Source organism: Ricinus communis, chromosome 3, assembly GCF_019578655.1.
Source record: "Ricinus communis isolate WT05 ecotype wild-type chromosome 3, ASM1957865v1, whole genome shotgun sequence".
NCBI classification, from domain to species: domain Eukaryota; kingdom Viridiplantae; phylum Streptophyta; class Magnoliopsida; order Malpighiales; family Euphorbiaceae; genus Ricinus; species Ricinus communis.
The window spans coordinates 23441369-23512903 of NC_063258.1; the positions used below are offsets into that span (position 1 = coordinate 23441369).

The 71535-nt window shown below is 31.1% G+C and overlaps 7 protein-coding genes, 1 long non-coding RNA gene and 1 pseudogene across 12 annotated transcripts in view; 5 read left to right on the forward strand and 4 right to left on the reverse strand.

The window, feature by feature from the left end:
- Nucleotides 1–9218: 9218 nt before the first annotated feature.
- On the forward strand, nt 9219–11309 carry LOC8265762 (heptahelical transmembrane protein 2). The gene is made up of 4 exons (XM_048372248.1): nt 9219–9574; nt 9654–9749; nt 9848–9920; nt 10407–11309. Exons 1-4 carry the CDS (start codon nt 9387–9389, stop codon nt 11082–11084), a joined length of 1035 nt encoding a protein of 344 aa, XP_048228205.1. The 5' UTR covers nt 9219–9386; the 3' UTR covers nt 11085–11309.
- A 117-nt stretch (nt 11310–11426) lies between these two features.
- LOC8265763 (protein REDUCED CHLOROPLAST COVERAGE 2) lies at nt 11427–27225 on the reverse strand. Its single transcript, XM_002528340.4, has 23 exons — nt 26465–27225; nt 26108–26169; nt 25731–25823; nt 23038–23110; nt 22518–22892; nt 22348–22412; nt 22121–22252; nt 21809–21850; nt 21189–21713; nt 20947–21104; nt 20148–20667; nt 19896–19958; nt 19716–19817; nt 18595–18915; nt 18425–18517; nt 18239–18340; nt 18035–18139; nt 16930–17063; nt 15779–15962; nt 15062–15193; nt 14865–14977; nt 14165–14243; nt 11427–14061 (listed from the first exon to the last, which is right to left on the reverse strand). The coding sequence occupies exons 1-23, from the start codon at nt 26532–26534 to the stop codon at nt 11938–11940; spliced, it is 5667 nt and encodes a 1888-aa protein (XP_002528386.1). The 5' UTR covers nt 26535–27225; the 3' UTR covers nt 11427–11937.
- Nucleotides 27226–31523: 4298 nt separating this feature from the next.
- On the reverse strand, nt 31524–34349 carry LOC8265766 (annotated as a pseudogene).
- Nucleotides 34350–37949: 3600 nt separating this feature from the next.
- On the reverse strand, nt 37950–38639 carry LOC8265767. 3 transcript variants are annotated; one of them, XM_025158998.2, is made up of 2 exons: nt 38243–38639; nt 37950–38169 (listed from the first exon to the last, which is right to left on the reverse strand). In XM_025158998.2, the coding sequence occupies exons 1-2, from the start codon at nt 38491–38493 to the stop codon at nt 38124–38126; spliced, it is 297 nt and encodes a 98-aa protein (XP_025014766.2). In that variant the 5' UTR covers nt 38494–38639; the 3' UTR covers nt 37950–38123. The 3 variants fall into 3 exon arrangements, with proteins under 3 accessions (XP_025014766.2, XP_015580375.2, XP_002528390.2); XM_015724889.3 differs by having other exon boundaries at nt 37950–38149; nt 38243–38636; XM_002528344.4 differs by having other exon boundaries at nt 37950–38155; nt 38243–38622.
- Nucleotides 38640–39777: 1138 nt separating this feature from the next.
- LOC8265768 (nuclear pore complex protein NUP43) lies at nt 39778–42755 on the forward strand. Its single transcript, XM_002528345.4, has 5 exons — nt 39778–40521; nt 40613–40682; nt 41364–41598; nt 41814–41887; nt 41970–42755. The coding sequence occupies exons 1-5, from the start codon at nt 39890–39892 to the stop codon at nt 42021–42023; spliced, it is 1065 nt and encodes a 354-aa protein (XP_002528391.2). The 5' UTR covers nt 39778–39889; the 3' UTR covers nt 42024–42755.
- Nucleotides 42756–44215: 1460 nt separating this feature from the next.
- Nucleotides 44216–47405, forward strand: LOC8265769 (50S ribosomal protein L35, chloroplastic). The gene is made up of 3 exons (XM_002528346.4): nt 44216–44641; nt 44815–44931; nt 47187–47405. The coding sequence occupies exons 1-3, from the start codon at nt 44381–44383 to the stop codon at nt 47262–47264; spliced, it is 456 nt and encodes a 151-aa protein (XP_002528392.2). The 5' UTR covers nt 44216–44380; the 3' UTR covers nt 47265–47405.
- Nucleotides 47406–52050: 4645 nt separating this feature from the next.
- Nucleotides 52051–54223, reverse strand: LOC8265772 (GDSL esterase/lipase At5g03980). Its single transcript, XM_002528349.3, has one exon. The coding sequence runs from the start codon at nt 53308–53310 to the stop codon at nt 52171–52173; it is 1140 nt and encodes a 379-aa protein (XP_002528395.2). The 5' UTR covers nt 53311–54223; the 3' UTR covers nt 52051–52170.
- Nucleotides 54224–56536: 2313 nt separating this feature from the next.
- Nucleotides 56537–57611, forward strand: LOC112536338. The gene is made up of 2 exons (XR_003080377.2): nt 56537–56875; nt 57005–57611. It is a non-coding gene; the product is annotated as an uncharacterized LOC112536338 (long non-coding RNA).
- A 10101-nt stretch (nt 57612–67712) lies between these two features.
- The window catches only part of LOC8265774, a 4186-nt gene continuing 363 nt past the window's right edge, over nt 67713–71535 (forward strand). Inside the window, exons 1-6 of one of the 3 annotated variants that reach the window (XM_015724896.3) lie at nt 67714–68063; nt 68685–68984; nt 69078–69251; nt 69361–69467; nt 69823–70157; nt 70864–71535. The exon at nt 70864–71535 is cut by the window's right edge and continues 363 nt beyond it. In XM_015724896.3, the coding sequence (XP_015580382.1) occupies nt 67908–68063; nt 68685–68984; nt 69078–69251; nt 69361–69467; nt 69823–70157; nt 70864–71477 (1686 nt within the window). In that variant the 5' untranslated portion in view covers nt 67714–67907 and the 3' untranslated portion in view covers nt 71478–71535. Of the gene's footprint in view, nt 68064–68684; nt 69252–69360; nt 69468–69822; nt 70158–70863 lie in introns of all 3 variants that reach the window. The other 2 variants (XM_002528351.4, XM_015724895.3) reach the window with 2 other exon arrangements.

Sequence of the window (71535 nt, forward strand, 5' to 3'; positions counted from 1 at the left end):
GTCTTCAATCTCCCAAGACTCGAGAAATGCAGAAACTTTCACCATAGGATTTTTCATAATTCTCTCGATATTTGAATCCATAAAATGGATGCTGACAGTTGTATCTGGTTTGTTGAAATTTATAAGCACTCATGCGATTGAATAAATTGAGACAAATCATAATATCAAGGATATCTTGATGAGCTTAGAAGCCACGCCCTGTAAGCTCGAATTGATGTAGAAATTTTGATTTGATGTGAAGACCAAGCCCACATGAATTTTAAGGACTTCGCTTTCTTGAATATTAAGGACTCCGCTTGTGATTTAGGTATCATGCCTAATGATTTAGGGATCACGCCCGTTAATTTGGAAATCATGTCCGCTGATTTAAAAACCATGCTTGTTGATTTTATATTTGTAGAAACTTTTTTCTAGCTACATTTCACTTCAAAATGCATTATGTTTGTAATTGCTGCTTTGGTTGATTTAGTAAATTTTTCCACTTCCAGATACTAAATTTGCACTTCGGGGTGCATTTTAATTCAATAAATGTCTTTTGGAGGTTATATTGGTAATTGGTCCATTTAGGGACTAAAATTATGGCCAGGGACCAAAATGGCATTTTTTTCAAAATTTCCACTTGGGATGCAAATTGACTTGTTAGATGTCTTCTGAAGACTTATATTAGTAAATGACCCATCTAGATACTAAAGTGTAATTTTGATAGGTTGGAGACCAAAATGACATTTTTTTACCTTCTTTAGGGTATATATATATCCTTTTATCCATTTATAACTCACTTTATCCATTTCTTATTTACTTTTCTCTCAAATCCTCTTTACTCTTTCATTGATTTCTCACTTATTTCTCAACCAAATTCCGCGAAGTCAGTTATGAAATGGTTGCTTCTTCATCGAGATTCTCTTGACCACCAAATTGGGAGTTCTCACTACCGATTTCTTGCTAGAATGACCTTGGGCTTGTCAAAGGGGAGGAAATCCCTCTTTTGGCAAAATAAAAAAACTCACCTAGCATTTTCGGCCATCGAAGATATATTTTCTTGTATTAAATCTTATTTCTTGTGATTCATACACCAGATATATGCGCTATTTGCTTAAAACACATGAAATTTTGCGAAAAAATTTAAGAAAATCCATAGAGCTTATTGGCTCTATGCTGAGCCGATTGACTATACATAGTTGAAACGACCGTGCATAGGCTAAAAACATTCTTTTAGGATTTTTAACATAAATAGAAATAAATAAACAATGTACTTACTTGTTTCGGGTCTTTATGTTGTGCATTATGTTTATACATTGTACTTGTGCCTTTTTCAAAGTGATGTCGTATTGATCCACTTCACTGGAAATTTCTATAGTGCTCGCGAGTGGTTTGATGAGTTACCGAACTCTATACAGGCTAGGATTGGCGACATCGGATTCCATCGATTCATTATTGCACTTTTGTCGGTCACCGAGAGAACATACCATACTTCAATCTAAGCACTACTTGAGAGATGGATGGACACTATCCACACCTCTCATACTCCGATTAGTGAGCTGACCCTTACCCATACACTTTCCTTTGCTGCTATTATGGGGATTGACTTCACATGCACGCCTATACCATTTGATGATGTGATTCATGATCAATGCTCCGATGTGTGGGAGCATTATATCACATACTTACTTGGGTTCTTGCCGGTGTGCAAGAACACTCGGTGCTTAGCTTATCATAGCATTCCTCTTCATTATAGGGGCTTTGTGTCTAGAAATGCTCGGGAGGTGGATCAGATGGCTCGGGCTTTCTTGGTGTACCTTTTTGGGGCTACTTTGTTCAGTGACTCGGGGAACTCACTGAACTTTCATTACTTGGTCCCTTTACAAGATTTGGATCGAGTCTCCTATTTGAATTGGGGATTTATAACTCTTGCTTACCTGTACCATCATATGGACATTAGGGTTTGTGAGAGCAAGAGGATTTGCGGCTTTGGGCACGCAGTTCACATAAGTTTTATCCACTCTGACTTCTTCATTTTATTATTTTTAATATTTGCATAGTAGTTATTGACTCTTAATTTATAGGTTTGGGCCTTGGAGCTTGGCCTTTTAGTGGGCTCACAGCCCATCAACACTTCTCAAGCCTTCCCACATTTAAGCTGTTGGAGCTCCAACAGGAGTGTCCTTCTGAAGTGGGTGCAAGTCCATGTACATCGCATGCAGATCAACTCTTTGACCTAAGATAAGGTAAAAAAGAAAATTTATTAGTCATATCTGTGTTTTAGAAATCTTAGTTACTTACCTTTACAATTTGTACATCCGTAGTGATTGGTTAGGTGAGCATCATCATTGGGACCCCTACATGCTCTATGTTGCGGACCTCGATCATAAGGGAGTTCTCTTGGTTAGCCCCGCTTATCGAGCCTAGTTCTTAGGTGAGAGGATCCATGGCTGGGAGAGGGGACCTAATAGCCGTCTAGTTCCTTATCTCCCCCTCTCTCCATGTTTTGGACCTGACCTTGTTGGCGAGGAGCTGGCAAGAAGTTTGGAAGGATACGAGGACAAACTATACCTCCTTCATCCCTCAGCTACTAGGGCTCGTGCCTCTCGGTGATGACATCATGGCTCAGGTTCGTTCTTGACTTTGCTTGATTTTTCATTTTCTTTTCCCTTTACTTGGTTACTCATTTAGTTGTCTTGCCATAGTTTATCCGCCGCCACATGCCCTCATCTCCTGAGCCAACAGAAGGACGGTCTACTTGCCACTCCAAGCCTTCATATATCTAGGGCTCCTCCATGGGTGCTGCATTTGAGGCACCTCCTACAACGATGTCAGATGTGGTGCCTGGTAGCATCATGTTTCTCCCAAATGTGATGGTTTCATATTGGATTCCAACTAGTGCCATAGAGCATTGCCTCTCTTCGGAGTTCACTCTGAGTACTAATACGCACGTAAGTTGCATTCCATTTTGATACTTTGTAACTTTTCTTTTCTTGAAATGTTAGTAATATATAGATAATTACATAGGTTTAGAGAGATAAGTTCGAGCACGTACATTGGCTGGTCGGAGTCACGAGGAGACAATTTTTCGTACTCGGCGAAAACTGACGGGTAATAATCAAAATAAATTATAAAATGCAAAATGTATATGTATGCATGTATGAAATATAATAACTCATCTCCTTTTGGGTTTTCTTCAGAGGGATCACGAGAGTATGCAAGGGCAAGTAGATGTTCGACAACGTCAAATCGAGGCCCAACAACACAGGATCGACAATTTGATGCTCTAGCTGTCTACTCTGCGAACCTAAGGGATGGACATCGATTATGATGAGGAGAGAAGAGACTCGAGAGAGAGCCCCAACTTTTGATTTTACTACTATTCTTTGATTTTGTGCTTTTTTGCTACTCTTTTTTATAAGTCTTTACTTTTTTCAGATATAAAATTTCATAATTTGATGTTTAAATCCATACATTAACATTATTTCCCTCCTAATCTTGTATATTTTGAATTTACATATGACCAGGGGCCGAGAAAATATTGAAAAAACCTTCGAAAAGCTATAAAATTGCCTAATAACATCACATAGCCAATCGGTTGTATGCTCAACCGATTTTGCTTTGTAGTTGCATAGTCCAAATTTAACTTTTATTTTAGGCCTTTATATGTGCATGCACCCCTCACATTTCCCCATACACGATTCATACTTCAAAAGTCGAAGAACCATGACCTAGAAAAAGCCCTCCAAACCCTGACTTGTGATGAATGGATCAAACTTGGAAAATTTCACCTTTTCTTCTTCAAAGTTGTACAACACAAGAAGCTTGATTATGGGTGTCTTCATTTTACCGTTAACTTTTGGTGCCTAAAAGACCATTTTTTCTGATTCAATGGGCAGGAGCTATATTTCGTGGTTAAAGAGTTCTTTGTCATTTTTGGAAGCTCCATGGATTCTACTTATCTGATTTCTTTGCGAGGGCTTGATGATCCTTTTTCTAGTAAATTGGCAGAGCTATTCAAGATGCCCCCACTGAGGTACTTTTCCATTTTGTTGGTGAATACATTACTCTCACTTCCTTGATCTTTTGTTGTGAGAAGAAAGAAAGGGGTACACCTGCTTGGGTTAGGATGTTGGACTTTTGCCTCTATGTCCAATTTTTGATGATTTCTCCTCAAGAAATAGGGAGATATCAGAATCACTAGCATTATTGACTAGGTGGAGCACATAGCAGATCCAGTTCCAGTCATCTTAGCTGCAACTATCATTGGGCTAGACATATGTATACAATCCATCAATAGTTTAGTGGCAACCTTGTTCTCTTGCAGGAATGCAACCAAATCTCTTTTCTCTTTTATTATTTTTGCCTTAATTTTTTCATAGGCCGCCTTTTCAAGTTTTCAACTTAACTTTTTATTTTTTGTTTTTGTAGATTTGGTTGCGCGAGAAACTTCAGATACTGACCATCCATAAAACATCAACAAGTATAAGCTGAAGCATGTACAAGTTCGATAAATTGCTACCCCACAAGACCACGATGGCTGGATTTTCTTGATAAATGGCATTCTAGACACACTTATTCGTTGGATTTGCCCCATAGTGGAGAATCAAGTATGTCTCACTCATGGTGTATGGCGACTTTACCTAGATTGCGGGTATCCACCTTCTATACACCTGCAAGACTTTATTGTTAGTACGGGCAAAATCAATAAATTCTAGAATCTCCTCCTAAATTTGAAGGCTTCCTACTAAGACAAGACTTTGTGGCCCTATCGAGATATAGAGCACAACCTTGATTTCGAAGGAGACCCGATCTTAGACAACAACTTCAAATCTTGGGTCGAGCTTCAGATTACCATCTCTCCTAGATTTGCAATTTTCAAGAGGACTCGAGAACTAGCTGCTAAATCTATAGATGTATATGTAGATGCAAAAAGAAGAAGAAAAATGAAAATATGCTTCTTTTTTAAATCTTATTTATTTCACTTAGGACTTTAGCTTAGTTTTCTGTTTTAGTTAGTGCGTAGAGTAATAACAGACATTTGTACGCTTGATAAAAATTCTAAATAATTTATTCATTTATTAAAGGTCCATATGGATACTGTAATATCCGTAAATTTTAAAATTTAATTTCATCATTTTTTAGGGGGCATTTTAGTAAATTAATATTTTCCATGTGAATTGAGCTATTGACTAAATATTTTAATAACTTGATAGTATGAGTATCATTCCATTTAATATTATTCAATACTATAGTGTATTGAATTTTTGGTGAATTTGAATATTGTTTTGTACTATTGAGCAAGTTAAATTTTATTTTATTTTATTTTAATTGGCCTTGATACGAATGTTTATTTTATTTTATTTATTTTATTTTTACTTTTATTATTTTATTTTAAACGGACCTAAATTTTGTAACTAATGGTATTCGTGATTTTATTAAGTATTAGACTAAGGTTGAATTATTGATATAACCCTAAGTGTATAAATATATATAGATAATGTATTTATTTTTTTAAAGCAGGGGTGTTTTTGTAGCTACTTTTGCAAGAATATATCTTTTTCAGCTTTGAGGAATTGCACAAAGAACCTTGTGCTCACCTCTCCTTCAGTCCTCTTCATTACTCTCTCTCCCTTATCGTTTTCCTCTATTTTTGCCGCTTGCACCTCCATCAGACCACTGAAACTCCCTTCCCTTCCCTCCTTTTTGCCGCCGCAGTCGTCAGTTCCCTATTCTCACTGAAAAACCGAAGGAACAAAGAGGAGAAGTTGCTATTCTTGCTGCCATCATCGGACCGTTGCCTTGCCAGTGTTCTTTGGGCAAACCGACACCGAAATCTCACTCCCCACCATCGAAAACCCCTTGGTCAACTATTCCTCGCCACTTTCCCTTGCTGAAAGCTGGAAGTGACACCTCATCGGAGCAACACCATGTTTGCCTCGATCTAGCAGTTTTTGGCAAAGGCAAGCTACGATTTTGGTGTCTTTAGTTTCAGCGCATTTTAAGCTTCACGTAGGCGCCCCCGGATTTGAACTCCGACACCATTGACGGTATTGGCTTTCGAATTTCGGTATTTTCTGGACGCACAGATTTTAAATTTTCGGGCTTGGTAAAATTTCTTAATTGGTACATAATACTTTATAATACTTTCAAATTTGCGTATCATTTTAATATATTATAGGTATATATATTAAAAATATTTATTTTGTAAATTCTAAAATTAATATTTTTATTAAAATTTCAACCATTTAATTTTAAATTAATTGAATATATAAATTACAAACGTAATCTTTGAATTCACGTGCCAAGCTTTTTAGGACTGTCCTATGTTAACCTTCAATCTTTATTTATTTATTTATTTTTCCTCCTATGCTTAAACTCATATTTATGACATGATTTTGGAGTAATGCCCATGAGTTTTTATTTAATAGTATTTTCATTATTTATGGGTATATATTAATTCTTATTCTTTCTAAATACTTGATGGTTAGAGAATGTGAATTCTAAACCTTCAAAACAAAAACTATGGCACTCCAATCATCAAGAATTTGCAGAAGAGGCCATTATTCCTGGGAGCAAAACAGCTCACCTTTTGCGTAGTCTATATACAACCTCAACAGTAAAGGATGATAACATTGCTTAGCCATAACTCTAGCTACCTTTTTCAGAATATTCCCATCTATGTTTTGTCAATATCCATAGCTTTACCCCCCAAAACAACTAATTTATGTGACCATTGCCCATTTTGGAATCTGTAAGCACTTAACTTGTCATGTTTGATGGGCAATAACATTTAGAATAAACATATAAAAGAATTAACAAAATGAAAAGAATTTAGTAGTCGATGAATCAGAATATACAAAATGATTATAAAATGTTAATATGGTTTAGAACATAATATCATAGATTAAGGAAATTTCTTTGGGTTATTGAAAATGACCCTTAATTCACTTCTCAACAAATTCACAATAATGATAAGAAATAGTGTAAAAAAGCTTTCAACTCTTAATTATATTATTAGGTATTTTCTAATTCTTTGTTTATGCTTATTTGGCTATCTAATTAAGTAGCTTTTTCTATTTAGCAAGTTCCTGCTGCAGGTGAACACCCCAACCATCCTCATCTTAATTTTCAAAAGTCAATTTAAGATGATCCAATTTAGAAAAGATGCGTACAAGCATTTTAGTCCTCATTTTTTCAAATTTATTTACAGAGAAGAAACACCTCTTTTAGGGATCAAAATTTCTGCAGAATTGATGCATTGATGTTTTGGGTATTTAATTAGTTTATTAGTACTAGTTATCCAAAGTTTTTAACTTTCTGCTATATATATTTATTCATATATCTAGAGTTAATTTATAGCGCGTCAGACAAGATTTTTATGAATGACAAAATATAGACTAAGCGTTTTAATAGTTTTACTACAGTTTTATTTTAATTTTTAAAATCAAATTCGAAACTTTAATTAAATTAAAAAAAAAACCCATATAATTTTACTGCAACTTTATTCTAATTTGTAAAAGTTTAGCATAAAAAAAGAAAAGAGATTCAAATCGGCTCATGCATTTCTCATTGATTCATTAGTACATATACATTCAACTAATCATTTCCAAACAATTTTTATATGTTTATTTCTTGCATGAAATACTGAATTATCGGAAAATAAAGATTATCAAAACATGACACAAAAAATATAAGTTACTGCAATCATAATAAATTTCTGCTGAATTTTTCTGATATTGCTTTGTGCTTATCAGGAATTTCAGAGAAAAGTAAACATTATGAGGCCAGGGAATCCAATCTAATTCAATCCGATCCAGCCCCCTGGAGAACCTCAAAACATTATGAGGAGTGTTGACAGGTTTTTCCATGAAATTGTAATTGTCCACTAATTGTCTGTAAATACTAGGATTTCTTTATCAGTAGGTGAGACCTTATGATTCAGTTTTTAAAAGACCATTAAAAAGGAAAAACTGCAAAAAGAAAGAAATAAAAGGGTGAATTAGAAAGTGCCCAAAAATAACATTTATAGAAGCAATCAAATAACTTTAATTTCAAGTTGGGATTCTTTTGTTCCCCCAAAATTTAAGATTTTTGGATTATGTTTCTGAAAATGAATTGATAGTTGTTGGAGGTGGCTGGCTACTTTTTCCTTTCACAAAAAGGCAAATTGGTATGGTAAGCAAACAAATCTCCACAAGCAACACAACTTTCTTTTCTCATATCTAATGATGGATAACTTTTGCCATGGCCATCAATCATGGAACCCAATTATATATAATATATTTAGAATATTTTAATCATTAAACTTTTTAATATTTTCTAAAATTTGTAGAATTATATTTAAATTTCATTCAATTTGCTTAAATAATATTTTGGTAACAAATTCTGACTAAAATAACGAGACATGTTATAAACACTATAAAATCAAAACTTTTAATATGAGACCATATATTTTTTACAAATTTAAAGTATTATTTTTATTTTTATTGTGTTAAGATATTAAAAATATGATTTTCTATAATTTTTTTAATTGTTCTGGTTATATTAAAAAAAAGACAGTTAAAAAAACAAACACGCCACAAATTTTAAGAAAAATAGTATTTCTTTCACAGTAAAAATGATATTTTTTTAATTAATTTTAGAAATTTTTTATATTATTTTAAAAATAATTATGAGTCCATACATCGAAATAATTATGATATATAAATCTTTATTTTATAGGATTTCTTTTAAAATGAATTTATTTGTGTGCACATCTTATCTTACAATTATTTATTCTTCTTTTTCCTGTTAACTATAATAATATTTCTTCTTTCTAATTCATGATCCTGTAGTGAATATATATGTGATATTATTTAAAGAAAAATTGTTATAAATATTTTATAATAATATTTGTAATAGATGCACTATTTATTTATTCTCTAATAAATAAATAAATAAGTTTAATTTAATAATATTTTATTGAATTTAATTTATTTTCTAGTACACACTACTAGAAAATGGTATTGTTAGCTTTCTACAGGTCACATAATTTACATTTCCCACCTTCCGCTTCGTACAGTTAAAAGCAACAATCTCACACGCACATCTCCACAGAGGATAAGCCAACGTGTCAAAATCATAGAGGCGAATCCTATCATCATAAACCACGTGTCAGGATACTGTACAATTCAACGCACTTGATTTTCAAACTTATCACGCGCTTCTTCTGGTTAAAACGCCAATCACAAGGCACAACCCACACTTATATAAACCCAAAAAGAAAACAGAAAGACAGAGAGAGAGATTGATAACAGATCCGCCGGAGAGTGGCCGGAGACAGAATTCCGACTAATTTTCCGGTGATATTTGTATTGTTTTCTTTTTCTTTCTTGCTTTCTTCATTTAAAGAAAGAAAGAGAGAGATGAGAAATCCTGATAAAGCGAAAAGAGACAAGAAAAGGGAAAGGAGAAGATTGGTGAAGTACAAAGAGTTGCCAGAGTATCTGCAAGATAATGAGTATATATTGGATTACTACAGATGCGAGTGGCCGTTGAAAGATGCTTTCTTCAGTATCTTTACGTTGCATAACGAATCGCTCAATATCTGGACGTAAGTGTTGTTAGATTAGACATTTTATTTTTTGATATACGCTATTGGGTTTTTAAGGAATTTGAATGATTCTGTGCAGGCATTTAGTGGGTTTCTTGATATTCTTGGGACTAATGGTGATGAGCTGTATGGATAATACACAGCTTGGAGGCCTCATTACCACTTTCTCTTTCAGGTTTCGTTTCCTTTCATTCATTTCCATTATAGGACTTTCTTGTAATGATTTTCATGATTAAATAAATGTACGACTTTTTTTTTTCTTTTTTACAACAGAAGCCAACCGTTGATGATGATGAACAAGGGTTTTGAAGATTTTAACGTCTCTGATAACAATCACATGTTTCCCGTAAGTCTTTCTTGGTTTTCTTTTTGTCAATTTATTATTGCTATTAGTGTCTTGAGGTGAGAAAAGATGATTATAGGAAAACGAAATATGTCACTGGGCTCTTTGTTTGTCGTTGTTGTATAGGTGTGGTACTGATACTGTGTCTATTACAGTACCACTCCATGTGATAATGTCACTTTGATTCTTGGGACTTGGGCAGCCGTTTTTAACTTTTTACTTTAATGCATTGATCCACAAATACTATTGGCTTCTTTCAATCCATGATTTTACCTTATTCATAATTCATTTAATAACTAATGATATATAGTTTTTGTTAATATAGTTATGGCATTGATGAGAGTATTTAATAATACTAAAAAAAAAATGCATTAGTTATTGTTATTAAATGAGGAGGACGATAGGGGATTTTGTGCATTTATCAGAAAAATTCTTGTTGGAATCTGTTATGAGGAAAGCCTTAACAACATATTATTGATTGCTTTGCAGGACTCACATTTGAGACACATTTCACAGCAGTCACTTTTCCAAATGCATAATCAAGATGGGTCTGAAGCTATTCCTAGATGGCCATGGTTTGTTTTCCTGTCAGGAGCAATGGGATGCTTGATTTGCAGCTCCATTTCCCACCTCCTTGCTTGCCATTCCAAGCGTTTCAACCTTTTCTTTTGGCGACTAGATTATGCCGGCATTTCCCTTATGATTGTTTGCTCATTCTTTGCTCCACTCTATTATGCCTTCTACTGCAACCCCTTCCCACGAATCTTTTATATTACCTCCATAACTGTTGCTGGTATCCTTGCCATCATCACCCTCCTCGCACCTGCTCTTTCGACCCCACGATACAGACCTTTCAGGGCCACTCTGTTCCTTTTCATGGGGTTATCAGGTCTGATCCCAGCAGCACATGCAGTTGTTCTCCACTGGGGCCATCCACATATATTTGTGTCCCTCAGTTACGAGCTTCTTATGGGCGTTTTATATGCTGCAGGAGTTGGGTTCTATGTTAGTAGAATACCAGAACGTTGGAAGCCTGGGGCTTTTGACATTACAGGACACAGCCATCAGATCTTTCACGTGTTTGTTGTTCTAGCTGCACTTTCTCACACCGCTGCTACACTGGTAATTCTGGATTTTCGCCGGAAATCACCTGCCTGTACATTGTAGGCATACCATAATTAGCCTGACACTGACTGTGGTGTAGGAATTATTTTCGTCTCTAGTCTGCCTTTCTCCCTTGTAAAACTTTGTACTAGTGCAAAGAAATTTTCTGCTATTCTACCAAAAATTAGGGCCCACGATATTCTGGTTTTCATAAAAGTCAGAACTGTGTATGAACTTGCACATTAAACTAATCGCAAGTACAACCTGCCTTTGGTCAGGCATCTCTTATTTGCAGATCAAAAATCAAGTATAGAAGATTACAGCTGATTTTGTGGACACAGATCCTATTACCTTGTAAAAGAGCCCTGGCATTTCACTTGAAAATGTATTAAGTAGATATCATAATACCACAGACAATGAAAAATCAACTGACACTACAAATATTTATTTGTCATACATGCAGGATGGTTTAAACTGTATTGCTGCAGACTTTCAAAAAGGTTATTAATTGTTAAAGAGTACAAGCCGGAACATATAGATCCTCCAAGGTTATTTTGTTTTGATTTGACAACCACCAAAAAGTATAGCAGGAGAGTGACACCAAATAAAATAAATAATGACAGACTCACTAATATACTAATCAATGTGCTGCCTGCAGATGGTTTTCAGGGTCATGATAGTTTTCTTTCAGAAATTAGTCCATCACATTTTTCGTCACCCACTGGAGCAAAGCCAAACTATCTGAAAATATTCACATATTCAAGGCCTATGATCGACTGGCAAACTATGCAACAGTTTTCCCAGTCATTACTGGGCTGCCATACTATATCCGCTTATCATTTCTCTTCTCATGGCCATAGGACCTGGACTGTAAGCAAATGACTTTATATCAGAAAATAAATTCCATTACCTTCTTTCAACTTGTAACCTCAACAACCTCAGCTTCACCGTCGCTGTAATCTGCCCAGCACTTGCTTGGTTTCTCCTCAACCACTATGCTATTGCATGAATCTTTAGCGGCGGGTGTATCAATATCACTGGTTAATGGGACTATATTCGTAGGTTTTTCTTCAGTTTCAGGACTTGCTTTTTCATCTGGTTGTTCCTGACATTTTTGCTCGCTTGGCTGGTTTTCTGCTCCTACTTCTGTTGAGGAATTTTCAGTACAATCCCCTGTTACAGCTTCAGTTTTGTTTTCAGAATCTAAGTCAACAGATGTTGATGTGGGTGTTTCTACTGAACTGATTGGAGATGCTGGAAACCCATTTTGAGTGACTGGAATAGCATTGAGCGATGCTGGATATCCATTTGATGACACTGGAAGACCAGGTGGAGACATAGGAAAACCATTTGGAGACACTGGCATACCATTTGGGTTAGCCAAATAACCGTTTGCTGATACAGGATAGCCATTAGGAACCCAAGGTTGGCCAGGTACAAATTCGGCAGCATGAGGATTCATTATTCTAGGGGGGCTGAAGTGATTCCCATCCCCGTTATGTTCACCATTATGGAAACTAGGTTTGTTCCGTGGAACCCGATTCCCAGATCTATTAAAGCTAGCAGATAGCCTAGGACCATAAGGCACCCTAGCTGTTGCTGATTGGTGAGGTGATCTGCGGACAGGATTAACAGCAAGCATTGGAGGAATATTAACTGGTGGCGGAAGAATTCCTCCATGATCTTTGTATCCTGGAACTGTTATTGAGCCAAAAACTGGAACTGTGGACGGGTTAAATGGTGGTGCAGCTGCGGAAAGTTTCTTAGTTGTCTCCTTTCCAATTTCTGCTTCATCTTGCTTTTCTCCGTCAGTTGGAAATGACTTATCAATTGTGGAGCCATCTGATACATCTTTAGAGTCCTCACCTGGTAGCTTTCCTCCTGTAACCAAAGCATCTTTGTCCAGCAACAAAGCTCCATTTTCCAGATCAGGGGAAGCTGTGCCATCGTTTAACTCCCTTGTTTTCAACACTTCAATTTTGGAAGAAGTGGTATTTGAATGTTTGGAGTCCAAATTCTCATGTTCTAGAACTGCAGAATTTCCAGCATTTTCATTTGTAACTTCAACAGAAGCAGTTTTACTTTCAACTACTCCAGCTTTTTCTTCTACATGATCAGTATGAGCATATTTTGTTTCTTCCCGAGGCTCATTCACCTCTAAATTCCCTGATTCTGCTTCATGTTTCACATCGCTGTGACTTTTCCTTTCCTTGGAACCATGAAGTTGACTCTCTCCTTCAAGTTTTTGAACTTTTTCTTCCTCTGCATCTCTCAGTGCTGTCACCCCACCAACAATGACCTCTGACACAGCTGTATCATAGTTCACCTGAGTAGTTGGTTCTGCAGGAAGATTTCCTTTTGGCAACTGTTCTGTCACGGCCTTCACAATGGTCCCAGGAGGAGCTAAAGCAACTTCTTTGTAGGAGAAAAGTTTTCCAGCTGCCTGAACACTAATTGGACTTGCCACCAAAGCTGATTTAGCAACTTGATCAGTTGAAGCAGGGGTAGCAGGGGCTGATTTGGAATTAATTGATTTCTCTGTTCCACCAGCCGTGGCACCTGAATTATTTTGTTTTGGACTGAAGCTTGAACTCTTAGAAAACTTTTTAGGCGCCGGAAGACTGGGTCCAGGGGAAGCAACAGAGTCACTGGGGGATGTCCTTGGGGATGTAAAATTGGCTGCCTTTGCTCGGAATCTTGATGACTGGGATAGATTCATAAAGTTAGTGTTTAGTTTAGCCAGGCTTGGCCTCCTAGAACCAGAAGCTTTGCGACTTGTAGGTGAACGACCTTTAGGTACAGCTTCTTGCCATCCTTCATCTGAGTCGTCCTCCTGTATCACATCATCATTTCTATTCATTAATAACTGATCTGTGAGACTTGAATCAGTCTTCTCATTCCTAGTTTCTGCAAATTGAGCTTCAGACTTGTTTTCTTTATCGCTCGAATTCTCTGCAACAGTTAAAGTTGGGGAGAGAGTTTCATCCTTCTGAGCTTCATCTGAGACTGTTTCCCAGTTTTGGCCTGGCTTGCCTTTAACCTGTGATGAAAAGAGAACATTATCAAGTTATTCTAGAGAAGAGAAAAACCCTAGCATGAGCAGACTATATAAGGGAATATATCCAGTCCAGGAAGTTTATGACCTTTGCACGAGCTTTCTTTTGAGCCTCTCTTGCTTTCATATCTGCATCTGGTGTTATATAATCCAAAAGGTCTGATACACTGATTCAGAATGAAAAAATACTGAAATTAGTCGTTGATATACAGTTTAAAGTTCAACTTCCCACTCTAATCAGGTAAGAGGTTCGGGCATCAGTGGCTTTGATTCCACATATAAATTACTATTAACCCTCTAGAAAATAATATACTTGATGGATTAAAAAATTATTAAATATTAGAAGTTTAACATATTAAGTTTATAATGATGGAAAAACTTAAAATAGTTATTGATTAAATAATCAAAGCAAAATGCATTACATAGGTTTAAAATTAATAAGTTACTATATAAAAAGATATATTATTACTAAATATTTTCAATTCAACAAGTGATTACAAAAAAAGTACATATATATTCTAAGAAAATGTTTAATATCTTTCTACATCAATAATAGAACTATTTTTACTTGCTCATATTCTATTCTCCTTGAAATACCTCCTCTAATAACTCCTCTAATAATTAATGATTACAAATGATTGTATCACAAATTATTAATTATTGAATAACATAATTATTAATTATCCAATGCAGAATGAAGTTGGTTTCTCCAAAATTTATTAGTTAATAGAATTATTTACTAATATTTCTAATAAAGATTCATATATTTGTAGATTTATAGTTTTTACCTCAAATGGCCTTTACTAGAGATTGAGGCATCTGGCTTCGGAGTACCATTGCGAGCAGCTTCTTGCTGCTCAAGAGCCTTGGACTCAAAATACTCTAGCCATGCAGCTGCATCCTGCACAAGTTCATACATAGATTTGAGGAACATTAATCACCAGAGATGGTCACATCTGATATTGGATTTTAAACTTTACACTACCTGCGTTCGCAGATCCTCAGATCCGAGTTTGGCTTGCAATATTTGCAGTGTAGTTTGCTCATGCTGAACACTTAGGGAGTAAGCTTCCATCAAAGAGAGAGCAATGGCTATTGCATGATAGCTGGCAGCAGTCTGAAGAATCCAGAACAAATTATTACCCACTGACGCAGTTTATGTTCCTAACCCTAAGATTTTCCTAGTCCAACTCATGATCCAAGCCCATCTCTGAGAGAAGGAACTCTTCACAACTGTAATTTTTCTTTTAGCAGGAACTTGACAAGTAGAATTTATATTTTGTAGGAGCATTTGGCATTATTCCTGATTTTCTTCCAAATCAGGATGTAGCCTCTACAGGCATGTTTAGTTGAACCAAAGTATTTTGGATGTGAGAATCTAGGTTCTACATCATCTACATAATGAACATACAACTAATTTATCAGTTTTTCTTCAGGAAGCAGAAATACTATCTTCAATTTATAACTAATCATGCCTGTCAAAACATAGTAATTTTCTTAAAGAATATGCATGTTTTGCAGGTGGATCATCATTTGTGCATCAGTAAATGGAAAACATATATCTACTAGGCCAAATCATGAAACTCTATCAAACCCAAGAAGCAAGAAGTCAAACTACAAGATGACCTGCCAGCAGTGCTTAGCCTGCACGGCATGCCCCTCGCACACTGGAGAATGGAGAATAGAGAGATGGAGAGCCTGCCTGTATATGATCAGCTCCAAGTAGTCTCTGGTTACACTTCAGAGCCTCATGGAGGTACCTAAGAGCAACATGGACATTCCCCAAACCTTCTTCCATCATAGCTACGTTGATATAGGTGGCAGCCGTATTTGGATGAGATGGCCCACATGTTAAATGCAAAAGGTACAATGCACGATTGACATACCTAGAATAGCAAAAAGAATTATCAAACAGTCACTCACTTGATGCAGGTAAAAAAAATAAATCCACTCCTGAGTGAGATAATAATTTATTTATTCTAACACTAAATACAATCAGCATTTCAGTTTTCACACATCAATGTCAATTTCTCTAGCACTGCCCACCAAGAAACCCTTCGAAATAAGAATACTGCAACCTGAAACTTTTAGTTTTTCATCTGAATATTTGATCTTGTGTCTTACTGAGATAGTGTTTCCATGAACTATCTATTAAATATAATTTTCCATAAACTAAGATAGCTAAGGTCTAGCTCTCTCCATTCAGATTTGGTTTCAACTTTTTCCTTGCTAGCCTGACACACACAATTCTCCAAGCTAGCACATCGTATTGTCAGCCTACTAGTAAGCTCACTCCTCAACTACAAAGCAATTATTCTAGTAGACGGAATGATCGCCCTGCACCGAGTAGACCAATAAAAACAATCCTAGTAATTGGAAAATATTTGATACTGTTCTAGCACCAAATATAAAATAAATAAATAACTGAACTAAAATAAAATAATTCAATACAAATTAAAAACTCAACATCAAGTAACAGCTAAAGAGAATACTGTGCACAGCAAATCATTTTCTCCTCCATTTTCTTTAAGAAGAAAAAGAAAACAAATCAATCCCACATTTATGAACCTCAAAAATACCAAATGCCCAATCATTTCCCACCCTCTCCTGCTAAAGTTTTTACAAAAAAATTCTCACTCTCGAAAGCTTCTAATCTAAGGAGCTTAGAAGTATTTTTGATATGGCCTTCATTTTGAGTATGGACTGGACACCAATAAATAAAGAGAAATTTGACTTCATATGCAAACAGAAGAATTACATAAGCCTTAGAGCTAGAAAAGATTAATGGGGAAAACCATCATGTATCAAAACAATCAGAAAAACCTTTTGTTCTTTTAGAAAAATAAAGCATACTTCAAGGCTAACTCTGTATGTTGGAGACGATAATAGAAGACAGCCAGGTCCCCATAACTTTTCATAGTATCAGGATGATCAAGTCCAAGCTCCCTCTCATTAATATCCAATGCTTTTTGCTGATAAATTGTTGCCTAAATAAAGTGAAAGAAGTTAGTGCATTGAAGAAAAATGTAAATTCATGTAAAACATCACATGGAAACATCTGGCTAATGTGTTTGGCTCTCAAATCAAATTTTAAAATAAAGTCATTTTAATGCCTTTGATTCCTAAAACTTATACTTCATTTGAAGCTGCGTCTTTTCTTTAATTGCCGCATGTCAGAATTTTAAGATAAAGTAAATTAAATGCCTTGAATTTATATACTTATATTTCATATTGAAGCTGCTTCTTTCCTTTAATTTCTGCACGTTTCTTTTTTCGTAGGTGCCTGTGGCTTTATTTTCTTTTCTTTTATACAAAGTGAAAAGAGAAATGCAAGAACTCTTCAGGCATTTTAGAGGAAAAAAAATAAAAAAGAAACTGAAGCAAAAGCCATCATGACATATATGATGCCCTAGCATAAAAGCACAAAGTGTACTACCAAAATCTCTGTTGTAAAATGGAATTTAGTTCTTGTACTGTAAACCATAAGCCATTTCATATTCAAGCACATTAGAATTCAGAGTTGCTCTCACATCTTCCAAAGTAAAACTCAGAGGATATACATGAAACCAGGCATCAGTGAAAGGAAGCTGTGATAATAAACCATGTGTAATAATCCTTCTTTATTTATTTGATAATCATCTCAAATCTAATTTCATGCAATTCAGTAAATATTCTTGCTATCCACAGTATATCATAACCTTCTTCGACATATTAGAAATTTAGCAAAATCTGAGTCATTGTTAAAAATTTGCCATCTTTAAAGCTAAATGAAGGGCCAAACTATTATTCTAATGAACAAAAATGCACTGTATGAATTGTCATGAACATGGCCATAATTTTTGATCTGCAAATATAAATTCTATGAGCTAGATTTTCTGTGGACAACAAGGTAAATAACAGCATATTCGAGACCATCTAACGCATATATAAAGAAATGCCAGTATACCAAAGGAAACACCTGATTGAAATCTCCCGTATGGTAGAGCACCACAGCCAGTAAACTGTAAGCTCCTGCAGTCATACGATGATAAGGACCACAGACTGCCACAAGTTTTGAAAGTGCCTTCAAAATTCAATGTGGAACTCATTAGAATTACTGGTCTTTATTAATTAGTAAAGGACAAAATCAAATGACAGCATAATAGAGAGGCATAGCCCATACCTTAGTTCCATAATTAACAGCATCTTCCAATTTTCCTTTGTCCAGAGATGTTTTAGATGATTCCAACAATGTACGTCCATCTGCAGATGAACATGCAACATGCTGCAGGAAAGAAGCCACTGTTAAGGCAACTTCTATATTACAATACCAAAATCCTATTTCTGGCATGATTAGTCAGTATCTCACCTTATATACAGGAACCATACTTATAATATCTGACTTCCTAAATGGATATGCTGTGTCCATATCATAGTCCCTAGGAAGAAGCTCGAGGCCAACCTAGCAAAGGATACTTGTAAAGTTATAATGGAGAGTACTCCTCTAAGGAATATTGACGGAAGGGATATTATTCAAACCTTGTGGGACAGCCCACGAAGAATTGCAAACTTCCTTAGATCCTGGCAGCTTTTATGCTTCCACCACCACCCAAACCTTTTCAAAAGGAAAGTTTCCACCCACTTCCACTTCAGTTGGTCATCTTTTAAAATATCTACATCCTCATTTTCGGCTGAAGGTGTTCCTAACAATATATTTAGACATGATGCAATTGATGCAGCCAAGTCATCAGCATTATTAACTGCAGCTACAACAGCTTGTAATATGTGTTTGTAGGCTCGAACAATCATTTCATGAATACAGAGGGATTGCACATGGGGGAGCTTGTCGGCAAGTTCAACCTAAAATGGAAGAAGGGAAAATATTAAGCTTCTGAATCCTAAGTCCAGATACTGCAGGAGCATTTCAAGAGTCATACAGGTTTAGTTTGTGACAGTAACGAGCAAGGGGTATAAAAAGCAATCATATATGAGAAAATTGCAAGAAAAGAACAGATTCAAATTGATTTGCAATAGCTTCTATGGAGGGTAAAATTGAAAAGAATATGACTGAAAAATTCAGCTGCAAAGAGGTTTCACCAACCCCAAACCCCTAGTTAAGAGATAACAATATCTGAATTGGATTTTAAAGAACTTTGCCAACTGAAAGTTCCACTTTTATTTCATTTTGAATTCCTTTATCTGAGAGAAGCAGTTTCGATGTTACAAATTGGACAAAATTCTCCCATCAGCCTGCTTAAATAATTGTAATGCCCTATCCACTCTTACATGATTTTTCATTCATATCTAAAAAGCTTTCATTGTTCAAATAGATTTCAAGTAATAATAGCAACAGAAGAAACCAATAAAAAGAAAATTCAACAACTTATGTCATCTATAGCCACACATACAGTATTTTAGCAACTGTGACTTTTTAGCCAATTGACTTTCCCATAAAATTAAACTTTTTCTAAACATCTGCAAGTGCATTTGGATCTTTGTTGTCTGCATTACCTTTCCTTCCCCTTCATTTTACTTCAAAGCCCCAAGAAAGATTATGATCAATAAAAGATTTTAGGGTATATTGTCTTTTATGCAACCCCGCTAATAACCAGAAAATTCAAAGTAAGATGACAAAAGAAAAGGAACAATTGCAAAATTACCACAAGCCCTAAAGAACACATCTGCAAACCCCTCGTATGCATAAAATCTGTTAAAGTTCTTCCATCAACTGGTGAAAGTTCAAGGGAGCCAAAATCGGCCACCTAAAATTGAAATCACAGAAGAAACATGTTAATTTAAATCATCTTAATTGTCCAAAATTTGTTGAATACAGTAGCTACCAGTTTGGGAAGAGCGGTATCAGCATAGTATCTATGTGCCATTTCAATCAATTCACCAGGACGCTGCAAAATAGACACAACCAAACAAATATAAATCAGAAAATGGCACATGGTATGTGTGCATGTGTGTATGAAACATGAAATGGAACTGCTCAAGAGTCCAGAATTTTGAAGCTCAACTTTTAATGAACTGAACTAAGTGCATGTATGTTAAGTGTCTATCATAGATGTCCATGAAAGCAGCAGATATACCTTGAGGTGTAGTCCAGTTTCTGATTCTTTAAGACGCAAATATGCAGCTTCATTAAGCAGCTCTTTCCACATGATTTCCATTTCCTCTTCTTTCTTCTCCAATTCTTTCTGGTTAACAGCGTCCAATTTCTTGTTCATGTCAAGGTTACCAACAGAAACATCTTTACCCTCTTCAGTTTTGCTGCCTCTGACATCTATTTTCTTCTTTATCTCCTTCAGCAATGCACCTTGCTTTCCAAGTCCCTTGACAGCAGGCTCAGGCTTAGTTTCTTCAGCTTTCTTCGACTCCGTTTTCCCTGAAGCCTGATTTTGCAAATGCTGAACCCAACATGCTCCCAACTCCCATCTGATAGACTTGGTTTGCTTAGTGGATTCTTCCTGCAACTTCAGCAGGCTATCTTCTAGTACTTTCCTCACCAAAGACCTTGCAGAACTTAAACTTTCAGAATCTCCAGTCTGCACTCGCTGAATGGTACTAGATGATTGAGGTGTAGATGACTTGTGCAATAGCATTCTCAAGCTGAAATTATTTGAAGAAAAAGGATAATTAAAAACTCACGAAGATTCCATGGTGATACATTATAAGCCATTATGCCCAGTAATTTCATAAATTAGTTTCTGTATAGCTCGTGCATATATGCAAGCATATGCATGTATCAAGGAACAGTGTAAGAATAAATTTTCCTGGAATCGATGCATAATTTGAAAAGAATAAAACCAAGAAGGAGCTGACTAGCTAGTAGCATATCATGATCCCTGTTTACTTACTTGATAACCATAAGCCTAGAACAGGACTGACCTATTAACGTTCAAGGCATTGGCACCTTCTTCAGGCTGGTCCTCAATGTCAATATCCTGGGGAATAGGATTCCCATCCCAATTAACTTCAGCTGAAACTTTGACAACAGCTGTGTACCCACAATGTCGAACAACCACAACGCCTAAAGTAGAAGTATCCTGCAAGGTCAAAAAGCAAACTCAGCAACTAAAACAACCTAGTTCAGTCAAAATAGTAAGTACAAAAATAATAACCGCACTGACATGAACTGTTGCACTTTCATCAGCAGTTATGCCCTTAAGTAAATTTCTCTGAGCAAGATCTTCCTGTGACATACCAAGAACTCGACTCCCATCATTTTTACAATCCAACTTGGTGCTTGCATCAGGAACATCTCTTGTCACCTTAATAATTAAATCTCCCACTTTTTCCTCATGCAAAATTGATGGGGTGGAATCATTTAAAGAGTACTGATTTTTTTCAACTATTTGTTTGATCAATGCAACAGCTTTAAAAACAGAGACGTCGACAAATAAACTATGAAGTAGAAAGGCTTTCCTATCTCGGATTTGCCTTTCTTCTGCTGTTTTACAGGGCATTGCTGCAAGAATTGCAAACTCCTTTGCCCATGGCCTATAATCATGTTTTCCATCTCTTCCTTGTCCACCGCCATTCCCTCCCCAATTCTCATCCTCCACAGGGAGTGGAGGGAAAACAGATGGGTTATCAGCAACTACTGGAGGAACAACCCATGTGTTTGCCCGGAAACCATAAGGAAGATTCCCAAACTGAAATAAAATCAACATTAAAAAAGCATAAACATTTCGCGAATTAATTAGTATTTAAGAAAATAATTAAAAAATAGAGGTGAGATAAGACCAACTTTATTATGTTCTGTGAAAGATTTCATGAGCGCCTTGTATGCCTGTAAGAAAAATTGTAAGTCAATAAACTCCAAGATAATTTCCTTGAAGAAATATAAGCACAAAAGCCTTATTTGGGAAATAAAAAAAGATCATGTGCAAGAACTTGCAATGTCTATTGTGCCATGATTCATTTCTTTCAAAAAGTCTTTTTTTTTTTTTAAATTGAAAGAATTGAATTCTAGCAAAAGTAACTGTATCTTTTAAATTTAAACTTACTAAACACTATAAAAAAGAAAGGAAAGTTGTAACTGGATTAAATTATAACTTACAGCATCGAAGACTCTACTAATCTGCTGGAGCAAACTAACCAAAGAGTGATATAAAAGAGTACGCTTTCCAGCTGGATAAAACCCTTTCTTTGAAGCCACAATGGTCATTGGTTTCCCACTGCAAACCCTAACCTGCAATTTATTACATTTTTATTTTTGGGCTTTAAACCAACCAATTACCAAATTTCATTCATAAAAAATCATATTGAAATAATAATATATCTCACATCTATCTGGAAATAATCATCTTCCGTTTTATCTTCAAGAAACGGACGCGTCGATCTTCTAATATCTGCAGAACATTTAACACAAATCACAAAATTAGCATAATATAACAGAATCATTATGATTATATCACCTTTAAAACAATGAGATTATATATATAAGTAAAACTAACAATGAACCGGTGGCGTGAGATGCGAAAACGAGAAGAAGTCGTAGAACTGCCCTAGCCTCGGCGGCGGACACATCGAAACCGCCGCCATATCCACCTTCTCCGAAAATTCCTTACCAAATTCTTTCGCGTTCTTGAAATTGGCAGTGCCAATCTTCTTATCTCCGCTTCCGCCTCCTTTCGGCTTTGGATTGGCGCCAGGTCCATTGTCGCTCTGACTCAATTCGGTTTCGGTCAAACCGCTTTCTTTCGTGCTGGACTCTCTCGAGTTGGCTCGCCCAGACGGTTTGGAAGATGACGAACCGAAGGAGGTTGTGCAAGCTACGATATCCAGGAGTCGCCGGATGTGAGTAACGGCTTGCTCTTCTGTGTAGTCCTCTGTAACCGAAATTTTGAATTCTCGTTAATTTTCAAGACTTCAGGGGAAAAGAAAAAAGAGAAGGGGATAGTAATCCGGTGGTTGTAGTGTGTAGTTTGTGTAGTGTAAAAAATGGAATAATAACCGTTGGATTCATGAGGTTACCTTCAAGGATGGTGAGGTGGCAGGGTTTAAGCGAGACTATGTCCACTGTATCCTTGAGTCTGGGCCCTCTTAACTATGGATGTTTATGAGTTTCAAGTTACATGAGTAAAACTGAAATTTTTTTATTATTATTTATAGAAGAAAAATGAAATAAATAATTGGAACAGGTTAATTACAATTTATCCAATTAAATGACCCTTAAATTATTTTTATAGACCATTTTAGATGTTTAAAATTAAATTATTTTATTAATATTAGTAAGTAATGAATTAAAAATTATCCAAGTAAATCAAATTGAAGGAGGGATAAAACTCAAAGATAAAATAAGATGTAGACTGGAATTGACTGTCCATATCAATAGTAATTAGTGATAAAGCTTCCTTTGTTTTATAAATTATGATTAAAGAAAAGCTACTAACAATCCTTGCTTTTACAATGCTAAAAACATATGCATATTTTCATGATTTTAATTGACGGATTTGTTTTTGAATTCATATATGATGATTGTACTAGTTTATTGTAAAACAAATTTATTATTTCCTTTAATTTATATCAACTATTTTTTAAATTAAAAATATTTCAATTATATATTGCCTTTATATATTTAATAAGTTTACAAATCTAAAAATTCATTTCGGACAATTAAATCTTTTCAAATTATTTTTTAAAAAAAGTTAAAAAGATTTATGCCAAAATAACCGATGCAAAAAAAAAAAAAAAACCTTGGGCACGTAATGGGTCTTGAAATACTATTTATAAATCCCCCAATACAATATTATTTTCTTTTTTCTTAATTTTATATTTAATAGGTGCAATAAATTTTATAATCTTTAGAGAATAATAATTTAATTTAATTTAACTATATTTTTATAATTAAATTTATTAAATATTTTTAATTCAAATAAATTATTAAAAAATACTAGCTAATGTGAAATTGATGAAATAATATATAATAGTATAATTTTAAAATTCCATTGAATTTAAACGTTTTTGTTTCTATTAGTCCTACTTTCTATGACATTTTGCATATTATGAATTTTTTAGATATATAAATTTTATTAAATATAAAAATATAATTTTGACTTTTTAGAAATTATTCTGTAATTAATAAAAATATAAATAAGGAACTAGTTAATTTTTATTTTAAAATATTGAATAAAAATAATCATCTTTTAAACCTTCTCAATCTTATACTATATATCAAGATTTGTATAAAAGTTTAACATCCTATTTTTCATTTTCTTTTATAAAAACAAGTTGTAATCAGAAATAATTAGGTAGGCTTACATCATAAATAACATTTAATTATAGTAATATAAATTAATTTTTAATTATAATAATAATTAATTAATTAATTAATATAATATAAAATTAAATCGACGACAAATAGCTAATTATATTAAAATAATAAAACTATATAATATAAATATTGAAACTTATGATTTGTAAATTTAATTTAGTTGCGAATCTCTTAATATCAAAATTTATAATAATATAAAAAATATAAAAAATAATATAATTTATAAAAATTATTGTTAAAATAATAGAATTTTTGTTTTTACTTTATAGAATGATGCTTTGTTTAAATTAAGTGTCGGAATATAGGAGGGGTCTTTGCTACCCCTAGTGGTGCCTAGGGTCCCCACTAATGCTTGCATCAGGGGGTAATCTTGTGGTAGATCTCAAAAGACGAAAACCCATATAAAAGATTATCATGATTAGTGGGACCACACACCTGCCTAAAATCGGTATAATTCCCAAATTAGAAAAGCGGAACTCGTCAATCAACCGTTAAGGCAACTCTTTATTGCCACGACGGTGACGTTCCAAGAAAGTAACTGTCTGGGTTGCGTTGCAGTGGATAAAAAAATCCCAATGGTGCACTCTACTGTTTTGGTTTGACAAATTGAAGAATGTGTTACTTATTTCTGCCAAAACCAATTTTTATATTCCTCCTTTAAGAAAATAATTCATTTCTTCTTCGTTGGTTCCAAATTACAATGTATGTTTTAGATTATTAGCTGAATATTTTTATCTTAAAGTGAATTAAATATTTTTCTTTTTGAAATTATATATATATTATTTTTTTATTGAATATATCTTTCAATTTTAGTGTACTCTTTTTACTTGAAATTTAAAAATTTTAAATTATATGTTAATAATATATGAATTACTAAGTCAAAAGAATTAATATAAATGGTCGACGCTCAAAATGTATGACATATTTTTTAAAAAAAGTAAAAATTTAATAGTAACAATTAATTTTTTTTTAAATAACTTTCTTAATCTATAAATAAAACAAAAGTAGAATATCTTTTTTAGAATGAGGAAACATTTATTGATAATTATATAACTTGAAAGCCGGACACAAAATAATTATAATTCTTCATTGTGTAAATATAATTATAAAAAGAATTGATTATATAATAAAAAAGTACGTTCTCGGTTGAGATATATATATATATATATATATATATATATATATATATATATATATATATATATATAATATTTTTAAAAGATTTGAAGAGATTAATTAGATTAAATATAATTATCATTTAACAATTTATTTGGTTACACTTTTATTTACTTAGATAATAGAAAGAAAGCACATAGCAAAACCATAGAGGGGGTTAAAAGATTAATTAAAGAAAAGGCGGAAAATAAATTAAATTAAAAAAAAAAAAAATTACCTCGTGAGATAGAGAGAAGTTGGTCAAATGGCATGTCTCCACATGGACACCTAAAAGCTTTCTTACATCTAAGATCCTGTCCGTTGAGATACCCTTCAATAAAAAAAATTTTAAGAATTTATACACTGTGAAAAAATAGTAATCCCATCTCCATTATATTCGTAAAAAATAATAAATATTGTACGAGGATCAATAAATTGAGAACTGCATAAAAAAATTATTTTTTCATATTTATTTCTTTAAAATTTATTTTTTATAAAAGTTTATTTCTTTAAAAATTTATAAATGCAGATAAGTCGATTTAAATCTAATATTATATTAATATATATAGTGAATATAAAAAAATAAAAAAGAGAAGGCTAATATAATAAGGATACCTTGAGAGTTACTTGTGAGTCGTCTGGTGTTTCCATGGAAATTTCAATAACAGCAGGCAAAACTGTACATTGCATAAAATTTAAACACAAAGAACAATTCAGCAAATGGAATTAGTTTTAGAAATGCAAGATAAATAAAAAAGAATTCCCAATTGGACATTACAGATAATGGATAAGAATATATATATATATATATATAATGAAGCTGGAGGTGAAATCTTTTGAACCATACAATTCTAATAGATAAATACAAAGCTACATATATATGACTATATTATCATTCCTGCTTTCAACATTGAATGCGTTTATAGAAGAATCAAGAAGAAGAAGATGATGAAATAAATGAATGGTGAGGACCTTTCTCTTCCTTCTTCTTTTTCTCTCCCTTGGCCTTATGGGGTTTTGCCTTTCCAGTTTTTGGAGCCATTTTTTGCCTCAGCTATTGGTAATAACAGGTATTAATTATAACAAGTATTTGAACCGAGTTGAGAGCTTGCCAACTGACTTTTCCTCTGTCATGCAAAATCTTTACAGATTGTTCTCCTTCAGGTACTCACTGTTCAATTTTGACTATTATGAACTAATTAAAGAAGAAACCAACTCAATCCCAGAAACAGAACTAATTGAAAACGTCATTCAAATACAAGAAACAACAGAAAGCAAAGAAAAGTAGATTCAAGAACTGACACAATGCAAGTTCAACTGTTCAGGAACTCAAACTTATATATATTAAGAAACCCAAAGAAAAAGAAGAAGAAAGAAAAGAGATAAAAAGAAAATAGGAGAGAGAGACAGAGAGAGAGATAGAGAGAGAGAGAAGGAGTGTGTGTGTCTAAAGAGGCAAGAAAGTGCTTTTACATGGCAAGAAAATAGACAGGGACAGAGAGCAAGGGAACTGAATTGAAGTGTGTATTGATATGGTTGAAGCACAATAAAAAAGTGCAAGTGAAAGAAAACTGGGGACAGAATTCAAAACAATTATAAGAGAAATAAAAGAAGAGAGAGTAGGACTGAAATTCCTTAGAAGAAGATATAGAAAGAGAGAGAGAGAGAGAGAGTATGTGAGAAGGGGTGGATAGGATAAGGTAAGCCAAGTTCTTTTCTTATGCACAAGAACATAGAGAATGTAAGGTTAGCAATTTCAGGCCTCTCATTTTTTTATTTTTCCCTTTCCTTCTCTCTATACCTTATAACAACACACCTCATCCCTTCTCTTTCTCTCTCTCTTTTATCCTTCAAAAATTAAATTAATTGTCTTTTCTCTCTTTCTTTTACAACCCATCTTTCTAAGACTTTGAAATTGGAAGTTCTGCCTTTGAAAATTGATTATATTGTTTTGCTAAGGCTTTACCATCAGCTGGCATCTATCTCTACTAGATTTTACTTTGTTGGGTGATATTTTCTTTTGGCCTATGAGCTTTATGTGTGTGCTTGTATTTTTTGTGTTGGTCTCTATTGGTATATCTAGCCTATGCTACTTCCAATGTGTCCTGATTTGTTATCAAATTTTGATATATTAATATAAATTGTGTTGTGCAATTTTTATATATCAATATAGGTATTAATGAGGTTGGTTGGAGTAATGGAAGATTGGCACTAGCTAGGAGTTTGTCTATTTGGCAAACTATTTGAACTACCCCCAACCCTAAAACTTCCATATAAGTCTAACCATTTTTTGTTATAAATTCTTTCTTTTAAATCTATTTATATAAGATGTTAATGATTATAAAAAATAAGAAAAAAATTGAAGTAAATAAACAAATAAATAAATGTACCGTTAATGGTGAAAAAAGGAATAGAACTATTATATGTTCTTCTGTGCAATATGTAACTATTGTACACATTTTTGTATATACAAATAAACAGTACAAGTGAAGAGGCCAACCAAAAATCCAGGGAGCCACTAAGGTGTCTTCTTGGATAGGGTCATCATCTCACCCACCACCATAATCAACCAATCTTATTAGAATGCTCAGACAGTTGGTTTCTTTTTTCCTTTTTTTCTTTTTATTATAAAAAATAAAAATTAGAGGTTGAAACCTACATCCGAATTCTTCTATTAAATTAAAAATCTTGCGTTTGGAGATATGGTTATTTAATATACAAGGTTAGGCCTATAAAAAAAATTAAAATAAAAAAAACTCAAAAATACTGTTTAATACTAATTGTGTACGACTGTTATTATTATTTTAATTATAAAATTAAATTAATAAATATCATTTAATAAAATTTTTGATATTTAATATTAATTTATAAAATTTTAAAGGATAATAATAAATTAATTATTTTTAAATATTTTTAATTTTTTAAAAAAATTTAAAATTTTATTAATATATAATATAAAGATTATTTTAAAAATTATTTACTAACTAATTTTAATATTATATAAATTAATATATTAATATAACTAATAATACTATTTTTATAATTAAAAATCTATTATATAATTAAAAAAATTAATTTATTACTGAATATAGTATTAAAAATATAATTTAAGATATTATTTTCTAGAACTAAAATTATTATTCAATTATAAAATTAATTTATTAGTTAATATAATATTAAAAAATAATTAATATGCTATTTCTTAGGATAGAGGTAGTATCATTATTTGATTAGATAATTATTTATTAGTTAATATAATATTAAAAATAATTAATATACTATTTCTTAGAATTATAGTGAGTGTTTAATTTGAATACAACTTATGAATCAATAAACTAATAGAAAAAACTATAAAATTACAAATAAACTTGAATCATATGTGTCAACAGTAAGTACACATGTTAAAACAAAAATTTTAAGTGTCAAGAATTAAGCATATATGTTAAAAATTTAAGTCCCATAAATTAATATATACTAGTTGTTTACTCGTGCATTGCATGACCATTATTATTATTTTAATTATAAAATTAAGTTTATAGATATAATTTAATAAATTTTTAAATATTTAATATTAATTTATAATATTTTTAAAAAATAACAAACTAACTATTTTTATATCATTAATTCTTTTTAAAATTCTATTAGTGAAATAATATAAATTTTTTTAAGATATTTATTTATTTATTAATTCTAATATTACATTATTTTTTAGAATTAAAAATTATTATATAATTAAAAATTAATTTATCAGTAAATATAATATTTAAAAATATTACTTTTTATAATTAGAATTATTATCTAATTAAAAATTTAATTTATTAATTAATATAATATTAAAGTATAACTAGTATAATATTTTTTTAAATAACCATTATCTAATTAAAAAATTAATCTTTATTTACTTAGAAAACTAATTTATTATTAATATATTATTTTTTAAGATTAGAATGAATTAATTAGGAATATAATTTATTAATCAATAAAGTAATAGAAAAACTACAAAATTACACATAAGTTTGAATCTTATGTGTAAAAAATAATACACATATTAAAATAAAAATTTTATGTGTCAAAAATTAAACACACGTATTAAATAAAATTTAAGTTTCAGAAATTAATATATATATATATATATATATATATATATATATATATATATATATATATATATATATAAGTGTTTGATAGGGTTTGGTTATTAGTTTGAGGGTCTTCCATTGACCAAAGATTACTGGAGAAGCAATTTGCTTTACTTCAAATGTTGTTGTTGCAAAATCATTTTGTTTTAAGGCTTTTTGGAGTATAGATATTGAAATTTTAATTTTGGCATTTATTAAATAAGTAACAAAAATTATAAATGGTTATTTTATCTTCTTCCTCTATACTTGTTAATCTACTATAATAATTAGAGATGACTTTTGATTTACCCACCTATAAAAGGACTTTTGTAAATAAATAAAGTGTAAAAAAGAAAGTACAATAATTTAATAAAACTTTTACTGATCCATAATTAAATTAAATTGTTTTGGTCATCTAATAATTATTAATTATTAATATTGATAATGATAATAACTATAATTTAGATAATAATAAAATAGAGTTATATTACAGATGAATGTTCTTTTATTTTAGTAGTAGATTTTATTTCAAGCTGTTATTTTTTAAGTAATATTTTTTAAAACTTTCTAAACTAATAAAAACAATAACAAGGGCAACTTTTAGTTAACAAACAATTACAAGAAATTTAAAAGAAAAAGTGAAATGTACATTTTTTTTCTAAATTATTTAATGAATTGCAAAATAAAAAAAAAAAAGGAGCTTGGGGCCAAAGTGCTTAATTATTATCTATTTTCAACATCATAGTAGCTTAGAGTTTAAATATAATACTAAATTTACTTATTTGATAAATTAAAAATAAATTACATGAAGTTGGAAATGAGACTATAGATAGAAATGGGAATAAAAAGGAATGGAATGAGAATGATTATTTTTTATATATTATTTGGTCCAATATGGAATGAGAATCAAATTCATTTATTATTGGTACTAATAAATAATATTTGATTATACTAAATTTAATATGTAATATAATTCAGATATATAAAAATAATATTTATATAAATAATAAGTTATTGTTGCATTTATTTAATTATTTATAATTAATTTAATTTATATGGAAATAAATTTTTTATTTCTTAAAAAGATTGGAAAGTAAATGATTTTTATTGACATAATATTCTTATTTTGATTTCAAATAAATTTTTATGAATCAAACATTAATAATGGAAATTCATTTCCATTTTTACGTTATCCATTTTAGTACCAAATGATGTTATTGGAATTATAAGATTTTGGAATAAAATATTAAAATATTTTTTCTACCTATACCAAAAATCATGTATGTAAAATTATCATCAAATTTTAAATTTTTGCATATTCTCTGGGTGTTCTTACGTAACAAGGAACGAAAATTATAATAGAGAAAAGTCTTTAATTATATATAATAAAACTTTTCTATAATCATTCTTCATATAAGCACAACCTCTATATAGTGATAGGAAAATTACATTTCGAACTTGAGCCAGTTATAAATAAAAATAAACTCTATATTGCAAGAAGTTATAAATTTTTGAAATAAAAAAATACTTTTTTATATAATAATATTTATAATATGTAACTTTAAAAAATATATGTATATTATGTATTGTATTATTGTAGTATCATTTTGTCTCATCAATCTTATTTGTATTATATGATAAGATATTTATGTATTTTTATCTCTGATTTTTATCATTTCACTGACAAAATTAAGTATTATGTCTAAAGAAAAATTTTAATACTTAAAATCTCTATTAAGTTATTATCATAAATTTTATTTAGTCATAAATATGTGACTATCAAGAAATTTTGCTATATATTGCTTTCCCTGGATGCATTGCTCAAAAAAAGACACTAAATATGCCGAATTTAGATTTAAAGAAATAAGCAAAAGTGTATCAACATAAAAAGAAATAACTGAAACTAAAATACATGCAAGTAAAATTCAAAGAGTTAAAAAAATAAAAGTACAATATTTCCAAACAGGAAAATTGACAAATAAAATTCAACTGATCTAAACTTTCCAAAACATTAGGAAACTAATAAAATAAATTAAGGCATAAGAAAAACTCCTAAAATTAATGGCATAACAAGATGAAATCCCTGCAAATTGGAACACTATATTATCAGCAAAATTCCTTTCCAACATTGCAACAGAGGAAAGAAGAAATATGTAGCAGAGGCAATGATAGGAGTGCAAGATTTGCAAAACCTCAGGCTATTGATTCCCTATCAAATCATCAACCTCTGTTTTAATTTCCCTTAAGAGGTCTTCCTTGTTAGTCCTCAAACGAGCCATACAATTTCCCCAGTGTCCCATTTTCTACTATCCAAATCTCACTCTTCTCTTCATTGTCACAAACACGAGCTATGAGTCTAGAATCATGGCTCACCAACACAATTCCACCAGTGAATTCATCCAGTTCATCGGCCAATGCATCAATGCTCTACATGTCTAGATGATTTGTTGGCTCATCCAACATCAAAATGTGCGGTCTAGACACGGAAATTGATGTAAATACAACCCGTGCTTTCTGCCCTCCTGATAGTTGTGCAATTGCAGTACGATGGTTACTTTTATCAAGTCCAAATTTCCCAAGCTTGGCACGAACAGCCTCCTCTTTGCTAGGACCCTGTTGATCTGGATGGAGTCGAAGAAGATAGTCAACTGGTGATTCCTGCATTGTCAATTGGTTAACAAAGTGCTGTGAGTACCTCCCAGTGCGCAGCTTCTGATTTGTTCTAACTTCACCTTCAGTTGTGATCAAATCACCAGCAAGGAGATTAAAGAGAGTAGATTTTCCTGCTCCATTGGATCCAACAATGGCAACCCTAGTACCCATATCAATGCCAAGGTTGACATCCGAAAGCCTGAAAATCCTCCCGTTTGGGATAGCTGAAGCTCACATCAATCAGCTGTAAAAGTGGTGGTGTCAATTCTGTGGGTTTAGGGAAGTGGAACTCCACTCTATAATCTTTCCACTTCTTGGGAGCATCTGGCAGGGGTTCTTTGATGCTTCCTTGGCAGCAAATTTTCCACGAACCTTTTCCTGCTAGAAAGGGTTTCCTGTTCTTTTAGCAGCTTTCATCAGCTGCTCATAGATCTCAAACTTCTTGTTCATCTCCTTGCGACGTTGCCCATAACCACTTTGAAAATCATCAAAATTTCCTCGGTAAACATAAAGCTTCAAGTCATGAAGATGAATAATTTCACCACACACCGTGTTAAGGAAATCCCTATCATGAGAAACAACAAGAAGAGTCTTTCTCCACCTGCAAAGGTACTCCTCTAACCAAAAGACAGCCCTGAGGTCAAGATGGTTAGTGGGTTCATCCAACAGTAGAAGGGAAGGCTGCACAAAAAGTGCCCAGAGCCAATGAGATTCTCATCCTCCAGCCGACGCTAAATGACACGGTAGCACGGCATTGCATTTCTTTGGTGAAACCCAACCCAGCCAAATTTTCGAAGCGCAAGCCTCAGCAGTACCAGACCCCAAAATCTGCAGTTTCTCATACAGCTCACCAAGCTTCTCTCCAGCATCATTTCCATACAAGTCGTCTCCATCATCAGAAATTGAATCGTGCAAATATGCAACTTCTTGCCGAACCTTGAGCAACTCTTCATTAGCTGCAACAACAGCTGCGAGAGCAGTTTTATCATCACCGACCACTTCTTGTTCCACAAGAAGCACATCAATATTTTTTGGTACAGGAATCTTCCTCCAAGCGAGGAGCTTCAGCAATGTAGACTTCCCCATCCCATTGGAACCAACCAAGCCATATCTCTTTCCATGAGAGATCTTCAAGGAAGCATTCTTTAAGAGTTCCCTTCCAGGTGCTGCGACAGAAAAATGATCAATAGTTATATCTTTCACATTAGCACCTGCTTCATCTAGGCCTTCTAAAACTAAAACACGGCCATCGATAGCTACAGCAAAAGCGTCACGATCATCCTCAAGGGCCTCCTTTTTAACAGGCTCTACACAGTATGACAACTACGCATGTCCCTCTTCTCTCGCTTCTTGAGTTGTTTGGAGGTTACAGATGATTCAAGTGGCTTCACTGCTTGATCATTCCTTTGCCGATGTTGGTCCTCTTCAGATTCAGAATCTTCATTCCAATTGGAGGGAGATCAATCCCATCAACATAAGAAGAAGAAACTCTGGGAGCTTTAGCTTTGGAACTGGCAGTGCTTGAGGAAGAGATTAATCCCTTTTCAGGTTTAACATGTTTATATTCCGAGATGAAAAGCATGGCCGAAACACGAATATTATCTTTCTTTCCATCTTTACAACTTGGCTTCTTAGATTTAGTAAAGGGGTGACCAGCTGTGGTCCCTTCCACTTTATCTCGCTGCTTGATAGCTTGGTCCACCTCATCTTTTCTATTTGCTCCCATTTAATAGTGGAAAAGCAAAGAATGAATGAAAACTAACAATCTTACAAAAAACCTAATCAGTTTTGTCGTGCTAACAGGTAGAATAGGAAATATTTATGCTGTAAACTAAACCCTAAACCAAAACTGGAGTCAATCAAACAATAAATAATTAGGAATAGTTTCCTCCTAAATCGGAATCCAAACCCTAATCCCCCAAATCAATTGCTAAAATTGAAAAAAAAAAACCAAAATCAAGCAATAATAGTAATGAATTTGAGACGCTGTGAATCCAATTTTTTATTTTCGTCTCGAACTCAAAACAGAAGAATATATATATATATTTTTTTCAAAACTGTGTTTCCACTAAATTCAATTAGCAGTCTCCAAGTGTCTATATAAAACAATATAAAGAGAGAAAGTTTTGAAATAACAAAAATATTATTTATAACAGTAATTAGTTAACAAGTAAATCTATGACTTTCAATAAGAAATATAGTCATATTAATATATATATTATATATATATGTGACTAATTTAGTTTTTGATCCTAATAAATTGTCTAATAATTAATCTAATCAAATCCTAATTCTATCATAATTTTATATACATTTCTAATCTTATAAATATTCACTCTATGTTTACACTTAAATTAGATTAATCTAATTAAAATATCAAATAAGTAATTAAATAGATTAGAATTAGATTAGGATACAATTGAATTATAAATGCTCAAGTTATTTTACATCAATTTAAGGCACTAATACCGTTTATTTTTATTTTAAATTTAGCAGTTATTTTATATTTTATTACCTGGATAATAATGAGTTTAAATATTTATGGACATTAATATATGAGTAAAAATTTGTATACCTAAAAGAATGAAAGAAAGGGAAATTTTTATCCAACTAAAACAGCTTTATAATTAAAAAAATAACTAATACAATTACAACTCAATTCTATTATAATTTCATATGTAACTAATTCAATTTAATATGTACATAATCCTATAAAAATTAATCAATAACTAATCTAGTTCCACATCAATGCTATCGTAAATTTGATATATAATTAGTTTAATTTAATATATTTCTAATTTTATAAATAATAGAAATTCTATTCGAAATAAACTCAAAAAATACTTAAAATTGACTTAAACTACTAGAATAGCTCAATGAGCCGAGCTCCAACTCCATATATAATAAATTAGTAACTAGATAAATACTTGCTATTTGAGCCGCTTATTTTAATAAAATAAAAATTATAAGATTATAAATCGAATAGTTTTATCAAAAATATATAAAAGGTCTAATTACTATGAAGTATACATTTTAGCAATTTTATATAATTGTTTCAAGATTTTAAAATAAATATCTATGTTTTAAATTTATTTTTAAAGATAATTTTAGTAATAAGTCTTGAAATTTACAATTAGAAAAATGATGTAGCAAATTAATTTTGCTTACTAAAAGAAAATTTAGTGAGTCAGAAAAAAAAATATTGCATTTAAATATAAAATGTGTAAAATAATGCAGATATATGAGACATTTAATAGTTATATTGTTAAGTCCATTACTTTTTTTCGCTGATTGATAATTATTATTCTTTTAATAAGCATAGCCGATTTGCTACGTCATCTTCCTTATAGTGAAATTTCAAAAAATGTCTTCGAAAAGTGTTTTAGAAATAAATTAAAAACATAAATATTTATTTTAAAATATTTAAAATAATTAGATAAAATTGTTAAAAAGTGTAAAGTTTAGGTCTTAAAATTAATTTTTGTATATTGTAAGTGACTTGATAATATAAATTGACTTCCCACGTTCAATGATAAAATATATAATATAATTTTAAGATATCAAATAAAAATAATATACTACATATAGAGATGTAAATTCTTTTTGCTAATTATTAGTTTTATTAATTTGAATATAATTAATAAATATCTATTAACTAAAATAATTTTAATTAGTTAACATTATTTGAATTCTTTCAACAATAAGTAGTTTAAAATTCATATACATATCGAATAAGTATTAGCATAAGCAATCATATGTAAAAGTAACTTAATTAAATTAATAATAATAATAATAACTCATATACATATTGAGTCCTCTCCTTCTACAGAAAATGAATTTTCGCCTTTATAGCTAGTGTAAGAAAATAATTACTTTCTGCTGTGTAGTCCATGACCTGTTAACTTCTAATGAATAAAAAAAATAGAATAAATGTGAATATGTGTCTATATATATAAAGTTTTTATAAGTATTGAGAAGAATATAAAGAAAAAGATTTATTTATCTTATAGAAAAGAAAAAACTTCAAATAAAAAGTTATATATAGTTAACAATGTAAGTAATTTTTTCATTATTATTGGAGTATTTAGTAATAAAATAAATTTAAAATGACTAGAAATGATATTTATTAATTGATGATTAATAAAAAATAATTTTATTTATTTATTTAAATATTTATAGTAATAGATTAAATTCATCAAAATATAAAAAATTTATAGAGAATTAAATTAAAAACATAGTAAGAAAAAAAAGGAGACTTTTATGAGTATTAACAAAAATATATATATATAAATATCATTCATCTTTCATATATATATATATATATATATAGTTAATAAAGAGTTATGTAATTTTCTTATTTAAATATTGTTAGTAATAGATTAATTTACCAAATATAAGAAAATTTGAAACAAAAATTCAAGAAAAAAGAGAAAAGTAAATTGAAAACCTTACTTTTATATATATACTAGCTCAATACCCGTCCTTTGGACGGAAGTCATTTTGCATAATAAAATATTAACATAAATCAAAATTAATATAACATTTGCCGTATTATTAAAGATATATATTTAGATATAATTATAAATTTATATAAAAATATGAAATTTTCAATCAGATTAAATAAATAATTATGAATTATTTTATAAACTAAAAGTTTCATTATTTAAGAATTATAAATTTTCTAATACAATTTTAGAATTTTTTTTTAACTTTCTTACTTGTACTTTAATTATATTTGAAGATGAAAGTAGAATATATAAATAAAAAATAGTCATTAATAAATTGATTACATAAATAAAATAGTCTAGTACCTATTTTTTGGGTAGAAGGAATTTGATACAAATAAAATATGGCTAAATACATAAATGGATCTTTAAACTTGTCCCATTTTTACAATTAGTCTCACGATCTCAACTTTATGCCCGTACATTTTACGCCATCTAAATATATGTAAATTTGAATAAAAAAATAGTATATTTAAAATATAAAATAACTGTTAAATATATAAATGACCCTCTGAACTTGTCTTATTTTTACAATTGGCTCATAGAACTCAACTTTAATTTAATTGGACCTCTCAACTTTATGGTTGTTACTTTTTAGATCCTTCAACCACAGACATTAAGGGCGTGTATTTTACGCCATCTAAAAAAAGCATAAATTCAAATAAAATAATATATATTTTATTTTATTTTATAAATTAATGAAATAATTTTAATGTATAATAAACAATATATTAAAATTAATGGAACACACTTTTCACAAGAGATTAATCCAAAGCACTTAACTTCCATATGTGAAGGATTTAAATATAACAATTCGTGAAGTTCATATGAGTAATTGAATCAAAATTGAGTTTATGTTGCCAATTACGAAAATAAGACAAGTTCAATAGTTTAATTATATATTTTACTATTATAAGTAATATCATTAGTGATAGTATTAATTTTTTATTATTATCGTTAGTGAAGGGGTTAAAAATAATAACCCGTAAAATTGAAAAATTTAATTGAATTAAAATTGAGTTCAAAAAGCCAATTGCAAAAATAGAATAAGTACAAAAATCCATTTATGTATTTAGTTATATAATATTTATTAGAATTCAAATTATTATTTTTGCAGTATGCTATGTTACACAGTTCATTGAGTTTCCCAATGAATAAAATGAATAAAAAAAATAGTAAACATATTTTAATACTAAAGTGCAATTAATCACCGTTGAATTTCATGGTAAACAAACATTCCATCTCAACAATGAATCTAAGTTTCTTGTTCTCTTGAGATGGAAAATATAAGGAAAATACACAAAGGAATAACAGCAAAAGCTGCAAGTTTTAGCAAGTCTTCACTCTCCTTTGAGATCACTCCAATCCTTGACCAATCTCCACTATACCTAAAATAAACAAGCTGTAATCATATAACCAGAGATACAAAAACAAATAAACAAACAAACAAACAAAGAAGAAAGAAAAAGGCTTACCCAGCATCAATGAACCCTAATCCAAACACTGCAATGGCAGACTTAGCAAGAGCTCTGTATGAAATCTTTAGAGGAAGGATGGAGTTTTGTTGTTGGGTTCTTGAATTCTCAGGAGAATCTTTCTTCTTAGCTACTGTAATAATAATATACTTCTGGCCATTTTTCTTTGTAGGATGATAAGGAAGAGAAGAAGAAGAAGAAGAAGAAGAAAGGCTGTTGTTGAAGAAAAGGGTTGTTTTCGTGGCTGCCATTACATGAACATTTGAGTTTGACTTATCTTATCCTGAACATCTGGAAGAGAATTTGTCACTGCCACTGCCATTTTGGAGGGTTACCTCAAAGGCACACATAAGAAGTCGAATGGGCCGTGAACTATATAACTAAACCTTATTATAGTTTATACATTTCTAATTAAAGTTGTCTTCGGAAGACAACTAAAAGTTTTCTAAGTTAATTCGATGCTATATAACCGTTTTTATATTTAATTATAAATTTATATTATAAAAATTTTGATAAAATTAAAAAGATGTTTAGTTCAGAAATTTTATAAAATTATTAGTTATTTCTCACTGAATAATTATACGAAGCTATTTGTTAAGATTTAAAAATTAATAATTGATGGTTGATTTAGTCGCAATCAGCGGCTAATTATATCGATTTTATTTTAATTTTTTTTATAAGTTTCAAATTTATTTAAAAATATATTTTTAATTTAAATTTATTAATAATAATTTATTTTAAATTCATATAGTATAATTAATTTTATATTTATAATAAATAATTATTATTTTAAATTCATATTTGTAGTTAAATAATTACGACATCTATAGCTAAGACACCAAAAATTATAAACCTTCAATTAGTGAAATTTAAAACGTAATTCTTTTTTTAAATTAATTTTTATAAATATTTTTAAAAATAAATATAATTGAGCTAAATAAATTAATATTTTTATTATAAATTATTTAAATTAATTTATATTATTAAAAATAATATAATAAAATAAATATATTTTTAAAAATAAATTATGACTTCGATGATCATTTAATCTATTAGCAATAACAGTCAATAAAATTTTACCAAATAATTTAACTTATCAATTATTAATTATTAACTGCATTTATTGACCAAACCAAATAAATTCTAATATTTAAATAAATCATTAAATTTTAGTATACTTCAAATAGGAGAAGCATAATTTTCAAGTACCTTTCTATAATAAAGATGAAAAATAATTCTTAATCTAAATCTTTTCAAAGAGGTGCATCTCATGATTTTAAATTACTCTTTTACAAATCAAACATAGAACTGATCTATTCATATTAAAATATATCGATAACTAAAATCTTCATGTTATATAAAAGTATTAGGTAAGAACAAACTGAGAGGATTTCCTGCCATAGGATTAAAGTCATTGCACTCTTTTTGTAAGAATATCTTTTACAAATAATTATTTTCTTTAAGTGTTACGAATTGTTTTTCACAAAAACAAATAAATTGCTATGGGTTTAAAAACAAATTTGATAAAAATAATTCTTAATTTACTAAATTAAAAAGATTTTAGACCTGAAAGAGAAGACCGACAGTCACCGCCAGACTTAACCTTGCGCATTTTGAAACAGAGAAAACCCTCCAAAAACCCTAACAATGGCAAAATCAGTAGAAATCCAGAGACTCCCACAATTCAAATACGTAGACTCAATCCGATGGCTCCCATCACTCTCTCCATTCCAAAGATCCATAATCATCGCTTTCTTCGATTCTGACACCGACGCTCCCTCTCTCGAAACCCACTCTTTATCATCCACATCCTCGGAAACCCTAACTTTAACTCCACTCTCCTCATGGACCCCGCCTTCTCGAATCTCCTCCCTCAAATCAACCTCATCCCTCATTGCTGCCGCCACATTCTCCGGTTCCCTCCACATCTTCCCCACCGCACAGGAATCCACGTTGGAACCTCCGAGAATGTCGGAGCTACTGGGCGGCAGGGAGTTTCATGTGGGGCCTATTAGGGGAGTGGATGTGATGGAGGGAGGAGGGAGTGAAGTTGTGAGCGTTGGGGAAGATGGGAGAGTTAATTTGGTTAGGGTTTTAGGTGAAGGCAAAACAGGAATTAATAATTGTCAAAGGGTTTTTGATGGGAATGGGTTGGTTTCTTATAGTGCTGTTAAATGGGCTTCTAATACTGAATTTGTGACTGGTGGGTGTGGGTTTGGTCTTCAATGGTGGGATTTGAGACGCCCTAATTCTGCTGTTGCTCAATTTAAGGGTATTTGGTGCGTGTGTATTTCGTTCTTAATTCATTTTAATAATTCATTCTAATTTTAAGCGCAATCTTGATTTTAAATAATTCATTTTAAATTGCAGGGATCAAGGAATGTCTTCTGGGATCATACATTCCATTGATATTCATCAATCAAGAAAGTACACGTGTTTAGTAAGATAGCTGCTCTATTAATATCTTAATCCTCTTTAAACCTTTGATACATAAATAGTATGAATGATCTCTCTATTGGGTTTTTGTGGCAGATACTTTCTGTTTTATGTACCTCCTGTTATTGTTAATATTATTAGTTGCTAAAATTTGTTATAACTGGTGGTGATTAATTTGGCTGTCTGAAGCAATAGATAGTACATGTGCTTATGATTTAGTGATTGTAGGTGGCTGTGCTTTATTTAACTAGAAAGCATGATACTGGATGTATGCTTTTACTTGAGAGTTTTTATGGTTCAGTACTGTAATTATACTTCAGCATTATAAGTATGTCATTACTTGCCTTGTTTAGAAATTTATCATCATGCCCATCTATGTGTTACTTGTAGACAACTTAGCTTGCTCAAGTCAACATGTTTATATTTTTAAGTTTGTGAGATGGAGCATTATTCAGTGAAAGTTTAATTGGGCTGTATGATTACTTGCACAAAGGCATCCTGTTTTGATAACTAAACATTTCCCTTTTAATATCTAATAGATTTGCATTAACCTCAACAGAACAGTTCAAATCTCCAACCACACTTATGCATTGCGGTCTGAGAATTGTACTAGCTATACTGTTATTTTGTGATGAGATGGTTCTGTTGAGGTTGAAGATTATGCTGATAATCTAGTAATTTTTAGGCAGGAGGTTCATCAGGTACTGTATTTGCCTGGGATCTGCGCTGGAAAGACCAACCAATTGTTCTTTCTGGGGTCGAGTTAAATGACACTGCAACCCATTCATTGTCTGAAAGTGATGTTTGGGAGGTTCAGTATGACTGCTATACTAAATCTTTAAGCAGTAATAGCTCGTCCTCACGCATCTTACCTGCGATGATCTGCTCAGAAGATGGAATCCTTGCTGTCATTGAACAAGGTAGGGAGTTCCTGCCGTGACTGTTGTTTAGCTATGTCCTATTGTTGTTTCTTCTAGTTAAAGATGTTTCAGTTATAGTTTTAACATCAATATCTTGCTTTTACAACTGTGTTGCTTATTCATGGAATGAGTATTTTGTTCTTTGGAAATCAAAAGTGCTCAGTCACTTAAGCCAAGACTGACGATATATGTTTTATATATAACTGCTGCATCAGGTGAGGAACCTATTGAGCTTTTGGCTGAACCATGTGCAATCAATAGCTTTGACATTGATTGTCAAAACCCTTCGGTATGTAACCTGAATGGTTTGAATGCTGTGGAATCTTGGAATGTGATGATGTATTTTTGATGTTCTACATAATATTGTGCAGGATGTGATATGTAGTTTGGAGTGGGAATCGATTGCCATAATATCAAGACCTTGATTGGACTTGGAGAAATCAAGCTCTAGTCGGGACTTGTTGAACTTAACATTTCTGAGAGTAATGGTGTAGAGCTTGGTGCAACCATCTGGTGTTGAAGCACTGCATCATGCCTGTGGTAGGCAGATAAATAGAGTAAGGTTTTGTTTATTCTCTTATGAGGCATGCTGGTGCACTTCTTAGTGTATCACCATATTGTAATCCCCAAGTCCATCACAAATGATGCAATTGTTGCTCATGGAAATTACTAGGTTGAGCTGTATTTTATCACTAAACATCAGCATTACCCCATAGAATTAGTACAATAGATAGCAGTACATGAAAAGCACTTACTGAATCAATCATGTATCCAGTTGACATAACCTTGAGTTGCTGACCATTTCATTGCGCCTGCTGAAGTTGGTTTGCTGTTTATATTGATACTACCAGATGCAATCGGATTTTTGCAGCATCTGTTTCTGTCAACAAAAAGTTACTGCATTTGCTCATGAGATCACTCAAAGCCTTGTCAAGTTTTTACATTTAAGTGGTTTACATATAGCAAGAAATTCTTTTACCAACGCTGATTCCATGGGTTCTCTTCTCAAATTAAGTTTTTAGGTTCTGAACTTGGCCTTATTACAGAGTATTGTTATGTCAGAGGCGATTCTGGCTTAAAACTCTCTTGTGAGATTGCTACTAATGCTTCTTATGATTGCACCACCTTTAATATTAATATTAACAATTTGGAGGCTATTGTGACTTGTATCAATGGCATTATTGCTAATTAGTGTGTGTTTTATTTGAACAGAGGAAAGGGGGGCTCAGATTTGGACTTTACAGAACTAATGTATAGCATATTATACAATTTAATATTTTAATTCTTTTAAGAACTAAGTGAATGAGAAAGAGGAAAAAAAAGAACTTGTCTGCAGTTCAATTTATGCCCTGCAAATGCAATTATCTGGTTTTTTTTTCAAAGGTTTTAATTTGTTATTATGTAGGACAATGAGTATTAAAGTCCCTCAGCCATGGTTTTTAATCTATAAATGTTGTATAAAACTAATAAAATAAAATTTAGAAAATAAAGTATTTATATATAAATATATATAAGACAATATTCAGAAACTTACCTTTTAAATTATGAAATTATAAATATCAATAATTAAACAACTAATAAAATTAGTTATATTAAATAATAAATTAAACTTAATTTTAAATATTTATCTTATTAAAATTTATATATATAAACCTAAGAAGCACAAATAAAGACACAGGACATCAACACGTTAATATGGTTATTTTTAAAGAGAAATATGTGAAATAATAGAATTAATCACTAATTAAATTTTAAATTTTATATTTTTTAATAATTTTATTTATTTATTTTAAATTTTAAAATAAACATAAGCATCTTTTAATTTATTTTTAAAAAACTATCTTTTTAATAATAATATTTAAAATTTTATAACGAGAAAAATGACATAACAAGTTAATTTTGCTAACTAAAAATTACTAAGTTAAATAAATTATTATATTTAGATATAAAATATGTGAAAAAATGATAAATATATTTAATATTTTTAATGATAATATTATTAAGTATAGAATAAATTATTTTTACTAATTTATAATTATTATTCTTATAGTGAAGATAATTGACGTTACATGTTATCTTTTTATTGTAAAACTTAAAAAGATATATTGTTGGAAAATATTTTAAAAATAAATTAAAAAATTAATATTTATTTTAAAATTTTAAAATAATTGAAAAAATATAAAATATAAAATTTTATTAGTAATTAGACCGCAGTAATATATATTTATATATTATATATTTAAACTATAAAATATATAATTATTCATGTTTAAACATTATAATGTACTTTTACTAATATCCTTTGCATATTTTTAAATTAACTTTTTATGTCCTTGCAACTAATATTTTTAATATTTAATCTTATGGACTTATTACTTTAAAATAATTAATATTTTAAATATTAATATATCTAATTTTTTCTGACAATAGTTTGTACAACTAGAAACAAATTGAAAATTAACTTTCTTTTAAACAGATACTTTTGCTAAATGCAATTTCAAAAACATACTTAGGAGTGCTAAATAAAAATGGGTAAAATTCAGATATCTGCAAATGCCTTAAACTGGGAAATTACAGTACCTACCTGATCTTAAGAAAGAGAGAAGATGGAGACAAACCATAAAAGATCGTAAATAACAAAAAAATACACAACGTAATTGAGCGGACTCCAATTCACTGCTCCTTTTATCCACACCATAGCTCACCACGTCACACCCTTATTTTTCTTTCTTTCAATCGCATTTCCTTTAACATCACCAAAGCAACAATCTAGCTTTAAACAATGGCTTCCTTGACCATGTTGTCTTTCAGTTTGAAGTTATGCCCTCTGCAATCTCCTCCAACAGCTCGACTCTCTTATGGGTCTGCTCAGCTTTCGCCTTTTAACAATTTGAACAACTCCTTAAGACTCGGTTCAAGTCATAACATTTCTGGGTCTCATTCAATTTTCTATCAAAAATCATCTTCTATCGCTACTCTCACTCAAAAGTTTCAATCTCTTACTGTTTTTGCTGCTAAGGGCTACAAAATGAAGACCCATAAGGTCAATTTCTATCTTTTTCTCTCCCTCTCTCATTTCTTTATTTGGGTTTGGTTTTTGTTGCTTCAATTCTTTGCTGTAGATTTCACTGAGGCATGTTTGTGTGTGTGTGTGTGTTTCTTTTTTTCTTAAATTTTTAAATTTTGGTTTTGAGTTTTATGAGGTTTTGTTAATAGGCATCGGCAAAAAGATTCAGGGTCACAGGTAAAGGGAAAATAATGAGGAGGAGAGCTGGGAAGCAGCATTTACTGGCCAAGAAAAACACCAAGAGGAAATTGAGACTTTCCAAAATGGTGGGTTCTCTTCCTACATTCCTCTGATCCATTTGCCAGTCTAGAATGAAAATTTCAGTTTTTTTTGTTTTAGTACTGTATTGTGATATTAATTCCTTTAGTAATTGTCTTGTCTTTACATGATTGCACTGCATCTGTCCTATGTATTTTGCCTCCTTATCCTATAGGATTATAGACATCAGCTGTATGTAATATCAAATTGCTCTTGAAATATTTGCAGTTTCTTTCTCAACGACTTCTTGTTTTTTTTTTAAATCGTGACAGCTTGTTTGTTAATTTTGTTAAATGACGAGAGGAGAGGCTTGTGTGACCAATGAAGCAGATGTCGGGTAAAATCACTTTGATGATACCACATAAAGGAAGTATATTTGGGGGATAGGAGCATGCACAAATTACTGAATGTGTGCATATATCAATAAGGGAAGTTTTTTTTTTTTTTTTGTGGGTAATTATTCGCCAGGAGGTCCTGCACACCTCAATATTGCTGGTTGATAATTAATTCAATAACAGAATGGCATTTGGTATTAATTTGATCAAGTGAGCATGAAGGAAGTGAGTTTCATCATCTAGAGACATTGGATTAGTTGATAATAATGCCGATGTTATGTCAAATGTACAGGAAGAAGATAAGCATATGCTTAAACTGGAACTTCTTGTGGTCTTATATCATTTCTGTTATAACCATTAGAGATTAGACCATATGTGCATCAAGTAAGAAATGCGGATTGAAGATTATGGGGTTCTCAGAAAAGCAGAATGATGTAACAATAGACGTCATATTTCCAGATAGCTAATAGAGATTTCTCTTTCGTACCTTTTTGGATATTTAAATTGTTGCACTTTCAGGGTTGTTGATGTTCTGTTAGAGTGCAATGTCTATCAGTGAAATATGATGAAAAAGTTATAATGGTATATTGATATTATAATCATGAGAAAATAATTGGATTTGTTTGGCTCTTTACATAGGAAGAAATTGAATTCCAGGTTACAGTAGTATGCATGGGACTATCTCTTTCCCTCTTTTGCAAGATATCAAGGTTTTGCTTACTTATTATCATCCTGAGAGCTGGACTCTTTATCCCCCTAAGTCTATGGTTTAGAGAAATTTCAGAAAAATTAGAGTTATAGATGCTTCTGATCTTTCTGATACTTCCCCTCCTTTAATTTTAACGAGGAGGCTGAAACTTAATAAGTTACAGGTTCAGGAAGTAAGTTGCTAAAGTTGATAGCATGTTGCGCACAGGATAGTAGTTTGCAGTTTTACCAATTTTCTGCTTGATGAAACTACCCTACCTCTGTTATGCAACATCTTGGGTGTTTCCAGGTTTCCCTGAGTTATGCCTGCGATAATTTTAAAGGCAGAAGCTAAGTAAGACTTCTAGAGAAATTGAAGTGGTTTTGCATGTCAAACTGTTCAAGGAAGATTGTTTGGAAGAGTGCCACTTAAGAAAATGGATATGTTGAGGGGATTTTATATTTGCTTGATTTTTTGGGGATTTTGATAGGTGCTGCTTCTTTTCAATTTTCTTTAATTGGGATAGGCTTTCATAACAGGTTAATGGTTCCTCGTGCTTCAAACTTTCGAGTTTTAAACTAAGAATCTGGCAGCTGTTGGAACAGTACAACTGCTAAGGGCATGTAATGAACTTGAGAGCATACATATATGTACAGACTCATGTATATGCGTTTGTTTGTTATCTGCATGCATTGTCAATGCATCTCGTCTCCATGGAGATGTTGCATATCTGATTTGCAACTAACAAATGGATAAGTGCATGATGTCTTTTATCATATATATTACAATGCAACGCTTCATAAATTATAGAAGAGTCCCTTTGAATTCCTTTCTAAACTATCTTGCTGCGTGCAATGAATTGATGACAATGTTGCAAAGGACTTGAGCTAAACTTAGAGCTGTTTACTGATTAGCAGCAAACAAATAGGCGTTTGCAGGTCTAGTTTACTTTTGCACAAAAGTCTCCAATTGTACCGATAAAGGGAATTTTGTATCGAAACTCTCTTGTTGTCATCAATGCTATAGAATTTAGATCAGTTTGATTATGCTTCTATTTTTTGGTTTTACAATTTTTACATTCTTAATTCTAACTTTTGAGGTTCTGTAGTTCACCTATATGACTAAGCATATTTCTTCTATGTTTAAGTATCATTGTGGATTTCATAGATTTTGGATCAGTATATTGGCCTCCATGTAGAAGTGTGTTTTCATAATTTAACATATTTATTATTATGTGTAGCACCCAGTCAGCCGGAGCGACTATGACAATGTGATCGGTGCCTTGCCATATTTAAAAGTAAATAGAAAAGCAAAGTAGTGGTGATATTTATGTTCGCGGGCAGACTCACAAGTGGATTTTTTGATTTCTTGTATGCAAAAGACAAGTGCTCTTGATAACCTTATTCTTCAAATGTACAATCTTGTCAAGTTCCTTTGAAATTCTTATATTTCTTTATCATGTTAGGCAGCCTATTCTCCTCTTCGTTTCTATGGCTCACAATCTTTTGAAACTGAAATGTACGCTAACAGGCTTCCTGATATTATATCTATGAAGAATTTAGAAGATAAGAGATGAAAATGAGAAAAAACAGTACGGAGAAAAGATGATCTGAATTCATTCACAAGTACGATTTTACATTCTCAGCAACTGAGCTATATAGTTACAAAGGGAAGTGACTGGAATGGGTATCATGCATTAGAACAAGGGGCAGTTTTCATAAGCTTTGATCCATTTTGAGCATATAGATTAACTTGGTTCTTTTGACAAATTTTGTCAATAGCGTGTATGGTATATTGTCATTGCAGGGAAAAGCCATCATTCAATCAAAGAAAATCCTCCATATTGGGGTTGGAAAATTTACAGAGAAGAAATATACTCTTTTTATGCCTGTGACTTCTAAAATTAGAAGGTCTTGTCATCTAGGTGAATGACTGATTGGAATCAAGTTAGCTTGCTTTTCATGCTACCCATTTATATATTCTTTTCAGTTTGGATGGAAGAAGGTGTTGAACCCTTAGTTTCATGTACCATAAGGCACACTTGATTTGTTAGGCTACTGATCTTTATGCCCTTTCATGATCTAGCATGAACGCCATTCCATATTACTTTGAGAAGACCAAAGTAGCTACATGTATACTAATGTTGTCTGCAGAGTAATCTACCTATCATATACTAATATTGGTTAGACTCATCAACGGGTATCGTTGGTACCAAAATTTTGAGACATGTTTCCAATTGATACCAAACTTTCAATTTGATTGAAATTGATACTAAAACTTCAAAAAAGTATATCAACTGAGTGTAACACCATATTTCGGACATCTAAAGCTGATTTGGCACCTGAGAAGAAATATTTTCTTTGATGCTTCACATCACCATTTGACATGTCATTTAATCTCTACAAAATTAGCAAATATGACCCATTCCATTTATTATCCTAAATAAATTCCAAATTTCTCCAAATTCAATTAATAACTTGTATCCATTTCTTCATTTTCTCATCCAAACTTTTCCAATCAGTCTTCTGAACTTCTTCAATACTCAGTTTCTCAACACCCAAAATCAGCAAACACTCATCTAAAGCATCTGCTTTAACATTACAATAAACTTGATCACATTCTTTTTCATACTTGGATCGAATCATTCGTTTTTCAATCACTTTTAAATCCTCAACAGCTTCACTATTAATCAAATCAACACAGAAATGATCATCACCACACAAACTCCTACCGCGCTTGTGAAAACACCTACCAGTACTTTAACCTTTGCTATCAACAACCTCACTGAAACTAGTGTTGAATTCCTCGTCAATATCATCGGTTGAATATACAAAGGAAAGTGAAACTCCTCTCCTAATAAATATATGACGAAACTCGTCTTCTAACCTCGATATAGCAACTTGAACAGCGCTTTCAGCATAGTTAATGACCTCGTTATCAGACCGCAGGGATAAATCATTTAAAAGATCAAGAATTTCAACACAGTTCACGATCTGTTGCGCTGTTGCCATAACTCGATTGTCGACGCCGACACCATGGCTGTTGTCGCCATTTCTTATTGGTTCGCAATTTTGTTTAGTTAGGGCTTTGAGAGGGAAAAGAATATTGAGGAGGAAACTGAGATTATTATACTTAGTGGATGATTTTTGGTGATTGTAATAACTTACACATTTCTCTCTCTCTTTTTTTTTTCTATATCTTTATGATATGTAATGTTCTTTTTGGCAAAGATGAGATAAATAAAAGAAGTTTTTAGCTTTAATGGCATTTTAGGCTCGTAAGGAAAAGATTGCAGAAGAAGAAGAAAAAGAAGAAGAAGAAGAAGAAGATGAAGAGTTTTTTTAAGATTTATTTGAATTAATTTGAGATTCATTTTGGAGAATAATTAGAGTGGGCCATATTTTACTTATTTGGCACAAATTAAATGACATGTCAAGTGGTGACGTGAAGCGTCAAAGGGAATATTTTTTCCGGCTGCCACATTAACATCAGACGACCGCAATATGTATGCTATATATACTTTTTTAAAGTTTAGATATCAATTTAAATCAAATTGAAGGTTTGATATCGATTAGAAATATGTATCAATGATTTGATAACAGAGGAGCTATTTATCCCTCATCGACTCTATATCAAGATTTAATAATAAAGCCCTATAATAATCAAAATATATCGAAACATAAAGTTAATTAATAGAACACTCCCAAAAGAAATAAAATACTTTTTATAAATTTAACTTAAATATATGTTATTACACTTAAATTGAACTGACTAGTTAAACCATAAAAATTATGGATTGTGCCAATATTACTAATTCAATCGATATACTTAAATTGAAATTTAGTTTCACTCATGTGAACTAGCCGATTAAACTTTAAATTGGTCAACCTAGTCATGGTTTATATAGTTTATTTGGCTGAGGTTAAAACTACGTCAACCTTAACTAAAAATTTGAAATTCTACTGAAGTTAGAGTTTAACTTAGGGTTTGAAAGTATTATCACGAGCATCCTAAACTAGAGGTATAAACGATTTAAGCCCACATTGAGCTACTTAGATATTGGTTCAATAAAGAGAAAATTATACTATATATACTTTTTAAAAAAATATTTATAAAAATACCTTAATTTTTAATTTATTATATTTTTACTCTTTCTCTTTACTTAAAAAAAAAAAAAAAAGACTATAATCCTTCATTTGGTAATACTCAGACAGGAACAAGATTGACAATCTTTTTGCAAAAGTTGCAAATGTGTTAAAATTAGAAATATTTGTTGGATTAGCATCTTCCAAAGAGGCATGTCATTCGTGCTTCCCTTGTCTGCAGGTGGTGGTTCCGACGTTGACAGCAAAAAGCAGAGAAAAAATTAAAATTTCAAGTATTTAGTTCATCAGTTTAAAGTCGCTTCCAGTGAAACATATGGTGGAACTGAGCTGGCAACATCAAGAAGCCGCTGTGGTAGAAGTTTCATGGCCGATGGTTGCCAAACAACAAGGAAACAATGATAGAGAGGAGCCGCGATGGGTGTATCAGGAGAGAAATTGTGTGAGAGGGCGGGGAACCAAAATGTAATTTTCATCCCCTTAAATTTCTGTTAGGTCCTCCCCTTATAAAACATGTGCTACAATACCCGTATATATATATATATATATAATTTGTTAATTGGGGTTAAAATGGTCAATTCACATTTCAGTGGTCTAATTGAAAAATAAATCATTAATTTCAATACTTGGGTTCTTCAAAATATATCTTATAAATTTAAAAAAATCACCCTAAAATAATAAATAAGATATATTCATCAATTAAATTGAATTAAATCAAGATAAAATTTAAAATAGTAACAAAAATAATATTGTGCATACATGCACTAGTGAAACTAATTATGAAATTAAGAGAAAATTAAAATATTAACTTAAATGATTTATATAAAATAAAAAAATCTTAATTAAAATAATAATAAAAATTTACGAGTGTTACAAAAATAATTATAATATATTAAAATAATTAACCAATCAAAGATGTTTAAGGATTAAAATATTTATCAACATTCGAATAAACTCTTAATAAACAAATATTAAATTACTAAAACACTCATGAGAGATTATCATTAAATAAATTAAAAATTTAAGGTATTTTATTAGTTGAATGACTTTTGTTAAAGTTTGGTTGGTCTTTGGTTTATGTAAGAAGGGTATGGTTTATGTCTCATTGTTATTTGGTTGATTTTTATTTATTGTCTAATCTATATTTGTTTAAATTTAATTTTATTCATCGGTTATTATTTATTTAATTCTTTTGTAACTGAATAATTTTATTAATTTTTATTTGATTTTCGTTAATGTGTGAATTTCTTTTAATTTTTTTTTGGTAAATTTGATACTTAGGATATTCGACTTGAGTGTATTTTTTTACAAATATATTTTCGAGAAAGAATATTTTACAATTTTTTTTTAAGGTAAAAATGCAATTGTTCTTATAAGAATGAATATTTTTGTAAAGAACATTTCAATAAAAACTCATTTGTGCTCGTTTAATAAATGGGCTAAACCAAACTAGAGGAAGCTTAACTTACTATTCGCGAGACATCTTGATTAATACACCCGTGAGCTAGCTTGAAAGAAAAATCACTAATAATTTGACATTTAAATATTATTTTTATACTTTCACTCATTTCAAATATAAAAATATCTATTTAAATTTATTCATTTATTAAAAATCATAAATTTTTAGTAAATGCATTAAAATTCTGTAATAGATATTATATATATATATATATATATATATAGAGTAAAGACTCTTTATAATCATATTTTATATGAATAATAATCTCTATATAATGATAAAAAAATTATAAACTCAATTTGAGTAAATTATAAATAAGAATAAACTTTTTATTATAATAAATTATATATTTTTTAAGTCCCGTTTCAAAAAGATATCCCTATATATATAATTTTAAAAAATATATATTATATTATGTTTTGTTTTATTATAATATTATTTTATCTCAACAATTTTATTTATATAATATAGTAAGATATTTACATTTTTTATCTTTTATTTATATCATTCCACCGATAATACTAAATATAAAATTCAAAAGAAAAATTTAATATTTAAATTTTTATTAAATTACAACTTATTTATAGTCATAAATTTTATGTACTGCAGTCTCCATCCGTTAGATATTTTCTGATCTGACTGGACCACAGACCAATCGGTTTCTAAATCATAGATGAAACAATCTGAGCACAACATTGAAACTTCTGAGACATGTCACGAATGAGCAATCTTGCCATGTAAAGATAGGCTTTTTCCGTGGGATGTATGCCGTCCCAGCTGATGCGTTCTTGGGGTTTAGGACAAACTGCTACACCAGCGACTCCGCACATTCTACCAAAACTGAAGTCATAATCACCCCCGCTCCCGCAGCATGCTTTCTGCAGCGATTGCAGATCAAATCCTAGCCAAGCCGCTTTAAGCAAAACCCACTTGTAAGCATTGTAGTAATCTCCATACAGCAGTACAGCCGCATTCTGATGCTCCTGCTGCAGTTCTTCAATGGCTTGTTGCAATTTCTCATTGTGATACACTGAGAGGCTGTTCAGTCCCTTCAAGCAATGAAGTTCATCATAGGCAGCTGAATCATTGGTGTTGAATCCCGTCAGGTATATTGGCAAACAACCTATTGGAAAATTTCCAGGGACGACCACTCGAGTAGCACCATAACCAATGACCTTGTTAACAGCAGTCTTGATGGCTTGGACGACTTCTGGGACCATGGATTTGACCTCACCAACAGTCTTTCCTTGGAACAGCGCATAGTTATAGTCATTGCCTCCGATCTCCCCAACCATGAAGAGGGACTTGTTATGCTGACATTTATCTCTGTCGCAGGTTGTATTGAAGTGGGCAGACATCCAGTTGAGCTGTATGGTAAGAGAACTGTTAGTTACAGGAGCTAACACTCTCTTTCGTGCTAGAACATCAGCAGGCAAGGCAGTGGAACCAGCAACCGCAAAATTCACACCACGATTATGATCAGATGCATTAGGGTTGATCAAGTAGGGATTAAGCAAGGGAACACCAGCTGATAGTGCGATATAGTCAATCATGAGCAAGCCATTAGAGCATCTACCAGTAGGCTTGTTGTTGAAGAAATTCTGGCCGTAAGGGAGCCTACCACAGAAAGAAGAAGGGTCTTCTTGGACTAAGTTACCAGTATCTGATATTGAATCACCAAGTTGATAAATAGCATCAAAATTACAAGCCTGGAGAAGATTTGCAGTAGATGCATGAGGAACAACAAGAAGAAGAAAGACAGAGCAAAGAAGCAAAAATGAAAGTAATTTGCAGTTAGCCATTGCAATGGAGAGTTGAAGAGTAGAGATTGGATAGTTGTAAAACTACTTTAAGTTGGCATTAAAAACTTGAATAAAAGTTTAATGGGTGCATGGCCTTATCTCTAATTCCTTCAGGGATAGAGATATTTGCACTCCAAAAGTTTATATTTGCAAATCATATTAATTAAGGAGTAAAAAGGTCATTAATAAAATTAGGATTAGCAACAACAAAAAATCACCCAATGAAAACTCTTTAATTTCTTTTTTTTTTTTTCTTTTGTATTTTTTTTCTATTAAGAACAATTAAGAAGTGCATTTCCTCAATTCATATTTTACAGAAGCAACAGAACATTTTATTATTTAGTTAAGAATTATTATATCGTTTACTGTACCTTTTTTTTTTTGTTTTTTGAGAAAGATCGTTTACTGTACTTAATTGCTTAAATTACTTTACGAATGCATATAATGTTTTAATTTCAGAATTTCTCAAGTTGTGTGCATAAATAAAATGATCCTATCAATAATTAAAAATGCAATATTATATAATGTGTGTGAAATGAATTTATTCTTTTTTCTTAAAAAAAATAGAAATGAATTTATTCTTGAATACTACATCATACCATACAAAGTGAAATTTGATTGGGATATGACTTATTGGGTTACTAGGTTAACTTTGCAAATGATATTTTTTTTAAGTATTAATTATAATAATAATAAAAAAAGAACACTTTACACAGTTTAATTAGATTAAATAAACTTGTATTCAAGATTAAGGGCAATTAATACTATTAAAAACAATTAATATGAATACTAATTATACTAATTACTCGAAATAAAACTTGGATTTTTGTTATAACCCTTTCCTATTTTGGGATTTAGAATTTTAAATTCTAGTTGGATATTAAATCCGAATCCTATTATTACAGTGAAGATTGAATGCAACTAAGTTCGAAACTTCCTATTCTGTCAAGGAATTATTTCCAAGGATGGCCTATTGCTTTTTCTTTCCCTTTGTAATTAATGCACATGGATATTTTTATATTAATTAATATATTTAACTCAATTGCAATTTATCTCTAACTTGAGATTTTTTAAAATTAATTTAATTTATTATGTTATATATAGATAAAATTAATTATATACTAATATAAAATAATAATTATTAGACGTAATATTTACATTGATGAAATTATAGATTACCACTAGCTAACATGATTAAACAACAACCAATTTAAAACTTATATCAAACAAACTATGTAAGATCTCTATTTTTCAATTATTATTTTAATTTTTTTTTCTATATTCCTATACCAAAATTCTAGCATTATATGTATCTTATTATATATATATATATAATAAGTAAATAAAAAGTAAATAATAGTTAATATATGTATACTATATTTTTGAGGACCAGAAGGGTTGCTTTCCAAAAACCATTTACAACCCCTCCCCACTTCTTTTCTCACCCTCTCACTATCACAACTCCGGTCACCCTCCCTCACCATCGTTCCGTCCAAAACCACCCTTACTCGTCGTCTTTTGCCCCTAGACCTACTGCAGACCAGTGTTGCAGCACAAGCTCGTCGGAAAACTGGGATTTTGAGGAGAAAGGAGTGACACGTGCGGCTACCACCTCCATTCCGGGCAAATGGCTGTGACTCTGGCCAAGGCATCGCCATCCTTGGGTTTCCCAACCTCAAAAATGTCTATATGGAGCTAGATAGTAGGTGAAGCAATTTCTGAGGCCTGTTTCACACAATCCATGATGAGTTAGGTTGAGATATTTATATTGTTGGACTCCTCCCATTATAAGCTTCGCGTAGGTGGTGTCATATTTAAATTTTCGGTAGGCCACCATGGGCGATGACGCTCAGATTTGCATGGCAAGGGGCAGAATATTCCCAAATTAATTTTAGAATTTTTTTCCGGTATTAATTTGCTCAAATTTGAATAAGATAATTAATTATTAATCTTATTATGAATTATGGAATTAAATTGAAATTATTTAATTGGGTTGATTTTTGATAATTGTTGTTTTATCTGTGTAATTATAAGTTCGTCGAATTATTTAAATATTCGAAAATGAAAATCATTTAGATATTAAGAATTAAATTACTAGGTATTTACGGAGTGGTATTAATTATTTTAAGTGCGAACTATTTTAATATTAATATTGGTGCTAAAGCCCAGTGGAGTATATAAACTGTGTTGTATAGTAAAATTAGTTTATTTGGAAGCCCAAGTAAATTTTAAATGGATATAAAAGTGTTTTTAACAAGTTTTGGACTCATCTTTCAAAGTAATTAATCTGCTTTTAGAGGAAATAATGTCAAATCTAAATTTATTTGCATTTACATATCATTTTCTCTGATTCTTTGAATCGTTTATAATTCAATATGAATCTTTATTTTTAAATATTATCTTATTATAGATAAAGATTTAGAGTCTACTGCAGATTCTAGTGGTCCTCGAGTTTGCTAAACATTACATTTCAAGTGAATGGATAAACTAATGTAAAATTTAAAAAAACTAGTGAAATATTGATTGGGTTCCAAGTATAAATGTAAAGTAACTTTGCAAACAATGTTTTCTTGAGTATTAATATAATAAAAGAAAGAACACTTTACACAGTTTAATTATGTTAAATAAACTTGTAATCAAGATTAAGACAATTAGTATTATTGAAAACAATTAACATGAAACCCAATTATAAGTAGTTTTATTTTAAATTTGGAGTCTTACTCAAAAAAGAAATTTGGATTGCTTTGATAAATCTTTCCTATTTTGGAATTAAAATTTTAATTTTTAGTTGGATATCAAATCCGAATGCTATTATTATGATGAAGATTGAATGCAACTAATTTCCAAAGAAAAAGTTTGATACTCCTATTGTGTAATGGAACTATTTTCAAGGATGGCCTATTGCTTTTTCTAGCCCCATGCATATGAATTTTTATGTAATTATATATTAACTATATCAACTATAATTAGAGAAATTGGTGAGTAGATTTAGTTCACCGCGTCAACCTAGATAATATTAATTATATGTTGACAGAAGCATTAATTATTAGATGTAGCATTTACATTAGTGACTATCATAATTAAAAAATAATTAATTTAAATACTATACTTAAAAAATACTGATATAATTTAAGATTTTTAAAATAAATAAATTTTTATTTTAGAATAAATTTTAAAAAAATCTCCAATTTTAAAGTAATTTTAGAATAGTCAAAGTGATTTAAAAGAGAAGAAGAAAGGTGTCCGATTCAGGTTGTTCGCCCAAAGGAATGCCGGACGGGGCTATGATATTAAAGAAATTTTTATTGTTGAATGAGTAAAGTTAGCTGCAATGCCCTATAGCACCCGTAAATGACATCTATATATAACCTCTCTTTTTTCTTCTTTCTTTCATTTTCTCATCCCTTTTCTTTTCTCTTATTTCTTTTTACTATAACAAATCATTGTTCTCGCAGAGAATATCTCTCTCTAAAACTTTCTATCTCAAAAATTCTCTGAAATTTTCAGTACCCACACTTGGGGTTGGCACTTAGGGAGTGGCTTTCGATGGCTTTAGCCACTACAAGTTAACCCCTCATCGATTTCCCTTTATTTTTGCTGCTGTGTTTTGTGTGTTGTTTAGTTATTTTTCTTATATTTTTGTTTCGTAAGTTTTTCTAGTCTTTTTATTGATCTTATTTGGTGATTGCCTTAGGCTCGTCTTGGTGGTTTTCCGTCTCCGTTGGAACCTTGTTCTGCGTATTTCCTGTGGGATGCTGCCTAAGGGCGATTGTAGGAGGGGGGAGGAAAGACAGTTGGGTCTTTGGCATCTATGGTTGCATCACTAGTTTGCTCTTCACCCATGGATGAAGGGCTTTACGCTGCTGGAGTGAGCTGTATGCTTGTGTTGAGCGGTGTACAAGTTCTTCTGATGTATTGGTTTTCAGATCGGAAAATATTCAACTGTGGATGAAGGGGAGTTATCCTTTATCTTTCTAGTCTGATTAGCTTGTCCCTCATCGGATTACTGGTGGTGGCGGTAAAACCAGTATAGATGGAAGAGGGCTCCAGTGCTCAGCTATCACCATCTCAAGGACTATTAGATTCTTTTCTTCCTCATATAGGCCTTTGAGCCGTGTTATTTCAGGGCTTTTGGCCCATCTGTTTAATGGGTTTCTTCCTATTTATTTACCCATCTAGAGATTTCAGGCTGTAGGCCCTTTAGTGCGTATGATATTCAATTTAGAGCTCTGTGTGTATCAGTTGAACTCTGTATTTTATGGGGCCTTTTGGCCAAATTAATGCTAATGTTTTTTTTCTTTTGGCCAAGAAAAAAAAAAAGAAATTATTCTCTTCAATAATTTAGAGAAAAAAAGACAATATTTATCAGTTTATTGTGAAATAAATAACAATAAGAAGAATAAAGAATATTATAGACTTAAGAACAAGAACAAATAAAATAAAGAGATAAAGAAAATAATTTTTTAGTCTCGTTCTATTGAAATTTTTCAGTTTCATTCCATTAATTATAACACCAATTTATAAGTGTAAAGGGTTACAAAAATTGAGTTCTATTTACATAAGAAAATCTATATATATAGACATAATGATAGATATCCAATATAACTTAAACACTTTAATATTATCATAACATTTCCCCTTAAATGTCTATTACAATGAATATATCTCGTTAAAACCTTACTAAGAAAACCCCGTGGGAAAAAGTCTTAGTGAAGGAAAAATAATATATTATTTATGTAGAAGTTTGCACCATAATATTGACTCGTTAAAACCTTTGGTAGGAAAACCAAATGGGACAAAACCTAAGGTAAGAAAAAAAAAGAGTACAGTGCATTAAAATCCCCCCCTCATGAAAACATGACTTCTAACAAATATCTCTTAGTCGGCGAATGCCACTTTTGTTCACCAACTTCTCAAATGTTGTTGCAAGGAGCGCTTTTGTAAACAAATCTGCCAAATTATCAATAGATCGAATTTGATGAACATCTAAAACACCTTACTTTTGAAGCTCGTGAGTGAAAAAGAACTTTGATGAAATTTGCTTAGTTCTATCTCCTTTAATATATCCTCCTTTGAGTTGGGCAATACAAGCATCATTATTTTCATATAGCACTGTTGGGCTTTCTTTATTAAATGGGAGATCACATGTTTCTTTGATAAGAGGATCATAGATCTCAACTATATGCATTCTCTACTAGCCTCGTGCATTAACGATATTTCAGCAAGATTAGATGATGTGGCAGTTAGAGTTTACTTAGTAGAACACCAAGATATAGTAGTGCCACCATATGTAAACAAGTAACCTGTTTGTGATTGAGCTTTATGTGGATCAGATAAATATCCAGCATCTGCATATCCAATTAATTCTAATTTCGAGTCTTATGTATAAAATAAGTCCATATCTGATGTACTACGTAAATAATGGAAAACTTGTTTCACACTATTCCAATATCTTCGAGTTTGTGAAGAAGTATATCTTGCTAGCAAATTCACAAGAAAGGCCACATCAGGCCTTGTACAATTATCAAGATACATTAGTGCTCCAATAACACTAAGATATGACACTTCTGGACTAAGTATTTCTTCACCACCTTCCCGAGAACGAAAATGATGAGAACTCATTGGATGAGATTTATCTATATTAAAACGTTTCAATATCTTTTCAATATAAGTTGACTGATGAATAAAAATTCCTCCAAATAAGTGTTCGATCTACAAGCCTAGATAAAATTTTGTTAATTCCAAATCTTTCATTTCAAATTTATTTTTTAAATAATTTATCATTTCTGTCAACTCTTCAGGAGTCCTAATGATGTTTAAATCATCAATATAAACTGCAATTATAGCAAAACCAAAATTTATTTTCTTAAATATATGGACAAATTGAATTATTAGTATATCATTCATTCAAAAGATATTCACTTAGACGATTATATCACATTTCTTCAGATTGTTTCAATCAATACAAGGATTTTTTGTAACTTAATTAAATATATTTCTCGTGATTTTAAGCTACATGTCAGGCATTTTTAGTCATTTAGGAACTTTTATATAAATGTCATTATCAAGTGATCCATATAAATAAGCTATATCAACATCCATAAGATACATATGAAGTTGTTCTCAACTTGCGAGGCTTATTAAAAATCTAAATGTAATTGCATCCACTACTGGGGGATAAGTTTCTTCATAAATCAATACCAGGTCTTTGCAAGAATCCTTGTGCTACAAGTCGTGCTTTGTATCTCATAATCTCATTTTTCTCATTGCGTTTATACAGAGAAACCCATTTATAGCCTACTAGCTTAATATCATCATGTATTAAAATAATGGGTCCAAAGACTTAACATTTTTCTAATGAGTTTAATTCTGCCTAGATTGCATCTTTCCATTTAGGCCAATCACTTCTTTGTCGATGTTCAATGATGGACTTAGGTTCAATGTCTTCACTTTCTTTTGCAAAATCAATTGTAACTTCATATGTAAATATATTGTCGACGACAATTTCACTTCAGTTCCATCTTTTACCTGAAGTGACATAGTTTATTGATATCTCATTGTTTTCATCATCTTCAGGCACTTGAACCTCTTCTGGGATTATTTATTCTTCTATGTATTTTGTTATAGACTCTTCAGGAACATCAATTTTATGACTGTCAGTTGGTTTATTCTTTTCCATTTTATTTTTTGGATTTTTATCCTTGGAACCAGGTGACTTACCATGCTTCTGGCATGTTATGAACTCATTTTCTATAATATTAACTTGTTGTCCTACTGGGACATCAATTCTAGCTGGAGCATCTGGTATATGAGATTTAGTAACTCTTTTTGGATCACAAAATGCATTTGGCAATTAGTCTGCTATACTTTGCAAATGAATGATCCTTTGAAATTATAGTTCACATTATTTTGAATAAGGATCATGATGATTTAATGATGGCTCATTTCAAATAATTTGTTTCTCTAATTGCTTGTTCTCTCCCTCCAACTTAGGAAACAAAACCTCATTAAAATGACAATCATTAAATCTCGCAGTAAAGACATTTTCCATTAATGGCCCAAAATATTTAATTATAGATGGAGATTCATATCAAATATATATTCTCAATCTCCTCTAAGGTCCCATTTTTGTGCGATGTAGGGGTCAATTGCATAAACAACACATTTAAAAATTTTCAAATGGGAAATATTTAGCTCATGGCCAGAGATCAACTGTATTGGTGAAAATTTATGATAACTAGTTGGCCTAATGCGAATAATAGTTGCTACATGGAAATTTGCATGTCCCTAAGCAATTATTAGGAGATTTGTTTTCATAAAGTGGTCTAGCTATTAATTAGAGATATTTAATAAAAGATTATGCTAGACCATTTTGAGTATGAACATGAACTACTGGATGTTCAACAGTTATTCCAATTAACATGCAATAATCATTAAAGGCCTTAGATGTAAATTCACCGACATTATCAAGACAAATTGTCTTAATAGTATATTTTAGAAACTATGCTCTTAGTCGAATTATTTGAGCAAGTAATCTAACAAATGCCAGATTTCGAGTTGATAATAAACATACATGTGACCATCTTATTGATGCATCTATTAACATCATAAAATATTTAAATGGTCCATATGATGGATAAGTTGGTCCACAAATATCACCTTGTATAGGTTCTAGAAATCTAGGTGATTCATTTTGAATTTTTCTCAGTGAAGGCCTAATAATCAGCTTTCCTTGAGAGCAAGCTGAACATGAGAATTCATTAAATTGAAGAATCTTCTAGTTCTTTAATGGATGGCCATAAGAGCTTTCAGTGATTTTTTGCTGCATTGTTGATCCATAATAACCTAATCGATTATGCCAAATAAAAAAATATTTGGATTAGTAAACTTCTAATTTACTACTATATTTGTTTCAATAGTACACTTATATGTGTAATATAAGCCAAAAGAGAAAACAAGTAATTTCTCCAATACACATTACTTTCACATTGTGAGGATTGTAATATAAAGATATTCTATATTTTTCATATTTGTAGTTTCAATATGATATCTATTTTGGCGAATATCTTTAAATCTCAATAAATTTCTACGAGATTTTAAAGAAAATAATACATTTTTAATAAAGAAATATATACCTCCATATAGTGATATATTTGCTCTTCCGAAGTCTTCAATTATTCTTTTACTACCAGATATTGTATTGACCTAAGTTTATTGCATTGTTAAATGAGAAAAATATTTTTTTAACTTTTAATATGGTTTGCGTGGTAGTACTTACATCATTTGTTCTTAATTCTACTAATGATTAAGTAGGATCCATAATATCTTGAGTTATTGAATTTTGTTTAAACAATCCTACTGATAACGTATTGTGAAATAAATAACAATAAAAAGAATAAAGAATATTATAAACTAAAAAACAAGAAAAAAAAAATAAAAAAGAGAAAAAATAGTAATTTTTTTTGTCTCATTCTATTTATTGTAACACCTATTTATAGATGTAAAGGATTTTAGAAATTGAGTTCTATTTACATAAAGAAATCTATTTGTAGACATAATTATAGATATCCAATATAACTCAAACATTTTAATATTATCATAACAAATTTGAATTTTTGTGTTAATAATTCTTTTATCGAATAATCCACCTTCCAATGTCTTTAATATATATGAATACTATTATATATGTATTATGTCATTAAATAATGTCTAAATAAATTATTTTATTAATTTAAAATAATTTTACTTATCTAATTTAATTTTATACTATTTAATTTAACCACTTATATTAATAATTAGAGAAGATATAATATACAATTAAACATATCACTTAAAAATTTTATAATACTTAGAATTATTAATTATATAAAGAAAAGACTCTAAATAAATTTAACAATAAACTCTTAAAATACCCAATATGGAATTCTAAAAAATTCATTCCAAGAAATTTATCAATATGTTACATAATTCCTTAAAAATATAGCCTTTGTCTACTGGTGGTCTAGTGGACAGAACCATTTGTGCGCTAATCTAACCGGTGAAGAGAGAGTTCCATCCTTTCAAAAATCACTTTAAATAGAGAATTTTTTTCACACTACCCTAAAAAAGGAATTTTATGAAAATAAAATAATAAATATTTTTTAAAATCCTAACTAGAGAAATAACCCCAGCATTTTTCCTTTTGTCTGTAGATAAGGCGGTGTCACTAAATCTAGTTAAGAATTTCTCCCTCTAACGTTAACACATTGCATTTTACCAGGTTGACTGCTTGGTCGAGACAAGGACAAGAACAAATCAACAATCAGTCGGCAGCTTTGAAATTGAACTTACCATTAAACCAAAGGGCTAATGAGAGAATGAAGAATATCACATACCCATATTTTCTTATTTTGCAATTCAATGCATGTATGTTGATTTTGTTCTATCTGGAACTTGTCAGTGGCCTAATAACCGATGCCAAACCAGCTATGCTTTATACTACCATTGATGTATTAAACTAGAAGCATTTTCCAAGGATCTCATTGAAGATTAGTAGTTTTGGTGGCAAGATTAGAGTAGAACTTGCATAATTATTAGATAAGAATAGAATGGAACTGCTGGCCAGTAGCGATTCAAGAGTTGGGCAATTTTTCTTCGGTAGAATATACAAAAGATGAGGAAGGAGATAGATAGTGTGTGGGCGGAAGAGCAGCGTTCGTCACTGCCCCAAGCTCAACACCAACAAATTCTGGCAATCAGGAAATTTCTCCAGGACATGCACTCTGGATTTCTCCTCTCTCAGGTGGTTTGAAGTATAACATATATACCTCATGTTGTAGGGAATCCAGGCAGCCAATGCAGCAGTGTGATAATAAGAGGTTAAAGGGAAAAGGGGCCGATGGTGGGGATGGCAGAAGGACAACATACTCTCCTCTAGTGGGGGAAGTTATGTTGCTTCTTTGTTTCAAATTGTAATAATAAAAAAGGTTAAGAATTAGTTTCAAATAATCTACAGAGATGACTCAAAGGAGGTTTCGGAACCAAGAGGACTCCCACTCTTCACAAAAATTACTCGCGCTCATATTCTCGTCCTGGGGAAAAGGTCCATTTTTGTCCCCAATTTTGCTGTAAAAAGGGAATTTGCTCTTAAACTAATTTTGAGTGCAATTAAGTCCTTAAATTATTAAAAGGTAAATATTTTAAGCTCTCTATATAACAGATAGTTAACACCGTTACTTAAAAGCCCTTATTCGCCTCTTTTCTCTCTATTCTTTTTATGTTTCTCTTCTCTTTTTACTCTTCTTCTTCTTTTTGTTTTTCTCTCCACAAAATATACGACGACCATTATAATTTGAAATAATAACTAGTAACAGGTTGTTCTCCATTAAATATTATTGCTCGTCACATAAATTACGTGCATAAATTATTACTATAAATTTCATAATATAAAGGTACTTGATAAATTAATATATAATATAATATTTATTAAAAAAATTTAAATATTTTATGAATTTCTTTGTCATATAGTAAGAGCTAATGTGTTATTTTATATTTTACAAATTTAATATAGACTTCACATAAATTTATATATAAACAAAAAATATTGACCACTTAAAATAATTCACTTGTGTTAATTCTACTAATAAAATATTATAATAATAATAAACACATAAATTAATATATCAATAAAATTAAAAAATTATAGGATATAAAATAAAAAGACATGTAAAAGAGATTAACTTCAATAAGAATGTGTATGAGAATATTAATGTCATTAAATTACTTCCAACCACAAAAACTTTTTGCATATGTATGTTGTTCATATTATGCTTATCTATCAGCTATAGAACAAGATCTAATTAAGGAAAAGCAGATGCAATCTTAGATAATTTAGATTATCTTGCAAATTTTAGATGAATAAATTTTGATAGAATCACATAAGTAATTCACTTACAATAATTCTACTAATGAAGTCTTATAATAATAATATTGAACACATGAATTAATATATTAATAAAATAAAATTAAAAATATTATACTTTTTTTTAAATATTTTATCTTTATTTTTTATGAAAATTTATATTAAATTATTTAAATTTCATTATAGTAATTCATTAATTTCTTATAGAATTATAAATTATGATAGGATTAGAATTTGATCATTATTATTAATTAATTAATTCTATTAAAATTAGAAATGAAATTAATTATATATAGAACTAAAATAAAATAAATTATTAGTGATTAATTCTAAAGTATTTAAATCTTTATACTTTTTATATATATATTATATAGATTTTTTTTTTTTTTTTTTTTTGCAAAAACATCATTTCACAATTGACCTTTTGTATAGTAGTATGATTTGGCTAGGTTCATGTACATTGCCAAGTTGGGAAATTCCCAATTCATTACATGTCAGAGAGAAGACTCTTCTTTTTTGTTGACATTTAGATTCATGCATGCACATTAGAAATAACAAATTTCTTTTACATAACATTTCATTAATTGAAAAATCTTTGTTTATGAACTCAAATTCATAGCTCATTTAAAAAGCCCATTCTAAGAAATTAGAGGGCGAACTTAAATATAAGGAGAGGAAGAGCCAACTCCATTAACTCAAACACATCCAAATACTTGCCATATGATCGGGCAACTTAATTTGTAGACTTGGCCTACTGAAGATTATGGTCCACAATTCAAAACATGTTAACCAATTCCAATCAAAATTCCCATTCTAAGGATAGATATATAAAAAACAAACATTCAATTATTAAAGTTTTATTTTCTTTTGCTTATTATTGATCACTTTTAGATCGACAGTGATTTTTTTCTTTTTCTTTATTATTAATTTATTTTATAAATAAATATTAGTGGTTTTTCATTCTGAGAGTTTTGAGTTCTACTTTATAGAAGTTTTATGATCTTTCATTACGCGCGTGTTGAGTTCTCTCTCTATAAGAGTGGTGGAGAGAAAAAAGAGATCAAATCTGACATTCAAACAATCAGGTTCATTAAAATACATTTGTAAAGTTGATATATAGTTTAGTGCCACCAAATGGAACATTTTTCCAGCAGAATCGTCAACACGACTGATGATTGTTAAAAGTGAAATTTCTTATATATATTTTTTATGTTTGATGTATTTCTTAATCTTTATTAATGAAATATTCATATTTCTTCTAAAAATGATGAATATATACATTCCTTACATTCTCATTTAAATGAAAGCTATTTTCTTAAGAGTTATTCGAAACTCAACTAAGATAAAATATTATTTCAACTTATTATTTTATCTCAACTCATTTAGCAAAATTCGTTTAAATAACTAAAGCTTGACTTGTAAAATATAATATTAATAATATAATATATTTTTATATTATTTACATATTATAGATATAAAATATGTAAACATATTTATTATAATAAAATTATAAATATTAACAAATAAGCACTATTTTATTAGTAAATATTTTATTTTCAATAAAAGGCTTATTTATACTTTCATTTATTAAATCAGATAAACTCATTTAATTCTGATTAAATTAAAATCAGTTTAACAAATTCAATTTAAACTGGCCTTAACAATAATTATAAAAAATAACATTATGTTTATTAATAAATAAATTTTTAATTATATGATAATTTCTAATTTTAAAAAATAATAATTATTATTATATTGAGTATTAATTTATATCATATTAGAGTTAATAAGTAAATATTTTGAAAAATAATTTATTGATATTATTAATTTAAAGATAATATTAATAAATAAATATTCTATTAATACAATTATATAAATAAAATATAAAAATATTAAAAATATCTAAAAATATTAATTTTATTATTATTTTTAAGATTATTATAAATCAAATATTAAATAAATAATTAAATTATATTTATAATTTTAATTTTATAATCAAAATAATAATTATTATCTTTCCATTAGCAAACTAAATTTTTTTAAAAAAAAAAGAGAAAATATCGAGAGGCTGCCAAGTGTGAATACAACAAAGACTGGCCTCCAATCCAATCAACATCCCTAATCATTTTGTGTGCTTTTAGTGAGTGGTGCCACTTTATCCACAAAGAAAATGAAATTTGGTGTAAATAAGAAAAATAAAATAGCGACACTTATTAATATCCATCCAATTTAATTTTGCTTTCTGAATTTGTAACTAGCTTCTCTTTTTTTCTTTTGATCTACTAAAATTTAACTACATTTGTTTTTGTATTAAATTTTTAATTATTTCTTTTGTTAAGGAAATAAGGTTTCCAATTCTGTATTTTATATATACACAAATGTATATTATTCATGAATGGTATTAATATATAATTGAGATTCTTTATATATAAAACTTAATAAATTAATAATTATATTAATTAATAAGATTTAATAATTTTTTATATGACTAACATATTATTCAATAAATAATAATTTCTTATAATTTTTAATAATTAGAGTAAATTATAGATTTTTTAATTAATAGATTGAAATACATATGTATTTTTTCATTTATTACTTGTTAATAGACCTCTTGATAGATTTGAATATCCATTCGGTTCATTTAAGTCTGTTCGAAAATTTTTGAACCTGTTTTTTTATGTTAAATCTGTTAAAATTCAAACTTCTAAAAATCTGCTTATTTTTGAACGATTTTAAAAATATTATTTCTTTTGAAATCTACTCAATAAATTCAGTTTGTGAAAATTATAAAAGATTATACATTTCTCATGATAGGTCAGACTTAGGTAAAAATTTAGATTCGCATAGCTGGATGAGAGTACACTCAAACCTAAATTTAAAAATTTTAAATTTAATCAACATTACCTCAATTTTGATTCAGTTTGAAATTTCAATATGTTCACTTGTTGAATTAAAATTAAAACATAAAATTTATTTTTATATATACTTTATTTAATTTTATATTTAATGCAACATCATATCTTGAATATATTAGTTAATAGTTATTTTAAATATATTATATTATTATTATTATAGATATATAAGTTAATATCAATAATGTTTTTTAAAATTATTTATTCAGCCAAAGATGCTTTACTAGATCATCCAATTCACAAAGTCTACGTGTCAACTCAAGGAAACCATACTTGTCAAGCAACCTCCGGATCGTACGGCACGTGTCGCTGTAAACCAGCTACCGCCGTCATTTTAAAGAGTCGATGGACCCCGCAATTTATCCACTTACTTCTTACGTGTCGGCCGTCACGTGCTCCTTTTTTACATCAATTGTAAATGACGATACCACCCTTTCGTTTCGACTTCCAAACTAATAACATTTCCGTAATTTCAACCAATACAGCCAAAACAAGCACGTGCCGGTCCCTCATCGACGCTTGATTTCACACGTGCACGCCGTCAAAACACACCGTTAAAATCTCTCATCCCCTCTTTTCTAGGGTTTTCACATACAATCATCTAATAACACCCGATATTTCCTCGATCTCCAAATAAAGAAAATAATAATAATAATAATAATAATAATAATAATAAATCGGTTTTGTGTCGTTCCGTTTCGTTTCTGAATCTTCTCGTGAAAAGAATCTCTGTTTTTTCCTCTTTTCGATCCGGTATTATCGAAATAGTGTCTAGTTAATCGATGGTGCAGTTAATGATATCAGGGAATAATCCGGTAGAAACGGAAACGACGTCGTCGAAGGGAGCGCCGGTGAAAGTAGAGATCGTGGAGGATCCTTTAGAGGAAGAACACGGTCCTCTCAACAAGCGATCCAAGCAATCGCAAACTGTTCAACAGGTAAACTCGATTCCGCGCAATTCAATTAATCAGATCAAGCTCTGTCAAAATTTTAAATTATTAAAACTTAAATAGCTGTGGGCTTTTTCTTGTCTAAAAATTTCTTTTGTTGGCTGCAAAATATTGGTTTATGCTATGGTGAAGGTTGCTTTGGGATTTCTTATTTGTTGGTTCATAAATTGTGTTATAAATTAGGGTTAATTATAAATCCCCACCTTTGTGGTTCGCCATAATGTACGATTTAATCCCTTCTGTTAACGGAATTTGCATTTTTAGGTTCGTAGTATTATTTTTGATAAAAATATGTATGATTTTGAGGGACTAAAATGTTGTACAACATAAAGAGTTGAGGACTAAGTTGCAATTATTTTTATCATTTTCAGGGACTAAAAGTATAGTCAACTTCCAAGTGATAAGGACTAAAGTTTGATGAAATTTTATTTAGGTCTTTATAAGCAAGGACTAAAGTGTAGAGTTGCTATCAATATTAGGGACTAAATCTGCTTATTTTGAAACAGCAGGGAGTGAAATATGTGTTATGGAAAACCTGAGGGGTGTCTTAGTAATTGATGCCAGTTGCTTAGAATTTTGATTAATTGTTTGTGTTGATAATTTTCTTAGCAGTGGGGTGCGGGTGCTAATGCATATCCTGTTCCGCCGGTGCAATATAATCCGCTGGATGAGCCTAGTCCCTTAGGATTGCGGCTAAGAAAAAGCCCGTCGCTTTTGGACTTGATTCAAATGAGGCTTTCTCAAGGTGGTGCTTCAGCACCAGGAACAATACAAGGGACTGATAATACTAATAACAACTCAGTAATTAAGAAGGAGAGTAGTAATAAAACCACTACCGCTTCGAGTTCTACTGACAAACTCAAAGCTTCAAACTTTCCTGCGTCTATTCTAAGGATTGGCAGCTGGGAGGTATGTGATTTTATATGTTTTGATGTATTATTTTTGTTTCTAGTGGTGATTTTGATGTTATATTCTTGGTGGGATTCTTACTATTGTTGGCAGTATAAGTCAAGATATGAAGGTGAGTTGGTGGCAAAGTGTTACTTTGCGAAACATAAGCTGGTTTGGGAAGTTCTTGAAGGTGGTCTTAAGAGTAAGATAGAAATTCAGTGGTCCGATATTATGGCATTGAAAGCTAATTGCCCTGATAATGAACCTGGGACATTGACTGTTGTGGTAATGCCTCTAGCCCTCTACTTTTACTCTCTCTGTATGCATGTGTACGTGTGTTTTGTGCAGGTTTGTTTGTGGGTCACTAAAAACACTAGTCTATTGTGAAATGCAGTTGGCTAGACAGCCTCTTTTCTTTAGGGAAACTAATCCACAGCCCAGAAAACATACCTTATGGCAGGCAACAGCAGATTTTACCAATGGACAGGCTAGCATACACAGGTCCAATTACTTTATTTTCTTCTCTGGTATGATAGGAACTTTATCTGGATGGAGCTATTGTTAAATGTATCCTACGTTTGAAATGCTGTTCTGATGAACTTCATTGTCAAAATTTTGTGCTGCTTATGTCTGTTTTTAACTGAAGAAAAAATTGTAATAGTTACTCCTTTCCTACTTAATTTTCATTTACCTGGTATTCATATACGTCATTTATTTAGTCAAGTTTGGGATACATTGAATTTAAAATTTATTGTATGGGACGTTCTTCAAGATTCAGTCCTTGTTGCAGAAATAGGCTATTTTCTAGCCGTAAGGCAGTGATACTTACATAGAGTGTACTACTATGCTTCTGTAGGCAACATTTTCTGCAATGCCCACAAGGGCTGTTGAATAAACATTTTGAAAAGCTGATCCAGTGTGACATGCGTTTGAACTTTTTAAGTCGTCAGCCAGAGATAATTTTGGATTCACCGTATTTTGAACAGCGGACATCTGTTTTTGAGGATCCAGATGACCCAAAAAGTCAAGATTTTAATAAAGTAGAGATGGGTATAGCATCATCATCTGCTTCTGGTTTCCAAGATCTAGTAGCATCACCATCTGCCGCTCACTCATCTTCCTTAGAGATAGGAGATCATGCCGGTACAACATCAGAGCAAATGTCCCGAGAAGCTCCTTCCCCCAGCTCAGGTACGATTAGCTTTGTTTTAGCTATATTTTCTTTATGAATCTATATGTCCAGATTTAGTTTGAATGTCATAATATTGCATGGGAGAGAAAATGTTTTATATTATTTGGGTCTAGCTGGAGAGACATTGGGCCTCGGGTAAAAGTAGCAGCCTTCCCTGAGATGATTTTCTGTCCAAAACTAATCAGTTATGATCTGTTCTCCCGACACCCCACCCCCCAAATATGTGGAAAAATAGTTCTACACAAAAATCTGTGGAAATATTTTTAGTTCCAAGCAGTATAATATTTTTATCTTTATGTATTTTCCTTTTTTCTTGTGAGGAAACTCCTGGGAGATATTTGGGAGTGTCTAAATGAAGAAATGTGTGATACCATCAATCAAGTAATATAGTGTAAATTATATGTACATCTAATGCTCTAGGGTTTATTGTGATTTGCTTTATTGGTACTCTATTAAAGAACTGTCTGGTCGTGTCCCAGAGTAAACTGTGTCAAAGGAGCATTTAAAAGGAAAAACATTGGCTTTATGTTGAGCGTGCCTTATTTCTGTTTGGTTTACTCTTTACTCGTCTTTTCCTTGGGGTTTTGAGTGTTGATGTTATCCATGTTGTGAAAGTTCTGTAGTAGCTTGTATAAATTGAATCGATATTGTGACTGCAAGTATGCTTATAGTCCAAAGTGATCATCGATTTATCCTCTCAACTAGTGATGGATACTCGTGCAATTGAAGGGAATGGAAATTGTGAAGCTGTTGATTCAAAGGGACTGAGAAACTGGGACCAGATCAAAGTGCCTGGCCTGCACCCGTCTATGTCAATGAGTGATCTTATGAATCATATTGAGAACTGTATTTCAGAGCAAATCACCTCTGGTAATCCATCGCTATCGGCAGATGGATCAGAAGGCCAGAACATACTAGAGGACATCGCCCAATACCTCCTCAGCGACAACCAACTAACGACATCCTCGGATGAGAAAAGGCTCATGGCTAGGGTCAATTCTCTGTGTTGTCTCTTGCAGAAGGACCCTGCCTCATCCCAGAACTCACAGGCTAATGAGGAAATTTACGTTGGAGAATCTGATAATGGAAAAGGGGTTCAACTAAACAACACTTATGAATCACTGAATGAGAACAAAAATAAAGGTGGTATCAAGGACCCTGAATTGAATACGAAGGATGTATCTGGCAGCAAGCAAGTGCCAGGCATGTCACGAAAAGACTCCTTTGGGGATCTGCTGCTTCATCTCCCGCGTATTGCATCTCTTCCGAAGTTCTTGTTTAACATTTCTGAAGAAGACGGCGAGAGTCAAGCCAGATAAGGTTGTCGCCTATTTGGCAAAAATGAAGCTATGTAGTGAATTTCTTTCACTCCCTCTC

Excerpts from the sequence above, each read along its gene's own strand:
- LOC8265762 (XM_048372248.1), top strand. The coding sequence starts at position 9,387 with ATGAGAAATCCTGATAAAGCGAAAAGAGACAAGAAAAGGGAAAGGAGA. Across the intron at positions 9,575-9,653 it reads GAATCGCTCAATATCTGGAC|GCATTTAGTGGGTTTCTTGA; the intron begins GTAAGTGTTGTT and ends GATTCTGTGCAG. Across the intron at positions 9,921-10,406 it reads ATAACAATCACATGTTTCCC|GACTCACATTTGAGACACAT; the intron begins GTAAGTCTTTCT and ends ATTGCTTTGCAG.
- LOC8265763 (XM_002528340.4), bottom strand. The coding sequence starts at position 26,534 with ATGGCTCCAAAAACTGGAAAGGCAAAACCCCATAAGGCCAAGGGAGAG. Across the intron at positions 25,824-26,107 it reads ACTCACAAGTAACTCTCAAG|GGTATCTCAACGGACAGGAT; the intron begins GTATCCTTATTA and ends TTTTTATTGAAG. Across the intron at positions 19,818-19,895 it reads ATACCGCTCTTCCCAAACTG|GTGGCCGATTTTGGCTCCCT; the intron begins GTAGCTACTGTA and ends TTTCAATTTTAG.
- LOC8265767 (XM_002528344.4), bottom strand. The coding sequence starts at position 38,493 with ATGGCAGCCACGAAAACAACCCTTTTCTTCAACAACAGCCTTTCTTCT. Across the intron at positions 38,156-38,242 it reads TTAGGGTTCATTGATGCTGG|GTATAGTGGAGATTGGTCAA; the intron begins GTAAGCCTTTTT and ends TGTTTATTTTAG.
- LOC8265768 (XM_002528345.4), top strand. The coding sequence starts at position 39,890 with ATGGCAAAATCAGTAGAAATCCAGAGACTCCCACAATTCAAATACGTA. Across the intron at positions 40,522-40,612 it reads GCTCAATTTAAGGGTATTTG|GGATCAAGGAATGTCTTCTG; the intron begins GTGCGTGTGTAT and ends TTTAAATTGCAG. Across the intron at positions 41,599-41,813 it reads CCTTGCTGTCATTGAACAAG|GTGAGGAACCTATTGAGCTT; the intron begins GTAGGGAGTTCC and ends CTGCTGCATCAG.
- LOC8265769 (XM_002528346.4), top strand. The coding sequence starts at position 44,381 with ATGGCTTCCTTGACCATGTTGTCTTTCAGTTTGAAGTTATGCCCTCTG. Across the intron at positions 44,642-44,814 it reads ACAAAATGAAGACCCATAAG|GCATCGGCAAAAAGATTCAG; the intron begins GTCAATTTCTAT and ends TTTTGTTAATAG. Across the intron at positions 44,932-47,186 it reads AATTGAGACTTTCCAAAATG|CACCCAGTCAGCCGGAGCGA; the intron begins GTGGGTTCTCTT and ends TATTATGTGTAG.
- LOC8265772 (XM_002528349.3), bottom strand. The coding sequence starts at position 53,310 with ATGGCTAACTGCAAATTACTTTCATTTTTGCTTCTTTGCTCTGTCTTT.